The sequence below is a fragment of the Diabrotica undecimpunctata genome, chromosome 9 (genome assembly GCF_040954645.1).
Source record: "Diabrotica undecimpunctata isolate CICGRU chromosome 9, icDiaUnde3, whole genome shotgun sequence".
Taxonomy (NCBI): Eukaryota; Metazoa; Arthropoda; class Insecta; order Coleoptera; family Chrysomelidae; genus Diabrotica; species Diabrotica undecimpunctata.
The window spans coordinates 71,720,495-71,792,583 of record NC_092811.1 but is presented as its reverse complement, the minus strand read 5'-3'; the positions used below and the strand labels follow the sequence as shown (position 1 = coordinate 71,792,583).

The following is a 72,089-nucleotide window of genomic DNA, read 5'->3' as shown; positions in this document are numbered from 1 at the left end:
ACCTAGTAAGTCAAAGTTCTACACAAAAGACATTAAAGATACTGCATAAAATTTGGCTTACTTATGATAAAGGAAAATACAAAGCAAAGATAAGATAAGTTGTGGTAATATCATATAAAATTGCTATAACACTAAACACTATCCAGGGATCTACACAAAAGAAATAGAACTAGAACTGCATAAATATAGACGTATGTATTTAAAATGTTAAAGACAATTCAAATGCAATCAAAAACTTCAAAGCTTCATAATCTTACACCAGAGGTTTCTATAAAAGAAGATATATGCATAAGATTACTTTCACTCCAAAAGATAAAGAATTATGCCTAACGCAACACCCCTAATGGGTAAATGGAAAATATTAACGCCCTTGTTAATAGTTTTCCTGCAGTGACCTCAAGTCCCGCGAAGATAAATCATCCTAGGCAATTTTTATGTGCTTGTCCGAACAAATCTCATATTTGAACCCACTCAACGGAAAAACAAGACACTTGCACTAGGTATGAAAATTAGACATAAGTTATTACCGCAATAGTTTTAATAACACCATAAAGGTAATACAAGTAGCTAACTTGCAAAGGTAAGAGATAATGTGTTATTAAACGAAGATAAAGATAAGTAAATAACAATCAAACTTGTGAAAGGTAGTAGATAAATTTTCTAGCAAAGGTTCTCATAACTAAATATTTTATTGAAAAGTCCATAAATAACGAAGATATTTGTTAACGCAGGTAATAAAAATATGTATAAGCTTAACAAAAGAGATAAGAAGATAATTTAAAATATATGCAATACAAGATATATGTAAGTTTAAATTACACTTAAAGGTAAGATATAATAGTATAACTGCAAGTTTTACTCAAAAGATATATTTTTAATATGCATTACTGATTTTCATCGTCACTAGAATCAGTGACATCTAATTTGATATCCCTGACATGAAAATTTCCAAGATCATTTCCATCTAGATCCTTTAAATTGTAGACTAATTTAGACAAAACTTTATTGACAATACAGGGGACAAATTTTGGCACTAGTTTTGCAGAGAAATCATCGACAGCTTTTGATAGGACAAAATTTTTCTTCCAGACTTTATCACCAACGTGATATTTGACATCACGTCTACGAAGGTTATACCTGCTAGAATTCGTCGCATAAGAGTGACGTATTCTCTTTTGCACTTCTTTGAAAATAGAAGACATATTTTCTAGTGGTCTTGGATCGAATAGCCTGTTATTAATATTAATGACATTGCTTGCTTTGTCTTCTATTGCACCAAAGAAGGAACCGTCCAAAGGGATATTTCTGGCAAAAGTTAGAAACGAAGGACTAAATTGTGTAACTTCGTGTTTGGCTAGGCGAATAGCCTGGGCAATCTTAAAGATTTCTTTGTCCCAATCTTTATGATTATCATGTATAAAAGAACGAATAGCTGTTACGATAGTTTTGTTAACTCTCTCAGTAGGATTTATTTGAGGAAAATATCTCGCATTATACCAAATTTTTTGTACTTTATATTTATTCATTAAATTTTTGAAATCATTGGAAACGAACTGTTTCCCATTATCAACTGCGAAAATTTGTGGTACCCCAAAGATAAGAAAAACTTGATTTTCAATAAATTTAACAATAGCTGTAGAGGTAGCATTTGCCATTGGATGGACAAAAATAAACTTCGTGAACCAGTCGACAACAACTAAAAGAAAACGATTTCCATTTTTAGATCTAGGATAAGGACCTAATAAGTCAGCAGATAAAAACTGAAATGGAAAATTAATATCTCTGTACTTTCCCATTAAACCAGCAGGAGGTACATTTCCTGGTTTACTAGCAGCACAGATTTTGCACTTACTGATATAGTTTGCGACATAAAGTCTCATTCTAGGCCAGTAATACAATTCCGTGATTCTAGAGAGCGTTTTATATACTCCTAGGTGAGCAGCTGTAGGATCATCATGAAAGAGTTTCAAAATATCTTTTCTGTGAGGAGACGGAACGAAAATTTTCCATTCTGGGGAAGGATCTGAAAACTTATTCCTTGAAAAGATATGCTTGTAAAGAACATTACCATGAACTTTAAAAGCAGGAAATTGATCTGGATTATTTTGTACTTTTTGTACCATATTATCATACCAAGTATCTGTTTTAAGATTAGATAAATCTAAAAGAGAAATTTCAGGATTTTGTTCAGGTATTCTAGAAAGGGAATCAGCCACAACATTTAAAGAACCACTACGGTGAATGACAGTGAACTTGTGACAGGATAGTTTCATTATCCATCTGGCAATTCTAGGAGAAGGGTTTTTCATGGAATATAACCACTGTAAGGATGAGTGATCAGTAATCACAGTGAAGTTTTCACTTCCTTCAATATAACACCTAAATTTTTCAATAGATAATAAAATAGCCAGCAGTTCTTTCTCAGTAGTAGTGTACTTACGTTGAGCTTTAGAGAGAGTTTTACTAAAGAAAGCTATAGGATGCTCTAAACCATCTTCTTTTTGAAATAATACACCCCCAACACCAGTGTCACTTGCATCACAAGCAAGATAAAAATGCTTGTCAAAGTCTGGACTAGCAAGAACAGGAGCAGATGTTAGTGCCTGTTTAATCTGACTGAAAGCTAAGTTAGCTTCTGGAGTCCAAACAATAGACTGTCCTTTCTTTTTACCCTTGAGTAAATCAGAAATGGGAGTACAAATGGATGCAAAATTATTCAAAAATCGACGGTAATAACCTATCAATCCGATAAGTCTACGAATTTGAGTAGTAGTTTTTGGAACTGGATATTCCAAAATAGCTTCTACTTTAGCTGGGTCAGTTCTTAACCCTTGTTGATCTACAACAAAACCAAGAAATTTAAGAGAAGGTCTACAAAACTGACACTTTTCAAAATTGACTGTAAGATTTGCATATTTAAGTCTTTTAAACAACATTTTAAGAATTTTGATATGACAATCAAAGTCAGGAGTAACAACAATAATATCATCAAGATAATAGAAGACATAAGGCTCCAGTAAAGGACCTATAACTGAATCCATAACTCTGCACATAGCTTGTGCACTATTATTTAAGCCAAAAGGTAATACATTAAAACAGAACAAACCTCTATTTTGAACTGTAAATGCAGTCTTTAATTTGGATTGATCATCCAAAGGTATCTGATAAAAAGCTTGTTTTAAATCGATTGACGAAATAAATTTAGCATCTCTTACTTTAGATATGATTGAATCTATTAAAGGCATGGGGTAACTATCAGGAACTGTTATCGAATTAAGTTTTCGACCATCAAAACAAACTCTATAGGAACTATCTTTCTTCGGAACCAACCACAAAGGAGACAACCAAGGTGTACTGGTTGTTAATGGTTCGATGACTTTTAACTTAAGCATCTCATCAACTCCTTCGTTGAGAATTTTCTGCATAGCAGGCGAAAGAGGATATTGTCTTTGCCTAATTGGTTCCGCATCACCAGTGTCTATATGGTGAGTATACAAGTGGGTTCTACCAATAGAATCTGTTGGGCCTATTTCCTTAAACAGTTTGACTACCGAATGTAGTTGTGAAAGCTGATGGGTGGATAAATTCTCTGAACTTACTATAGTATTAACAACACAAGTTGACAGTTTAGCTGTACTATACGAAAAATTTGTGAAATCCAAAGAAATTCTAAACAATTTCATAAAATCCATACCTAAAATCATTTTATGTGAGATAGAAGGAACCACTAAAACTTTTAACTTTTGTGTGCTATCAGATAAGGTAACAGGTAAAAACACATAACCTAAGGTACTTTGGACATTACCATCAGCAGTAGTTAGCTGTACTGAAATATCATAGTGAAGATGCAAATTCAGCTTCTTAAGAAGAAATAAGGCTGGAGAGCCAATAATAGAGACATTACTACCAGAGTCTACAAGTGCAGATATTGTTTCACTGCCAATATTTATTGAAATATATGGTCGATTATCCTGTGTACGAATATCGAGAAGAGGATTAGTTCTACATAAAGTATCAGACGTTGAAATCAACGGAAAAGAAATATTCGCAGGATTTAAAGAAACATTGTGCGTTGTATCTATGGGAGTTTTGTCTATAGGTAAAGGATTAAAATCACAATTAGAATCAGAAGTTTCAGCTCGCGTTTTAATAATAGGTGGTAGTTGAAATGTTACTCTGCTTGTCTTTTGTTTGAAGTTTTCTTCAAATTTTTTCCTGGTATGTTCTTCCCTTTTAGGTTTGATGCAGACATTTGACTGCAATGAGGTTGATTCCTGTCCACTATCGAACAACCTCGCGCTTCGTTTTTTGAACATTTGGGGCAATGTGCCTTAATAACGTTCTTAAAACCGCAACCATAACAAAATTTATTTTTCTGGTACCTGCACTGAGGATGCACATGACCTCGTGTGTTGCAATTCCAACAAATTTCATCAAGTGAATTTGTTTCATATGAAAATTTCTTATTATTATTATTAAAGTGGGGTATAGATAACGCAGACTCAATTCTTTTACAGTAAGAGGTAAGATCAGATACAGTGTCTATATCGTGCAAAGCCAAAGCTTTGATGTAGTCTGGCAAAAGACCACGTCTAATTTCAGATACTTTATCTTTCTCTGAAACGGCAGAAGGTAAACGGAAGAAAAGAGCTTCAAAATTAGAGATAAATGTAGATACAGGTTCTCGAAAAGATTGCCTTGTAGAACGAATTTGTTCCCACAAATTCCTCTCATAATCTGCCGGAAGATAAGTTTCCTTTAAAGCGGCAACTAAGTCAGACCATGACTGAAATGTCTTTTTAAGAAGATGATTATGCCACCAAGTGAAAGCATTGCCATCAAACAGATCTCCTGCAGAAAGAAACAGGTCATCATTAGAACAATTCCTGGAGATTTTAAGCGTCTCAATTTGTTCAAGAAAAGGAATCAAAGGCTGAAATTGCTACATTAGACGTTATACGAAACACTCCCTGGCTAGCTCACTCAGGACGTGAATATGGCCTACTCTGGAGCAACACACGCAAACAAGTAAAAAGAAGAAACAATACACAGTTAAATTAACACATGTTTATTAAAATATTAAAAAAAATGAGAGAAAAATACATGTTTAAATATATTGGGTTTAAATAAAAATTATTTGACTTCTTGCTACAGTGTTACATTATATTAAGGAAAAATGCTTGTCACCAAATCCTAGGTTTTATCCTGGTCTTTTCTGCTATGGTTGTTAGCAAGCCATGTTGTTAGTTATGGATTTTCTTCCCCTGGAGTCAACTCTCCTATTGGAATGATAGTGCCGTTCTCAGGCCGGTTGGTCTTCTGGATGTTAATATAATTGACCCGCACCTGAGAAAGGTATCCCGGAGGTTGACTCCTAATTCAGGAGACGACACAATTGGTTATTTATACTTTTACAAAAGTCATGAAGAAAATCGACATTTTTAGAAATAAAAGCCATTATATCGACTTTTGTATCGAACGGGAAGGGGGAAATGTCAACAAAAAGGAGTCTTTGTCACTAGCATTAAACTAAACAGAGAATAAAGATGGCACCTCTCGTTCCAAAGTAACAGAAATAGAGATGAAAATAAAATTCATTCTTTAGAAACTTGAGTAAAAGATAAAAATGATGATTATTAAGAAAATAGGAAAGGTAGATACTGAAATATATATATATGTGTAAAGAAGATAGATTTGGACGCCAACTGGTTTTTATACCAAATACCAGTAAAAATGAAAAGAGAATAATGAATCAATTAAGTAACGATATAATTCTGATACAATCTATATCTGAGAAAATATATAGAAAAATAAGAGATACAATGGAGGATATAGAAGAATATGAATTATGACAGAAGATATGGAAATTGGAGAATAGAATTAACGAAATATATTAACATAAGAAAGAAAGCAGGCAATGTAGCAGTTATAACGCTACAAGAATTATAGCTAGTTTTAAGAGAATGTTTCGCAGAATTGTTTACTAGCCCTATGAACAATGTATTTCAAGTAAACAATTAAAGACAATTAAGTTTTCGAGATATGCGGGTAGGAAACTCATTAGTCCGTACGGTACATAGTAGATAGTTTAAATCTACCTTTGTATTAAGATTCTCAAAAATAGATAAGAATTTGATTATTTGTATAAAATAAAATAAGGATACGGAATTTTATTTCTTTCTTGGAACTCCATAAAGACAAAAAGATACGTAAATTTGAAAATTTGTTTAGATTAAGAAGAGAGGTAGTTTTCGGTAAATAATGCAACATGATTGAAAGTTGGTTTTGATTGGATGGAAAATTTATTGTGGGGGGTACGATTTGGAAGTCGAAGAATGAATGGGGAAAGTGTGGCAGTGTGTTTGTTCGATCGAAAGAACAAGTCCAGTTTGGAGTGCAGTGTACTAAAAAAGGAAAAGGCCGGTTTGTGTTTGAAAAGTTACAAGCATCATCAAAAAAATCGTGGAACGAGTAATAGACCAAGTCGAGGGATGATATAAATCCTTGAGTCTAAAGTATCCATTATTGTGTTAAGTGCTTCAAAAAGTTGAAAGATTGCATCAGGAGAAAGCCGGAACGAGTACGGTACGAAGCAGTAAAAGGAAAGGAGAACACAATTTAGCAGAGGAGCAGAGACATTCTGGGAAAACGTGGACGAGTTTTCCTTTTCTGGTAACACCAGCAAGTAAGGAAACGTGTTAGGGGTGAAGATATGGTAGAATCGTCAGCAAAGGTTAGTCGTTTTCTGTTATGATATGAATGTATTGTTGTTCGTGTTAAATACCACATTTTATATATCAAGAAAATTGAACATACAGTTATTATATATATATATATATATATATATATATATATATATTAATGATGAGTTGTCCAAATCCTTGTTCCTTGTAGCCTACACAATCTATTCTTAGCAGTTCCCTAGGTAATCAGCAATCTTACAACAAATTATTGCTAGCCTCTCGTCTTCAATGATCTCCTTCAGATGCACGTATCGTTCAAAAGATGCTAGCCTCTTCTCCTCTCGATAAACTGAATCTCTCGTTCCGGCCTGAACAGTGACTCTTGGAATATATAAGTAGAAAAGTGTGACTTACAATATTTTACTGTTTGAGTTCGGTCCTGACAGGTATACTAATTAGTGCGAATTTATCAGCTCCAAACAAAAACTGTTATTTATATAGTAGTTATTGATTTTTGAATTTTTTTATTTTATCAATATAAGTGCATAAGAGTGTGTTCTCTTCCATCCTGTAAGTACTCTTTAAAATTATATAAAACAGAGTCATTTCACAGGAATTTATTGTATTTATCATAAGTCGACTTCGTCGATATAAAAACTCCAAAGAGGTTTATTCGTTATCTATAACGACATGATAAAATTGCCTGTTGTAAAACAGGTCCGTATTTCAGGTCTAAATTAAATTTTAAATTTAAAGAAAATATGTTAAATCCAACTGACGGGACTTCTGACTACAGAAGCTCCCAAAAGGAAAACCATACTAAAACTTATTCATCTGCTGTGATTGAACAACAATTCCCTACCAAAGATCAGGCTATCATATTCCCAGCTATTGAAAACCTAAAACTTCAAGATTACTTGATTCCACTAGGAATGTTGATCGAGCCCAAAAATATTCTATTTTCCTCATGGCTTTCTAACAACAGAGTGTGTATGTACCTTGCAAACAAAAACATTGTTGAACATTTTATAAATAATTATGGAGAGTTTATCGAAATTAATAATCAACAAGTCCAAGCACGCAAACTCGTCACTCCAGCAGAAAGACTAATTCTGTCAAACGTTTGTCCCACCATTCCGCATGCTTTACTAACTCAAGAAATTGAAAAATTGGGCCTTAAAACCATGTCTCCCATGTCATTTCTCAAGATAAGTGCCGGTTTGCCGGAATTCAGCCACGTTTATAGTTTTAGACGACAAATTTTTATCACACCACCACCTTCCTCAATACCTGAATCCATATTAATAAATTATGGTAACACCAACTATAGGATTTTTATGTCACAAGATTCCTTGGTATGTTTTTCATGTAAAAGGCAAGGCCATACTGCAGCAAATTGCAAAACAACCCAAGAATCAGTTTCTGAAAATTATAACCAAACTCCTCACTCCCAAACATCTTCGCAATCCACACCTACCCAAATACTTCCAACTAACCCCTCAAAAACTCCAACCGTACAACCAATCATCAATATAGATACAACCCGTACCTATATATATATATATATATATATATATATATATATATATATATATATATATATATATATATATATATATATATATATAGGTACGGTATATATACAAACCAATATAGTACAAGAAAACGTCAGTATTAAGATAGAAATCTAAATATCAAGGTAAATAAGCGGATACCGGTTTCTGAAATAACATACAGAAGAATATTTTGCAGAGAGTACAACTTGTCTTTTTTTAAGCCAAAAAAAGACCAGTGTTCAATCTGCTCGGTATATGAAAATGCAAACGGAGGTGATAAAGAACAACATAAACAAAAATATATCGATCACATAGAGAGAAAGAAGGCATGTCAAAATGCAAAAGCAAAGGATAAAGAAAGAGCAAACAATGAAAATAATTTTCTTTCACTGACTTTAGACCTCCAAGCAGTATTACAAATCCCATGTGGAGATGTTAGCCAGTTATACTACAGTCGCAAAATATCTGTGTATAATTTATGTTTTTACGAAGCAAAACTACCAAATAATGCGTACTGTTACGTTTGGACAGAGATGAATGGACAGAAAGGAAGTTCGCAAGTGGGAAGCTGCATCTTCGACTATCTAAAAAATAACATTAGCAGTAATGTATCCCACATCACGCTGTTCTCGAATACTTGCGGTGGGCACAACCGCAATCAAAATGTGGCTGCTTTATTGATGTATGCCGTGGAAGTGTTGGGTAACGTGTAACGATAAGATTACTTTATCGTTACTGAGAAATTTAAAATAACTTAATTCTGCCTGTAAGGTATGCAACCAACTATACATGTAATCGTATTATCAATTGTTTATCAATTAGTCAAACTGCTTAACCGACGTTTCCGCTTAGCTGGGAACTGACGGAAGCCAACGATTTCAAAAGTGTAAGAACTCACTTGATATCCAACCATTGAACGAGGCAGAGGATTGATTAATACTCCAGCGACCAACGCCACGAGTTTTTCAAGTTACCAGGAAAAATTTTAAGTTATTCAGAGGTCAATTTAAGTTACAAAAGGCGTTTTTTTTTTAGTATTAGAAGTTTTTGGGAAAAGAAGATTTTGGTTTAATTGGTGAAATATTGTTGCGTTGGGTGAGTTTCATTTTAATTAAAGTAAATCATTATTTTTTTTTAACCATTATTGGTTTCATATTAATATCATTCATTCAATAATTTTATCCTAATTATATCAGTCAAATCACGTTCAGAATTCTTTCTGTTAGAAATTCTCCTAAGTACACGTTCTCATCAATATCCAAGCAATTGGGTAATGTAAGGAGATCCTTCATTACTATTTGCCTATAATATATTCGTGATAAGTTAAATTTTAATTCTTTATTGAAATATTCATAGTAAAATCCCAACATTTTTTTTATAAATACATAGTTTTCGATTAATTTTCCAAGGTCACAAAAAGTGTACGAAACCTTCACTAATTATCATGATTCGGACTAGTTTTTCTTGTCCTAACCGCCTTTTTGTTTATCAACTCAGAATAAAGCTTCTTCTTCTTAAAGTGCCTATCCGTTCCGGATGTTGGCGATCATCACGGCTATCTTTACTTTATTTATTGCAGCGCGGAACAGTTCAGTGGTAGTCGTGTTATACCACTTTCGTAAATTTTGAAGCCAGGAAATGCGTCTTCTTCCCGGACCTCTCTTACCATTTACTTTCCCTTGGAGAATCAGCTGGAAAAGGCCGTAACGTTCTTAATTTCTCATTACATGTCCTAGATATTCGAACTTTTTAGTTTTGACGGTCATGAGAATTTCAGATTCTTTCCCCATTCTACGCAGGACCTCCACATTAGTAACTCTGTAAACCCAGGATATACGTAAGATGCGCCTATAACACCACATTTCGAAAGCTTCGAGCCGATTCATAGATGCAACAGTCAGTGTCCATGCTTCCATTCCGTAGAGCAGAACTGTGAATATGTAGCAGTTCAATAGACGGCATTTTGTTTTTAATGATATTTCTCGACTGTTAAAAATGGTCTGTTGAAAAAGAAGAAAGCTAATGAGAGCTTTCTTTGATTTTATTTTTAGTCGCTGGAGGAAAAAGGAATATAAAGTCAATCAAGATTATTTTGAATTTGGGGGTAATGGATTCCATTTAGTTTAGTTGGAGTTTTTTTTTGGTTTTTCCCGATTAGTGGAGTAGCTGTTCAGGTTAGTACTAGAAGAGTGTGCTTATAGCTTTCACCCGGACTAGTCCCAGCGGCGTAAGGTGTCCGGAAGAAGAACCTTCTCGGTTTGACAGTAGTCAGGTTTTTTTTTGTTTTTGTTTAAACTTTTAGTGAGTGAACGAACCAAAACTTAATAATAATTTTACTCAATTTTTCTTAATTCATATTTTCGTATCATTATTTATATAAGATTCAATTTTTTTTCTTAATATCATTTGTTTATTTTTGTCATTAAGTATTTTAAATATATATATATATATATATATATATATATATATATATATATATATATATATATATATATTGTGATTATATAAAGTGATTGTTAGACTGAGAGTCCAGTAAACATCTTCCCTGGCGCCCAAATCATTCTTCTCTCCTTAACAGTACTTACTCTTAGTTCGTTTTGGTTATTCTTATATTTTCTTAGTTAATATACATCTTTCCTATTCTTACTGTTTTCTCAGGGCATGCAAATAGGCCTAACCCTACCTTGAGTATCAACTGGCTAGTCTCAAGCATACCCAGCTAGCCGAACTGCATTCAGTTTCAACTTTTATTTTAATTTAGTTTCAAACTTATCTTCACACTACTCCACAGATCTTATAACATCAGGAACCTTGTCCCAAGTGATCTGCCTACTATTTGTTACAGTAGCGCCCAAAGTGGAGCAACATAAATTTTGTTACAGTGGCGTAGTCCAACGTGGAGCCCAGATTTTCAGTAAGATAGTATTCCTTAATTCATTTGTCTCTGTTTAAACCGTTTCTAGTTTGTTTGTCTATTTTTGCATATTTTGTAGTTATTTAGATCCAGTGTTATTTGCTGCAGTATCTCAGAAATATTGAATAGTGTCTTATATTGCTGTGTTGGTGGTTTTGTTAACTTTAAATTAATAATTAATTGTAAACCATCATTTAGTATAATATTTTTTAAAATTATATTGGTTTGACATTTCTGGTTTGATCGGGTTAGTGATATCTGTACATTTGTTGAGAAATATTGAATAATTTATTGTATTACTAGTTACATTGTTATTAGTCAATAGTGGTTTTGTTTAGGTGCGATCACACTATATAATATATATTTTTTTTTGGTCAATTATTGCATACTATATATAAAAATAAGTTCAATTTACTTATTGTCATTTGATCTCTAAAACCAACTTTAAATATATTTAAAGGTATATGTATACCTTTATTAATTTACATTTGGTTAAACACATTGTTGATTTTGGTTTGTTGGTGATATTTTTTTTTCTTCCTCTCTTTCATCATGTGTACCTTTAAGGCTGAGCATTTATTAGTTAAGGAAGTGGATTATGAGCTGAGGATAAGGAGAATTCTCTTTGAAGAATCTACCAAGGTTGAGAAAAAACACCAATTATTGCGCGGTGCCTTGAAACAAGAGCAAGGAAATAGGAGCTTTCGACAAATTTCTTCTGTAGATATTCCTTTTCTGGAACAACAACAGGAGATAAACCAGACGTTGGAGGGCCTGGCTCAAAGGATATCAGATTTTAGAGGGACTGTCCATGATAGCATGTATTCCAGGTTAATTTCACGTCTTGCTCATATCTCTGGTCGTGCACATTTATTATCTTGCTCAGATGAGGAGCAACAAATTTTCAAGCGCTCTATTTCCATTAGAATTCTTAGTTTAGAAGGTGAACTTGATTCTCGAGTAAATCCGGCAGCCACTTCCACTCCTATTTCTTCTGTTCATGCAGCTAATTCGTTTTCACACCCTAAACCAATTCAGGTACATAAGTGGGGAATTTTGTTTTCTGGTCAAGGTCATCATGATGAAGTCATTACCTTTTTGGAAAGAGTGGAATGTCTTCGTATTTCAAGAGGTGTGAGTGAGGATGATCTTTTTGCAGCTTCTGCTGAATTATTTACAGGTCCTGCGTTTACTTGGTTTATGAACAACCGTCATAGCTTTTCCACTTGGTCTGAGTTGGCTCAGAAATTAAAATCTGATTTTATGCCTTATTCTTTCCAAGATGATCTCCTAGATGAAATCTAAAACCGTAAACAAAAGCCAAACGAACCTGTCACTATGTTTATTAACACCATTTTGGGCATGTGTAGTCGACTTGAGACTCCTCTATCCGACTTTGCCAAAATAAAGATCATTCTCAAGTGTCTGTTGCCTTTTTACCATCAGCAATTAGCTTTAATGGACATTCAGAGTATCGAGGATATCACTGAGAAGTGTAAACGTTTAGAGGAAACTCTATCTTGGTCTTCTTCTTCTGCAAGGACATCTCGACCTACTTCTGGTCCTTCATTTAACTCAAGTTTCTTTAGAAATCGTTCTTGGCAACCCAAAACTCATACACAGAATGTGTCTGTGGTGAATTCGTCTTTGACTTGTTGGAATTGTCGTGAGCCTGGCCATGCATTTTATGAGTGCGTGACACCTCCTACACGTGTTTTCTGTCATGGTTGTGGTAGAGACAACACACTCAAACGTAACTGTTTTAAGTGTTCGGGAAACGAGCGGACAGAGGCTCGTCCCCTGAGCGCTCCTCAGTCTACAAACCCATCAGGGAATACAACCACAACAGTAAACGAAACCACAGGTCCAATACTCCCCAGCACTTCGAAATCACCCACTCAAGAAAGGGAAAACACTCACCAACCAAAGCACAACAAAGAAAAACCAAAGCAAGCAAAAAAGTAACTGTCAACCACACTGCGGTTAACTCGAACTGTTTGCTTGACCATAGATTATCTCCACCAGTCGTAAGTCATAATTTTAGTAATGAACATAATCAGCACAGGGAATCAGTTCCATTTTCTACACCAGTTTGTAAATTTGTTAGCAATGATAATATGTCTAAGTTAGTACCATTTTATAATTTGGATGGCCAATATAATATTTTAGATTTTGATATTAATTCTTTATTAGTCAGAAAACATAATGATAACCGACCTCATCTTGAAATTGAGATATTAGGACATTCTTGTTTGGCTCTATTAGATAGTGGCTCTAACATTTCTTTAATAGGTTCCTATTCATTACAATTGTTAGAAAACACTAATATTAATATTATACCTATTTCTTCTCTGCAAGTCTCTACTGCAGATGGTACCATTCAGTCGATTACAGGTAAATTTGAAACTGAAATTTTAGTTGCAAATATTCGCAAAACTATTACCTTTTATATTATACCTTCCATGCAAAATTCTATAATTCTTGGCATGGATTTATAAATGCATTTAATAGCACATTAAATTGTTCGGACTTTTCGTTCTCTATTTCTTCCTTTAATTTATCAACCGTAAGTGTTATTCGTGAATTTTCTAGTTTGTCTGTAATGGAACAAAAACAGTTAGAGGATATTATCTCTAAATTTTCATCTATTTCGTCTAAAGATAAATTAGGCCGTACACATTTAATGTCTCATACTATTGAAGTGCAAACTTCAACTCCTTTCAGACAGTATCCATATCCCATACCTCAAGCATGGCAAGCAGATTTAAGTAAAGAAATCGATTCAATGCTCTCCTTAAACATTATCGAACCTTCTACCTCTTCATATTGTAGTCCTCTGTGGCTTACAAAGAAGAAGGATGGATCATTCAGAATTTGTTTTGATGGTCGTAAATTAAACAGTATCACATCGAATAGGGACGCTTATCCTATCCCTCGAATAGATGTTATATTAAGCAAACTTCAGAATGCGAAATACATCTCTTCCATTGACTTATCCAAGGCCTTCTTACAAATTCCCTTGAGTGAAGAGAGTAAGAAATATACTGCTTTCGCTGTTAGTGGTAAAGGATTATTTCAATTTGTCACGATGCCTTTTGGTCTAGTTTCAGCTCCTCAGACGATGTGTCGTTTAATGGACTTAGTTATTGGTCCACAACTTGAACCATTTGTATTTTATTATTTAGATGATTTTTAGTTGTTATAGTTATGTTGTTGATAGTCAAGGTTTGAGGACAGATCCTGACAAGGTAACCGCTATCAAGGACTTTCCCATACCTAAAACAACTACTCAGTTACGTAGGATCTTGGGTATGTGTGGGTACTATCGAAGGTTTGTACGTTCTTATTCCACTTTATTATCACCTCTTACTGACCTCCTTAAGAATAGGAAAAAGGGTCAGACTATTACCTGGAATCCTGAGGCTGATGATGCTTTTCATCGTATTAAAGAAGCTCTTACCAGTGCTCCTGTCATGACGTCTCCTGATTTCAGTGAACACTTTTACCTCATGACAGATTGTTCTAATATTGCTTCAGGTGGTGTCCTATTTCAGATGAAAGATGGTTCTGAGCACCCCATAGCGTACACTAGTAAAAAGCTCAATAAGGCCCAGAAAAATTACTCCACTACTGAGCGGGAACTCCTTGCTATAATTGATGGCTTGGAGGCCTTCAGGTATTATTTAGAAGGTCGTAAGTGCACTTTGATCACTGACCATAGTTCGTTGTTGTGGATGCATTCTATGCGTAACCCATCCCAACGGTTGTCCCGCTGGATTTGTAAGTTATCAGCGTTTGACTATAACATTTTCCACCGTAAGGCAAATGGTGTTGTAGTAGCTGCTGATGCTTTGTCTCGAATATTTGATGTCAATCTTCTTAACTTATCCACTTTAGTTCCGGATGCGTGGTACCAGAAAATGTTGGAGAAGGTTACTCAGAATCCTGGTCAGTACCCTGATTTTAAAGTAGAACATAATATCCTTTATAAACATGTTGTTAGTCTAATTGAAGCCTTGACTAATATGTCGGATTGGAAAATTGTCGTCCCAACCGCAAATAGGGATGAAATTCTTCGTACTTTTCATGATAATGTTACATCTGGTCACTTTGGTTCATTTAAAACATTTAGTAGGATAGCGGAGCTATATTATTGGCCTGGTATGCGCAACTGTATTAAGAAATATATTTCTAGATGCAAAGTTTGCGCTACATGTAAGCCAAGTAATAAGCCACAAGCTGGATTAATGGGTTCTTTTAGGAACATTGACTTCCCATGACAGATGTTATCTATGGATTTGATTGGACCATACCCTCGTAGTTATAAGGGCAATACCTATTGTTTGGTGGTCGTGGATTACTTCACTAAATTTCCATTAGTTTTTCCTCTTCGTAATGCCACGGTTCCTGCCATTGTGAAATATTTGGAGGAGCTCACTAGAGGTCTCTAGTAGCATACTCTGGTAATTATTTTTCCTATAATTGCCATAGTAGTCGGTGCGTTTTGATTTAGTTTGAGTCTTCTTACAAACTCTCTCTGATGACGGGTAGACCCAGAAACACGTGTCAGGGAGTGGTAAGAGACTCAAATTAAATCCAAACGCAACCGTCTTCGTATATTTATCGTCCTTACTCGACGCAATGAGTACAAGAATGATGGTAATTTATATGGGTAAATTGTTGATGCATAGTGGAATATAAATATTCTCAGCATCGCTCTGAATGGCTTGATTAAGCTTGGGTATGCAGTTTACTTTAATTGCTATCGACACATTTAACTTCATCTTTCCTCACTAGAGGTCTCTAGTAGCATACTCTGGTAATTATTTTTCCTATAATTGCCATAGTAGTCGGTGCGTTTTGATTTAGTTTGAGTCTTCTCTCTCTGATGACGGGTAGACTCAGAAACACGTGTCAGGGAGTGGTAAGAGACTCAAATTAAATCGAAACGCAACCGTCTTCGTGTATATATATATATATATATATATATATATATATATATATATATATATATATTGTTATGATGTATTGTTTGTTTGAATGATGAGCAATGAGTATTTTTAATAATATAGGGTTTTTATCGCGGTTCTCAAAGAATTAGTTTGTAAGTACTTTTTTAAATTATCTTTATTATAACTATTATGAAACACACATATATATATATATATATATATATATATATATATATATATATATATATATATATATATATATATATATATCTAACCTACCTAAATACTTGTTATATCTAATATTATCTAGTATATAACTTATAAATTAATTTTTAAACAATATCATTTCAATATATATATATATATATATATATATATATATATATATATATATATATATATATATATATATATATATATATATATATATATATGTATTAGTTATAAGAGGGTAGGGGTGGATTATAATACAATTTTTTGTAAGGTCATTTGTCCACAAAGGTCCATTTTGTATTTCTACAGTCCTACTGGTAACATCACCAATTCATCTAGGATCTGTTCCTTTCTGAACAGACGAATTTAAATATATCTACAGGTTTTGCTTTAATTCATGAATAAAACTTCATAAAATAAGTTCATACTTTTCTAGTAAATTAGGGAATGTAAATATATTGTATATATATATATATATATATATATATATATATATATATATATATATATATATAAAAGGGTCAATAGGATTGTATATTATAAGGGTATTTAAAATTAAATATATATATATATATATATATATATATATATATATATATATATATATATATATATATATTGTTATGATTGTTTATTTTGAGTTCAAACTTAGTTTATTGAGCCAATAAAAAAGATTATAACTTATCTGTTATCAAAAGTAAAATAATCCTTATATTACCTGTGTTCGATGGATTCAAAAGATTTTCTAGTTGTCTTTTATCGGGAAAGAGAAGAAAGGATAATAATACAAATATATTATATTACAAAGATTTACGTTTCTTTATTTTATATGAACGAATAAAACAATTATTAAATTCTGTCGTTATCTTATCAATCAGCATACAAGAAAATAAATCAAATTATTATGATAATAAGATTATAAAGCTACATACATTTATATTACGTGAAAAACCAATTTTACTTAAAATTTTCTTTACTTGAAAAAAAAGAAACCACAAAACTTTAAACTTTTGATTAGCCTAACAAAACCTCAGTTCTTAAATTTGAATGCTAATGACCATGATGTCGAAACGATCCTTCACAGATATAAAATTCAATTGTACAAACACTTACAGTTTATTTTCTTCTTGAGTTGTATGTTGGAACATACCCAGAAAAGTCCAGTCTCCTCAAAGATGTGATCTCCCCTTTTTGGCACCTCGGCTCCTTCTTTACGTCTCTGCAAAACCTCCTGCAGACTACACAAAAAACACCTGATTCACTTCTCCAAACTCCGCTACTTATTTATGACACCAGGACCTCCTTTTGTCAACTTGATGCCGTAAGAATACTTTCACATATACTTTATAAAATGCCCACGGTAGATACAAGGAACCTTTTTTAATCTACTTGTTATCTCCTTCAAACTATTTACTTCTTCTCGTTACGCCGGTATCCAAACTCACGAACCACACCTTATCTTGGGACACACGACTGTTTCCTTTCGATGACCAAAATATCACTGCCCCTCCTGTCTCCTCATCGACTCCCAAATTCCCATTTAAAAACGACCGTCCCATCAAAAAGCTTAAATTGTGTTTACCATGATTTTGGAAAAGCCTAATTTCGGTTTCAGAGAAAACTAAATAGCTTACTTTAAAATTGGTTTTTTTCAATACATCATTTAAAAATATTTCAAAATATTAAAATATGGTCATTTAATACTCGACTATACAAACAATAAAGAGATTAACTTACAGGTAAAATGTCTTCTAATTCTAAACAAAGGTTTTTTGATAATTTTGTTTGCAACGGAAACAGGTCGTTTGCCAAACAAATTTCTATTCTTATCTACACTAAATCTTATCTTAAATTAATATATACATTTTTGTTTATAATGATTTCTTAAAATTTTATTTCGATGGATTTTTTTTATTTATTTTTCTTTGGTTGGAAAAGAAAAAGTATGACAATATATATAACTTTATTTAGGGGATTTTCATGTAGGGTATTTAAGTTAAATTGTACATTTTTAGGGTTTACAGGTTTTCTATTTTATTATTATTAAATTGGGTTATAAGTAATAATCTGTTTTATTAAACCACCTTCTTTTTTTTTAATAAGGTTATATCTAGTTACAGAAAACATAGTTAACAGCAGCAATAAAGTCACTAGGTGAAGTGTTTGTTAGACTGAGAGTCCAGTAAACATCTTCCCTGGCGCCAAAATCATTCTTCTCTCCTATATTTCTGTTGTCAGTACTTACTCTTAGTTCGTTTTGGTTATTCTTATATTTTCTTAATTAATATACATCTTTCTTATTCTTACTGTTTTCTCAGGGCATACAAATAGGCCTAACCCTACCTTGAGTATCAACTGGCCAGTCTCAAGCATAACCAGCTAGCCGAACTGCATTCAGTTTCAACTTTTATTTTAATTTAGCTTCAAACTTATCTTCACACTACTCTACAGATCTTATAACATCAGGGACCTTGTCCCAAGTGATCTGCCTACTATTTGTTACAGTAGCGCCCAAAGTGGAGCAACATAAATTTTGTTACAAACGTTCAAATTATAGAGCAAAAGTTCTTGGAAACAGGACACACCCACATGGAGGTAGATTCTATGCATTCTGCAATAGAATGTGCAAAGAAAAATGTTCCTGTCTACTCCTTACACGACTGGATTAACATTTTCTGGCATGCTCGATCAAGAAAAAACCGCAAAACCGCAAAAGGCATAAATGTGTCAAAACCGGAATATATTGCAAAAGAAATGAAGTATAAGGATTTCTATGACTGTACGGATCTTGCGGAAAAACTTGTTAGTAACAGAAATATTAACAGTAGAGTGTTAGAGGGGGTTTAGCAATCAAGAATACAGCGAAATAGCGTGGTACAGGCAAAAAATCCTTGATCGTGTAGTCTGAAGGGGGTTTGTGGATCAGCGTTGGGAAGTTGATGGGGGGCTATGAAATCATAATGTTTGGCTTTAATGGGGGGACTGTGGATCATGATTGTTATATAGGGGAGTATTAGTAGTTCTTGGAGTATCTAAAAGGTCCTGTGGGTGTTATTCTGGGGGTTGGCAGTAGGTTTGGACCAAATTTCTGTATATTATGTGGGTTTTGAATCACGAATGATATACCCGACCGTTCTGGGTGTATGTATGTATGTGTGTGTGTGTGTGTGTGTGTGTGTGTGTGTGTGTGTGTGTGTGTGTGTGTGTATGTATGTGTGTGTGTATGTATAAAAAAAAATAAAAACAGAAATATAATTCTAATTATTTTTATTGTTTTAAAATGTATGTATGTATATCAGTATACTAGTTTTCTTAGAATCATACACTTTAGGTACGAAAAGAATTGTTTTATTTGATTAAATATTTACGATACAATATGTATTGTAAAAACATATTTGCTTTAAAAATGTCTAGACCAATAATTTTTGAATAAATTATTAGTAAGAATAATAACCTGGTATTAAACAAACAAACAAAGTCGTTATGAATTGACTTGTTTATTAGGAAAACAAGTCAATAAACATAATACAAAACAAAGGACAAGAGGGGAAAAAGAAACACACAGTGGCGTTCAACCAATTTAATTAATTTATCAAGCTGCAATAAAAGAAATACATTAGTATCAATTTGGAATCATAAATAAATAAACTTACTAATTTTTAAAGCCCATATTATAACTACCGGCTCTTCTTCTATAATAAAGAGCCGGTAGTTTAAAATTCTCCCAACATATTGGGCACCTATTGGAGCCGCCTCTTCTTGTCCAAACAGGACTCCTATGGGGCGGCTCCTTAAATGGCTTGGTAAATTTCGGCTTAGGAATGATTTTATTGCTGCTAAAATGAGTAAAAAAAAAAATAAAAAATTATTGTACACCTCTGAAGTTGTTGTTTATTGTGTAGTGACATAGTTACCTTCCATTTCTGAAACAAAAAAAAAATGTGTTAAGAGAAGTAGTATAAATATATACAAAGTCCCAACGTGTTTTATCATCATTCAACAAATTGTAACGAGTGGTTTTGAATACTTCAATTTACAGTAAGTGCAATTAGTTTATACATATATTTTATGTATTAGTATATTTATTAATGGATAAACATTTTTACTTTATCTAGTATGTTATTTTTTTTTTGTTGTTTCGTATTTTTTCAATAATGTTTCGCATTTGTATTTACTGAAAAATTTATATCAGTGTTGTTTGATTTTTTACTTTATGTTACATCTCTGATTCTTTAAGATTTCCAAAGTTACATAAATTTTTATTTTCTATTGTTTTGTGTCATTTTTGAAATCTGTTTTATTACAGATATAAGTCTTTAGTATAATTCTTATACAAGTAGTGCAAACATTTTAGATCTTTTTCTACAATTCTTTTATTAATAATATTAATACTATTTAGTGTTAGTTAAATTGTAGTCTAGTAAATTATTTTTAATTATAGAATATGGATCTTTTAGCAATCAATGCCAGCTGCTCAGTAAGCAGAAAAGCAACTATTAGACTACAAGATCTTCCACAAGGAGAAACGTTTAAAATCGTAAATTGCAAAATAGTGCAAACTCGATTTGGTCAAACGGTGTTGATAGAACTCCAAGAAAACGTAATATTTCTCCCGAAATATACAACAGAACACATACAACCTCATTTATTAGAATTAAGTAGCGGTAACTACGGAATTTCCTTTAAGGGACTGAAACCGGCAACTTCTACCAACTTTAAACCCTCACCTAATTTTGAATTTAAAAAATTGTAAGGTAAGCAAATTTTATTTTTTTTTTGTTGTTGTTTTTTCTATAATCATTATAATAATTATTGCTAATATGTCGATGGAACAAATCGCTAGAACAAGTGATAACATGTTAAAAAGTGTAGATGAGGCTTTTAAAATTTTAAAAGATACGTGGCATAACGGAAAGGCTGAAAAATGGATTAAAATTATAACAAACAATATAACAGTTTGTAACAAACTCATTAAAAAATTAGTTATATCTGTCAGTATACGAAAAAAAGTATTAAACAATATTGCACAAATGAAGAGAATACGAACTATATTAAAAACAATGTTACAAAGCAAAAATAAAGAAAATGATACTAAATCGACTTTAGGAGTAAAGTGGGAAAATTTAGCATCAATTTTTCAAGGTCGCATACATACAGGAATAATTATTAATTTAATTCATAAAGATGTAAAAAAATTCTTCGAAGATGCTTTTCTTATTTTTAAGCAAAAAATGATACAATTTGTAATAAATTTAAATTCTACTAAAGTCAACTCAACATTTTGTGCCGAATTTATTTTAAAAAAACAGGACGAAGAAGTGACATCACTTAAATATTTTCATACACGCACTGAAGTAATCGATAGGAGTACTGACTTGAAGGATTGGTTTACCAATTATATTGAGGAACCTCTTTTAAACAAACTAGAAAATTTTCAAGAAAAAGATAGTGGTTACAGTCTTAGTAATATAATATCTCTTGAAATTAATGTAAACAAATATGAAATAGGTAAAGGACCGTCTTCGTTTATTCCTCTTCCTACAGAAATTTTAAATAGAAAAGCCTGTATTAATGTAAAAAACAACGATAATGCCTGTTTTTATTGGAGCATCGTAAGTGCATTATATCAACCAGTGAATAACTTTAACTTAAATCGTACCTCCTCTTATCCATTTTATACTACAGTATTAAATACGAATTCTTTGGAGTTGCCTATGCCTATATGGCAAATATCAAAATTTGAAAAAATGAATGATATTTCGGTAAACGTATTTGGATTGGAAATGAATAGAAACGGATCTTTTGTAACTGTAGTTCTAAGAGTAACACAAAACAAGAAACCTAGACATGTTAATCTTCTGTTAGTTCAAGACATTTACCTTCCAAAAGATGAAAATATAACTTCAACTGACGGTAGTGAAGAAGAAGAAGAAGAAGAAGAAGAAGAAGAAGATAATGATAATGTTGATAAAGAAGATGACAATAACGAAAAATACAAGATTAACTACCATTATTGTTGGATTAAAAATTTATCACGTTTAGTTAATAAAGAAATATCAAAGAAAAAGGTGAAAAAATATATATGTGACAGATGTTTAAATTATTTTTATTCTCAAGAAAAGTTAAATGAACATGTAACAATGTGTGAAAAAAGCAATGATTGTAGAGTCATGTTTAGTAAAAACAAAATTATAAAGTTTAAAAATTTTGTTAACAAAGAAATAGTTCCGTTTATCTTATATGCAGATTTTGAATCAATATTAAAACCTCTAAGAGAATTAGAAACGTTAGAAAATAGACAACGTTACCAACAACATGTACCATTTTCTGCAGGTTACTATTTGAAATGTTTCCATGATAATTCTTTTACATATTACAATTCTTTTCGTGGACTTGACTGTATGACTTGGTTTGCTAATGAGCTAGATAAAATTGCAACGGTTATTTCATCTAAGCTAAAATTTGTTGAACCATTAAATGTAAAAGTAGATTTGAAAAATTCAACAACAAAAAGTTGTCATATTTGTGAAAAGGATTTTTCTTCAACGGATATAATTGTTAGAGATCATTCACATCTTACAGGTGATTTTAGAGGTTATGCTCACCAAAACTGTAACCTTAATTACAAAAACTCGTTTGTAATCCCAATTTTAATTCATAATTTAATGGGATACGACTCGCACCTATTAATTAGAGATTTAGCAAAATTATATCCTATAAAAGTGATTCCGTTAAACAAAGAAAAATATATTAGTTTTACCGTTTTCCATCAGAAAACCAAGATAAAATTTCGATTCTTAGATTCCTTTCGATTTATGGGATTTTCCTTAGAGAAAATGGTATCATTTTTAAATAAAGAACAACTGGAAAATTTAAAAGCGGAATTTAAGAACGTTTCTTCAGATAACTTTGAATTGTTAACACGAAAAGGAATTTTTTGTTACGATTATATAGACAATATAGAACGACTTAATGAAACCCAGTTACCTAGCAAATTACATTTTTATAACAAATTAAATGATGAGGAAATTAGCGAGGAAGATTATGCTCACGCTCAAAAAGTTTGGAAAAATTTTAATATAACGGACTTGGGATCTTATAGTGATCTCTATTTAAAAACTGATATAATACTATTGGCAGATTGTTTTGAAAATTTTCGAAAAATGTGTAATCGAACGTATAATTTAGATCCTGCACATTATTTTACACTACCTGGTTACACTTGGGATTGTATGTTAAAATATACAAAATGTCAATTGGAAACTCTACAAGATGTAGATATGTTGTTGTTTTTTGAAAGCTCTATTCGTGGAGGAGTTAGTCAATGTAGTAATAGGTTTTCTGAAGCTAACAATAAATATATGAATGAATATGATCCTTCTCAAGAATCAAAATATATATTATATTTTGATGTAAACAACTTATACGGTTGGGCACAAAGTCAGTATTTACCTTACGGAAATTTTCATTGGATTGAAGAACCTGAAAAACTTGACGTAACATCTGTACCAAGTGATTCTTCAACTGGATATATACTAGAAGTTGATTTAAGCTATCCCGTTAAACTACACGATTTGCATAAAGATTTACCATTTTGCCCTGAAAAATTAGCACCACAAAATACTAAATTAAAAAAATTGTTGACGACTTTACACAATAAAGAAAAATATATAATTCACTATGAAAACTTAAAGCAGGCTTTAAAACATGGTCTAGTGCTTACAAAAATACATAGAGTTTTATCATTTAGCCAATCAAATTGGCTGGCACCCTACATACAGCTGAACGCTAATCTTCGAGCTGAAGCAAAAAACGACTTTGAATGTGAAAATTTTAAACTAATGGTCAATGCTAATTACGGAAAAACGATAGAGGGAGTACGAGGAAGAAGGGACCTGCGTTTGGTCCGAAAGTATGAAGGGAGGCATGGAGCGAAGAATTTAATTGCTAGTCCATTATTTCATAGTAGAGTTTTATTTGATGATAATTTAATGGCAATTGAACTAAGAAAATCTAGTATTGTTTTTGACAAACCAATCTATATAGGAATGGCAATTTTGGAATTATCTAAAACATGTCTTTATGATTTTCATTATGATTTTATGTTAAAACAAAATTCAATTCAACAATGCAAATTGTTATATACTGATACTGACAGTTTATTATATGAAATAACTTGCTACGATGCTTATGAACAAATTATTAAAGCTAATCTTTCAAAATTTGACACAAGCGGTTACAAACCAGATAATGTTTATAATATCCCCCTAGTTAATAAAAAAATTCTTGGAATAATGAAAGATGAAACATTAGGAAAAATAGTTTCAGCTTTTGTGGGATTGCGATCAAAACAATATACATACAAGTTATTTAAAGAAATTCCTAATGAAAATAGCAAAGAAATTTCATTTAAAAAAGCAAAAGGTATCAAAAAAACGTTGTAGCCAAAAAAATAACATTTGAAGACTATTTGTATTGCTTAGAAAATAGTGTAAGCAAGTGCGCAACACATCGTTATATTCGATCTATACTTCACACTGTTTTTAGTATTGAAGAAAAAAAAGTTGCATTGAATCCTTTTGATAATAAAAGATACTTGCTTGAAAATTCTTTTGACACTCTTCCCTGGGGTCACTATAGTATAATGCAGTAACAATTTTCTTTCAGATAATGATGATGATGAGTTTACAAAAACAATGTGTTAGAACAATATGCAAAAATATCAACAGCCTTTGCGATTTTATGTACACGTCCGGTCTACCTCAGGTATTAAATAAAAAAATTTGTAAAAAATATCCATCATATAAATTTCAAAAATTACTTGATGAGGATGCCTTACCCGAAGTAAATATGTATATGAAAGAATTTGAAAGTTATCAATGTAAGACTTGTTTATGTTATATTATAAAATTTGAATATGTATATATTAAAAAATACAATTTAAATTTATGTCAAGAATGCGCGAGAGACTTTGAAAGAAATTTAAGATTTTCAGATATTAAATGTGAATACAAGTTTGTTAAGTGGGATGACCTATACAGCGAGTCTTCCTTAAAAAATCTTTTTTTCTACTCAACTTATTTTTGTCAAAATGATTTTCATGATGTTTTATTTTTTCCTACTACACTCATTTATTGCAATTGTACATTATGATTTATATTTAGAAAATCTTTTGAACGTAAAACAACAACAACAAAAAAAAAATTACCATGCTTGTCCTTTTTACATTAATAATGTTACTAACCATTTATACAGAATAAAAGAAATCTTTGATTAAATATGATTACTAACCATTTCACTAGAATTAAAAACTTATTAAACAATATTCTTTTGAATTATTATGTAAATCAAAAAGAATGTATTAAGTAGATAAATGTAACAAGTAGTTTTATTGGTTTTAAAAAATTAAAATCAAAAAAAAGGTATTTGTGATCCATATTTGTAAACAATAATAAAGTATTATAACGATTTATTGTTTTTTTTTTTTTAAGTTATTCAATACTCAATATTTCCCCTTCTCTCTCACTTTACCAAATAAAAGGACAGGAAAGCAAATATTGCATTAGTTTATCGCTGAATTAGAAGTAGAAACGTAAACAATAGCATATCAAAATGTGTAACTCCAGATTTCCAAATACCGATATATTTATTGGAGAACGACGCTTTTATCTAAACCCGACTAAATCAAAGTATGTCGCAGTGTGCTTATCCCACCAGTTGAATTTTGCTCCATGTATCATGATATCTGGAATAAAGGGTCACAGTAATACTGTGGTGTTAACTGAAGAAACCTGGAATCACTTGCTATCTTACAAGTCAACCATTGATGACTTTTTATCGTCCATTTACATCCCAGATTCTATCGATGCTGGTCCATTTTTTTTGGAATTTCAACAGTTGCGATATGCTTCAGCAGTGAAAATTACAACTGGTCAGTCCCAAGTACTCCTTGGAGCCAATTCCGTTTCCACACTTTGGAGAATTCTACCACTAATTAATCATTTGTTAGAAACAACAAAAAGGCAAGAATTAGCTAATAATATAAAACTGGTACAAATGGGAGCAGTTTCGGCCAGTGATCCTATTCAAGAATCATTAGAAATTATAAAATCTATTAAATACGTAAATCCTTTATTGTATAGTTGGCTGATGGAACTCATTTACATTCATCCAGAACTTGTTCAGGAACCAGGATTGCAGTTATGACGACATAAAAAATTTGTAAGAATCAATGAAGAAGCAAACGTAGTTTATAACATGTTTACGTGGCAATTTGCATATAAATCAGCGCGTAAACCTTATTGGGAAATTTTAGCTGTAGACAGAAATCGATTCAAAAAACGAATTGAAGATGTAGAAAAAATTCTTAATCCCATATTATTATTACGTAAACATGTACAATAGTAAAACTGTTTTATTTATATAAAGTTTTATTAAAATAAAAAATTATTTGTAAATTTGAAGTTTTATTTAAAAAAAAAGAAAAATTACATTTCATTAGGTATTATATTATTATGTTCTTTTTATCGATCCAGGAATTGTTTGAGTTGGACATTCCTAACCATTTTACAAAGACTTTTGAACCTTTACGACGTAAAATACGTTCAATTAAGTAGACATCAGGATGTCTGGTTTTCTGAAGCTCTTCGGTATAGAAACTTCCATTAATTTCTTCGCCAGCAGCATCTTTGAGTAAATAAGTGGTAGGATTCGTATGTTGAACGTCTCGAATAGTAAATATTTCGTTTGTCCACAAGGGCTGGTATCCTTTGGCAAATGCGTGGCGGTATCTACTTATTCGAACAAAGTCACCCTTACGAAATTTTGGCTTTCGGGGATCAACAGTCTTCATGTGATTATAAGCAGTAATATATTTTGCATTTTTTTCGGTTACTTGATTGGGTATTGCACCTGTGGTAGAATGGCGAGTAGAATTGTATTTTTTAACCAGTTGGGGAAGTACGTCTATCCACTTGTACGATCCTTGTAGACTAAATTGTTTCCATAACATCGATTTAAGCGTCCTAATAGCACGTTCTGCAATACTTGCTTTTAAATTTGAAAAAGAGCTGTAATGATTGATATGATAGTGTTCAGTTAACCGTTTAAAATGTAAATTGTAAAATTCCGTTCCATTGTCAGTTTGTAAATTTTTTGGAATTGTGTCCAATTGTTGCAAAATTTTCTTCATGCCGCTACTGATTTCTAAACCTGTTTTCTTTTTAATCGGTATCGCTCACATGTACTTGCTAAAAGCATTAACAACAACTAGAATATAGTTGTATCCTTTATTGATTTTAGCATAGGAAGTCATAATCGCCAAATCAGCCTGTAAAAGATCATGGAGACCTTTAACAATAACCCGTCGTCGCTTATAATTTATCCTAGCAGGCTTATGCAATTCGGCAACTATTTCAGCTTTAGACATTTTTTATTAGTGGACACTGTAACAACAGTTCAATGCAAATGGTGGATGGATTGCTTATCTTGAACGCTAATATATCCCCTTTTTCAATTGACATTCCAGTCAACTGACTAAATTTATAAGCTTTATTATTTAGCAATACATCTCCGTCAGCTGAATAAATAGTAAGACTTTCAATTTTGCCATTTAAAGGAAATGTAAAAGATGAAAGTCCGTTATCTAGTATATAATGCTCCTTATTCAAACTTGGTTTCTTTTCTCCTCTTATACGAATCAAATGTTTAACGTGATAATCAAAAGTCTCGCAAATATAAAATGCTGAATTAAAGCGAGGAGTATCTGATGAAGATACAATATCATTTTCAGAAAAAGTGCTATTGCTTGAATTAAGGTAGTGTTGATTAAACTTGTTGAGCGGCATAATAAAACTGTAAATCAAACAATTAGTTTGAGATATTTATACGCTTATTCAATTTTCTGTAATGGACAAAGAAGTACAAGTTCCAAAAATATTTTATCTGAGTGAAAGCCAGAATTGGGTGGCAAAAATTGATTAGGAAGCAAAAATTGGAGACTATCGCCTTCATTTACATCATACTTTTTGCGTATATCAAGTTCTTGAACTATATTTTTATTTTTATTTTTATAAATAAGTTTGTACGATTCTGGAAACAAGCTAATATTTGTGATAGTGCCACTTACCCTAAACGTGTAAGTAATAGTGTTATTATCTAACACAAAATGAGCTTTATCAACAAGGGAATTTTTAATACCTCGAATGGTAATGATACAGGTACTATAAAAATCACTTGGTGTGCAAATGTAAAAAAGAGAAGAAGAAGAAACAGACGGAGAAGCCGAAACAGTTTCGTTGTCAGAAGTACAACTTGTAGACGTAAGGTAATGTTGGTTGAACTTGTTAAGAGGCATTGTGTTAATAAAAAATATTGATCGAAAACCGCATATTTATGTAATAATTCCACCTTCACGTAGTTCTTCTAGAATAGAAACCATCTCGTTATTATGACCAGTATTTCCGGCATTTTGAGAAGCTATTAGTAATCTTAACCTATCAACAAGTTCATTATAATCATCAAAATATTTATAGTCAATGGGATTTGTATCATAAGACATTAGTGTCATTTTTCCTCCTTTTTTGGTCGCCATTTTTCGAGTAAGTACACCAGTTATAAGGGAAGATGGAATGGAACCAGATCTAGGACGTGTATAAACATGTAATTGTGGTTTAACGATAAAAAGCCATTTGTCTTTTATATCACTGGAAAATTTGCGAACTGGTAGGTCCTCCTTATTTTCTCTTCTATATGCATTGGTTCGCTTTATAATATCTATATAATTAGTAAGATCTTGTTTTGTATACGAAACGGGATTCTTCAAAAATAGCAACTCATAAAGTCCGACAGTACCTCGATAATTAACTTTTTTTATCTTTAAATTAGCTCCATGAAACTCAACGTCTGAATCTCCAATATAAAATTTATCCTCAATGGGATTATGAAAAATTCCTAATATATGATCGTACTTGTTGGAAGTATCCCGCACAAGTCCCTCGATAAACTCTCGAGGAAGTGGAGATGTAAATTGTTCGAAATATTCACGAAGAACATTTGGGTTGTTGATTGTTTGATAAAATTGAGATAGAGTATCGTCTATAAATTGATCCTCTCGAGTTCTATCTGGTAACTCTCCACTTTCATTTCTTGTTTCGTATGTTGTTTCGTTTCCGATAAACTGAGTGGGTTCTAGTTGAGTGCTATTATATTCTGGAGGTGATACAAATGACAATTGTCCGAAAGTCGAAGGACTTTTTTTAATAGGACTTATTTTATCAGATAAGTTAAGATATTGTTTTTTAGATATATCTTCTGGTTTAATAAATAGATTTTTTATTGATTTGTCACCCAATGCTGTTACTAATTCCTGGATAGGTTTAGTAAGGGGTGCGTAGGATTTTTCCAATTCCACTTGCGATTTGTCGTCACCACTTTTTAAAAGTCTAAATTTACGCTTAATGGCTCGACGTGATTTTACGAGTTGTTTTCCCAGTTGATCGTTCATGATGTAATAAACTTTAAAATACTGTTAGGGCTTTATATAGCAATCAAACCCTTTTCTATATCTACCGCAAGAAACATCACAATCTTTATCGATTACAAGAAATCCAAATTTTTTATCCCAACATGAAGATGTCATATCTTTAAACTGTTGCCAAGTCATATGAATATTGGCGTGTTCTAAATATATGTGTTTTAAATTGGTAGTATCTTGTGGAAAAATTATTAAAAGATTGGCGTTATCGCGAATTAGCTGTTTTGGAATTACCGAGTATGTCTGACAAAGATAAAAACAATCTGTATGTTTATGCCGACCAAAACTAAAATAACTACGTATAATGTTTTGATCACAAGAAGCGACGTCGTCAAATATAATAACTGAGTTGTTTTTAATATTTTCCGGATGTGGTATATCTTCAGCGTTGCTGTACTCTTGATATCCAATTTCTAGCAATGGTTCAAGTACTGATCGTAGATACTGATATTTTGCTTGTTGTAATGATTTGGAATACAGGTAGACATTTTCAAATTTTAATCCGTTAGGATGCTCCAGTAATGCTAATAGCACGTTAGTTTTTCCCGACCCACTCGGACCTACAATAAGTGCTCTTTTCGAATCTCCTCCAAAGATGGGACCATGTTTTCCTACAGTAGGTATAGTTCCTAAATCATAGTTAGGTACGGGCAGGGATACTTTTTGTCGTTCGATCTTCATGACTTACAATGAAGGTATAAAAGGTGTGCGAGTATATATAAAGAATCACATACTCATGAAAACTGTCAGAGCTTCACGAAAACGCACAGGAAAAGGTCTGATAAATAGCTTGATTAACAAGCTACCTTTTGAACTTCATATTCCAGGCGGCTATTCTTATTGCGGACGTTAGTATTACTTTTTATCTATTTAGATTAAAACGATTTCTAACTTTGTTGTTATTTTAGCTGGAACCAAATTAAAAGAACGACTCGCACGAAGAGATCCTGGGATTAATCCTTTGGACGAAGCGTGCAAGGAACACGATATAGCCTACTCCTTAAACAAAGACATTGGTGATCGTCACAGAGCTGATCAAATTTTGGAACATAAAGCGTGGGAAAGGGTAAAGTCCAGGGACGCTAAGTTAGGGGAAAAGGTCGCTGCTTATTTCGTAACTAACGTAATGAAAGGCAAACGCAAACTTGGAATGGGTCTCAAAAAAAGACCTAAAAAACGAGTTATTCGTGCACCAAAAAAAGGTGGATTTCTTCCACTACTCTTACCAATATTGGGAGCACTCGCTGGTTTGGGTGGGGGAGTTGCGGGCATCGTAAAAAATGCAAATGATATCAAGGCAAGCCGTGAACAACTTGAAGAACAACGTAGGCACAATATGGCAATGGAACAAAATCAAAAGACAGGCTCCGGGTATTACTTAAAGCCATATAAGGGCTACGGAATGAAGAAAGTAGTAACAAAGAAACGATCAAAGGGAGGTAAGGGTTTTTACCTAAAACCTTTTTTAAAAAACTCCCGGTAAGGTTACCTGACAAAATTATGACCAATGTTGATCTTCTCAAATATGTAAAAAAGCTTGAAATTCCTAATTTTTGTGGAATATATATGCGTGATTCATTGCCGAAAAAAATAAATGAATATGAATCAGCTATTATTAACCTTGACAAACAATCTGGAAAAGGTACACATTGGACCGCTTATACGAAAAATAAAGATTTAATTACGTACTCTGACAGCTATGGTAACTTAGCTCCTCCTATAGAGCTTGTTAAATATTTTCAAAGTAACGGTAGGGTAAACATCAAATATAATTATGAATCAGTACAACCCTTTAACTCTTACCACTGCGGACAGTATTGTCTGAAATTCTTATATAATCAGTACTATTAAAAAGTTTCATTTTATCATCAACCTTTATTGTGAAATGTCGTGTACATTTACGTTAAGCGGTGCATCTTCAATTTTAAGTGCACAATTTAATCCACCCATATATTTAGAGGAAAATTCGGAATATGAAATAGGATTATCAAATTTTGAAACATTTAATACTATCCCTAATGTAGACAAAACTAATAACATGCTCGTTTGGGGTGCCGAGAATAAATTTAAATATAAAATTCCCACAGGAGCTTACGAAATGAACGACCTTATAAAAATAATTAAAAATAAGTTTATTGAAGGTAATGAAACAATAATTCATATTACTGGAGATCCCATAACTTCACTAATTTCCTTGAAAAGTAACGATTGGATTGATTTTAGTGTAGATAATTCAATAGGATCTTTACTGGGATTTCCAAAAATAAAACTTGAACCTAACAAAGAACATACATCTTCAGTTCCAGTTAATATCTTGAAAGTAAACACAATTCTCTTGGATTGCAATATAGCCACTGGTTCCTTTTTAAATTCCGATCCTGTTCATATTATTCACGAGTTCTTTCCGACCGTTCCGAGTGGCTATAAAATAGTTGAACAACCTGTTACTATATTGTATTTTCCCGTTAGTGTTAAAACTATTAACAACATAACTGTCCGAGTTTTGGATCAAACAGGTGAATTGATCAATTTTCGAGGTGAAACAATTACCGTACGTCTACATTTGCGGAAAATTCAATAGCAAATATGGTATTGCATTTTTACAAAACTGCTGCTTTTCCGAAACATTTACAAAACTATAAAAGACGACAACGCAACAAAAAACATTACAGTTCTTCGACAGCGCGGCCCAAACTGCTAACCGTACGCAATCGTAACTTTTTGAAAGCGCTTGGTTTTCACGTTCTTATTTAATAATGGATTTATTAAGTGTTACCGATGAGCCCTTTAGTGATACATCAATCGAAAACTGCCAATTTCATAGTTATCAACCGTACAATTCAGCATCTCCTAACTACAATGATGAGGTCAGAATAATAATAACAGATTTTGACGCCCTTACTGCGCCCAGTAATAGCTATATTTACATTGAAGGTCAATTACTGACCGACAAAAATCAAGTTCCAACAAAATTCAAATTTATTAATAACGCTATTGCCTACTTGTTTCGAGAAATTCGATATGAATTAAACGGGGTAAATGTAGATTCCGTACGAAATCTGGGCTTAGTTTCTACTATTAAAAATTATTTGTCATTAAACGATAATACATCTAAACTTTTAATTAACGCAGGGTGGTGTCCAAATGAAAAAGACCGCATTCTAACTGATGACAAAGGAAATTTTAATTTATTTATTCCGCTCAGACTTTGGTTGGGAATATTTGAAGATTTTACAAAAATTATTATGGGAATGAGACAAGAATTGGTACTGATTCGAGATAAAGATGACATAGACGCAGTATTATCAACAGATGAGACAGAACATCCAAAGATAAAGCTGTTAAAGCTATCATGGCATGTTCCTCACGTTACTCCTTCGATTTCTCAACAGATTATATTAAATAAAATCCTCAATAGTAATAATGAGCTACCCATTAAATTTAGAAGCTGGGAGCTAATCGAATACCCTGCTTTGCCAAATTCCACGAGACATACGTGGCCTGTCAAAACATCTACTAAATTAGAAAGCCCGAGGCATGTTATTATTGCATTACAAGACGGAAGAAAAGGAAATTTGTTAAAGGACCTGAGTCAATTTGATCATTGTAACCTGAGAAATATTCGTGTTTTTCTAAATTCTAACAGATATCCGTACAATGATCTGGAGCTAGATTTTGACAGTAACCGCTTTGCTACTTTATATGAAATGTTTGCAAATTTTCAAGAATCTTATTATCATCTAACAAGTAATCAACCATTATTAACTCCACAAGAATTTAAGGAAAAAGCACCCATAGTACATATCGATTGCTCTCGTCAGCCTGAAGTTCTTCAAAGTGGATCTGTTACTCTGAGAATTGAATTTGAAACTACTAAGCCAATAGGTACTAATATCTCAGCGTACTGTCTCATTTTACATGAGAAAGAATTTTATTACAACCCGCTAACAAAGATTGTAAGACAAGTATAATCATTTTTCTCAATTATCGAAAGTCACTAACAGACTTTTAGAGACAAGTATAAACTTTTTTTTTTATTTTTCGAAAGTCACTAACAGACATACAGACTTTACAAACAAACATACATACATTTTTCCTTTTTCTTTTCTGATTGAAATTTTTTTAATGAATTCATACACAAATAATAATAAGTTATTCCCAAATTTACGACATCGTCTCTGTTATTTTAATTTTGTTAAATTAGTCTCTTTTAAAGAACGATTGCGTAAGCAGCATCTCCAAAAATTGAAAATTCTTAAACAAGACCTACAAATATATCTCAATTACAAAACAACTATACGTCAGTTACGACAACTTCAAATATGCGAGTAGTCGTTGACGTTCAGGGCTTTACAATAGGTAAGAAAAAGTTTTTTCCTAAGGAATTGGCCATATACGATGGAAAACAAGCAGCCCATTATATTTTTCGACCTCCTTTTGCAAAAAAACTATTAGATTTGGAGGATTTCCGAAAAGCCAATTGGTTATCGAGCAACTACCATTTTTTACAATGGAAAAACGGTTTCACACCAATGTTTCAGTTTTCCAATATTTTACATTTTCACACAAAAAACGCTTCAGTCGTAATGGTTAAAGGAAAAGAAAAAGCTGAATACATTAGGACCTACTTGAAAGATAAAGTATATGAATTGGAAGAAACTCCTAGTCTCCAAATGTCTTTGCCGAAATGTATGGGACATACCAACAATTTATGTATGTGTGCTTTAACTAATGTATATTATTTGTTCGATACGTTTGTTATGCAATAAATTGTTGAAAAAAAAAAAAATAACATGTTTTATTTATTTCCCCACCCTTTCTGTATCATATAAAGGCAAATATTTTTTATAAATTTTATTAGTATTCACGATGTGTGATAAAGAAAGAGGTTACGATATAGCTGGCTTTTATCACAATGATTTTAACACAACTAGTTTAACTAATTTCTATTATAGATTATCGACGTTTAAAAACTGGAAAGGACTGATATCGGCCATTGAGTTGGCTGCATATGGCTTTTATTTTTTACAACTACAAGATATTGTAAAATGTTTTCATTGTAATGTAGAAATTTATAGATGGATGACAAATGATGACATTTATAAGGAACATATAAAATTCAGTCCTAATTGTACGTTTGCATCGAATATACACAATCTTTTCCATAAAAACAACAGAACGGAAACTAGTGACAACAAAATAAATCAAAAAAAACGTGGTGAAAAAAACAATAAAAATAACAAAACGGAAACTAGTGACAGCAAAACAATCGAGAAACGTGAAAAAAATAAAATGGACTATAAGTGCATTTTTCTAAATGTATTAATCATTTTGATCCATTCAAGCATAATTTTTACACTCAACTCTCTATATAAATAGAAGAAAATAGATAATTTTTTTTAGTGATATGGAAAATGTTGGATGTACAATATATACTTTTAACTGCAGTCATAAACAATACGCTATTTCTTTCTCACCCGTTTAATACTCAAGAAGTCTGGATCTGTTTTGACCACGGAAATCATTATGAAACCTGCTCTAACTGGACAAAAATGACTATATACGTTCCAAATATTTCACTAACTCTGAACGCAACAATACCACAAGATAGTATAAACTTTAAACTTAAATTTTTAAAGCAACATGGAAGAATAGTTGAGACTTTGTGGACCAAAATCATAAATTGCGAATCTGGGACAAATCAGCAGTGTACTAGTTTGATCTTGTATTATATCGCAGTTTGCCTAACAATAATGATTGCAGGAATTATATTTAATTTATTGAGGAGAATGCGGGAAAAGTCACAACAATTGGAAATAAAACAAGGTCGATGTGCGAAATAAGTTAGAAAAAGTATTCATTTTGGCAATATTTGTTTATTTATTTTATATAAAATGTATATTTTATTAAAATTAAATAGAACTTTATGTTTTTTATTTATTTCGGACTAAAAATACTATTTTTTTCTTTTATTTCTTTGTTTTAGAAATAAGACAGTAATTTGCAACGAAACATGAGAACATAAAACAGTAATAAAATACCTACAAATTTCTAAATGCAAATTTTGTTTATCAGTGTAAATTATAGTAATTACATAATATATAAAAAATGATTTTACTTACCAGATTAGTTCTTCTTTTCTTTTGTGGTTTAAAGACAAAATAAAATGATTTTTTTTTTATTTGTGTACCTATTTATATACAGTTAAGGATGTTAATATGAATGTGATTTGCATACGAATGACTTAGAATTATTATACAATATAATTAAATATTTAAAAATTTATCGACATAATGTTCTTATAATATTATGCAGATTAAAATGTCATCTTTTTCAACATTTGTTTATGGACTTGTTTCCTCAATAAACAAGTCAATTTATAATGACTTTCTTTGTTAATACTCTTAAAGGTTAATATGCTTAATAATAATTTATTCAAAAATTATTGATCTAATCAAATAATGCAAATATTTATTTTTGCAATATTTAATGAATAATAAATTAATGGACTTGTTTCTCTTCGGTTTCAAGTAAAAATTCTTAATAACATTTTTGTTAAAGCAGGTACGTATTTGGATATTTAGTAAATATTTAATCACAACTAAATTATATTATTGGTTTTGTTTAATACCAGGTAAATTCTTAACAATAATTTATACAAAATTATTGGTCTGGACATTTTAAAGCAAATATGTACTTGTATAGTAAATATTTAATCACAACTAAATATTATTATTAGTAGTATATACAACAGCCTACTTTTCATCAATAAAACAATTCTTTTCGAACCTAAACTGTGTGATTCTAAGAAAACTAGTATACTGATATACATACATACATTTTAAAACAATAAAAAAATAGAATTATATTTCTTTTCTATTTTTTACATACACACACACACACACACACACACACACACACACACACACACACACACACACACATACATACATACACCCAGAACGGTCGGGTATATCATTCGTGATTCAAAACCCACATAATATACAGAAATTTGGTCCAAACCTACTGCCAACCCCCAGAATAACACCCACAGGACCTTTTAGATACTCCAAGAACTACTAATACTCCCCTATATAACAATCATGATCCACAGTCCCCCCCCCCATTAAAGCCAAACATTATGATTTCATAGCCCCCCATCAACTTCCCAACGCTGATCCACAAACCCCCTTCAGACTACACGATCAAGGATTTTTTGCCTGTACCACGCTATTTCGCTGTATTCTTGATTGCTAAACCCCCTCTAACACTCTACTATTAACCAAAACGGAAAACAAGTGAAATGGCTTAAAATCAAATGTTTAACATTTGTGAAAGGCCACTTTGGTCGTATTTATTACAATTATGACCTTTCTGATAATTTTGATTACATTAATGTTTTTGAAGGAGCAATAAAAGAGAGTAATCCAAAAACATTATGCTCTGCAAGTAAACCTAAAAGAACCAAAATGTCCACCAACAACACAAATATTAAGGCGTCACTAACACTGCCCATTGTTTTAAAAAGACTTTATCAATAACCACTTCCTATAAGCATGGCGAAAAAGAAAGATCTTTTCAAACTATGCAAGAACTTTACCATACCGGAAGAGTATCACTGTTGGTTTCAGGGATTATCAACATTATCTGGCAAACCAGAAATAACCCAGGAACCAGATGTACAAGACAGTTCAGATGATGAAGATTAATATTTTTTTATCAACAATAGGGAACTTGCACATTTTTTTTTATTATATAATAACGTTCAGTTTCATTTAAAAATAAGATTTCCAAAATTTCACGCCTCAAAAACTCATAATGACTTAGCAATTCAAATTTAAAATCTTCCCTGTATAAAAATCATTTCAAACGATCGAAAAAGCGCGCGAACCCTTGTGACGTCACTTAGTGGTATTGTCTGTATGTCAGGTCTCCTGACAATATATATAACTTTATTTAGGGGATTTTCATGTAGGGTATTTAAGTTAAATTGTACATTTTTAGGGTTTACAGGTTTTCTATTTTATTGTATATTATATGTATATATATCATATATCAATAATAAATATTATATGTATCTATATTATATGTATAAAAGCATTATAAAAGTATAAACTATTTTGTTTATATTGGTGTTTGATACAGTTTTTGAAGAGAGAGTGTTGAATTGTGTGTGTTTTTACTATGGAAAGTAAAAGTAAATACTACAAGTGTTGTTTAGTACCATTGTGTAAAAGTACAACCATTAAAACCCCCAACAAAATATTTATTAGATTACCAGTCGATAAAAAACGGCGTTTAAACTGGTTACGTGCCTGTCGAAGGGATATTTCAGTTACTGCTTAAGCTCTTCATGTATGTGAAGATCATTTTAATGTAAGTATTTAATATCTGTTGTCTGCTTAATAGTTTTCTTTAAACAAATAATCATGTGTTTTTTTGATAGAACTCTTGGTACCTCTATTTGGTAGATGTACATTACATATTGAATAATGTTTACCTAGACAGTATTTTTCTAGAACTGTTTTTACTGTAAAATTAAAATAAGGTAATCATAATAATAAAGTTTTATGTTCATAACCTAAAATAAATACCTAATGTATAAAAATAGGTATTCGAAAATCACATAAACTGTTCAAACTCTTTCATGTTATCTACCTACAATATATATATATATATATATATATATATATATATATATATATATATATATATATATATATATATATATATAGGTATATATAATATAAAAGATAAAAAATAATTAATTATATAAAATTCTGTTTCAGTTGGAAAATGATATGGAAAACTATATTAAATTCAAACTTATGGGTGGCCAAAAGAGGATGAAATTAAATGTTGTCCCTCACATATTTAATTGTCAACCAGATAGGAAAAGGGCACATTCTCATTATCCTAGAATAACAGCACTTAAGAGGGTTAAACATCAATTAATTGAGGATGCAGTTGCTTCAACTTCTTCACAGTCTTCAGAATGTTTTGGGAGTATTCTGCAAAATGATATAGACACTTTAAAAATTGATAGTGTCATTGAAACCAATCAAAAAAGTGATATTTCAACTCAGACTCACAAAATTCAGGAGTAAAAGTGTACAATGCAAGTTAGATTGTGGTGATTCTGTTAGTAATTTATCATTAAACATAGTTTTTAGTAGAGATATTGGGACATCACCACTGAAACTCAATGTACCAACCTTTTGTCCACAAAACGAATTTGGATCTGATACCTCTAAAACTGAGTCTGAAAGTGAAGAATCTGTTTATAGTAGTTATAGTGCTGGTTGTGTAAGTGATCATCAATCATATGATGAGGAAGTGCAGGATATTGAAAATCAATTTAAAAACTTGACATTAAAGTGTACCCTAATGAAGATGGAAAAGAGACCCAGGATATATCTAGGATTACCTGAATATGCATATTATACTTTTCAGTTATTACAAAACTATTGTAAGTTACCAAATTGGAATATTTTTTTAACTTTAAAAAAAATTAGAACAGGGCATTTACACTACTAGGGGATGATTTTGGTATAAGTGAGAGTTATGCATCAAGAATTTTTTCAAAATCATTACCAATCATTAGTAAATATGTAAGAAAGCTTATACTGACACCCAACATTAACAGCATAAAATCAAATTTACCAATAGCTTTTCGAGCTCGATACAGTGATGTATTATGTATTATTGATTGTTTAGAGATTGAAATAGAAAAACCTTTAGATTCTATTAAACAATCTTTAACTTGGTCAGAGTATAAGAAGTGTAATACACTAAAATATTTAATATCTTGTACTCCTGATGGCATTATTAATTTCATTTCTAATGCTTTTGGTGGTCGAACATCTGATGCAGTTATTATAGAGAACAGTGGGTTTTTGTGTATGCTTCCTCCCAAGGTGTCTATCATGACAGATAGGGGTTTTAAACATATAGAACATTTATTGGTTGTTAAAGGGTGCAAATTAATTAGACCACCAAGTGTATCTTCAAACACAAAATTAAGTCCAATTGAAGTGATAGAAACCAAGAGCATTGCCAGTTTAAGGATTCATGTTGAAAGAGTCATACGCAGATTAAGAGAATTTGCATTCTTGGCTCCCCATGCATGTGTTGACAATAAGTTGATACCTTATATGGACCATCTAATAAAAATAGCTTGTGGGCTAGTAAATTTGCAGTCTGGTCTAATTTTAGGAAAGTAATGCTTTAAAAACTTCATTGTGTATGTTTTACTTTCATCTAGGAAACTAGGTACTGTTTGTTCCCAGTATGTCATATTTTATTAGTTTATATATTCAGCTTTGTACTTAGTCACTGTAAATTTTAGAAAACTAACTACTTAAATTGTATTTTCCAATAAAGATGGGTATAGAAATTAAAATAGCTTAGAGTTTAAATATTTGACTTACATTTTTTATTGTTTGTAATGATTTACACTGATTTTGATTTATGTTATAATGTAGATAAACCTATACATATAATAAACCTATATTTTTTCCTTTATATACAATGCAGTTTACATTACTATTTAAAATGTGTACAATAGATACATAATAAATAAAAAACAATTTATTTTCTACTTGATTTCAATATAAGTCCTCATAAGTACCTATCTGAGGACAAATATTGTGACTCCATATTAACTGCTTAGTTAATTTGTAAGTCAGTCTAATTTCAGGATAACATCTCTTTAAAAATAGCAAGAAATATTTAAAAAAAAATTTAAAAACAGTTTATTAAACTTAAACTTCATATTGTATTTTTGACTTTATTTCTTTGTATGCAACATGTCACATTTTATTAGTACATCCTATATTAAGCTTTGTAGTCACATGTATTAGGTACTGTATATTTTCGAAAAAACTAATATTGTATTTTGTAATAAATATTAATATAGAAATCAAAACCGTTTACAATTTAAACATTTTGAAGTGAATATTTTTTATCGCTCTGTATGATGTTTTGCATAGGTCTAAAATTCTATTTAGCGTGACTCGAAAAATCAAGACTTGTTAATCTTGCAGTATACTGTAATATACATAATATACATACATGTATACTTATAATTTTACATAATATATATTTTCTATTAACTCTTGAACGACTTGAAAGATTTGGCTAATTTTGATTTTAAAGTATTTGTACAAGATATACTTATATAATAAAATTATATAAACTTTTTTAGATTTTAAAGAACGTAAGATTTTTTAAATTATAAAGAACTTAAATGTGTATTGTTATTATAACACATTAAAAAATCAATAATAAGCGGATATAAAATTTCATTAACCTACATTATAGTAATAACACGCTATAAGAAGTATTCACTTCAGTCAAGTGTCACACTCTTTTTTTGCTGTTTTGTTATAATTTACAGTGATGTTGACTTATGTTTTAGAAATAATGTAGATAATTAAACAAAACCTTTAATAAAGATTTTTCAAACTGAACCTGTAATATGTTTTCCCTAATACTCATACAATAAAGATTACAATACATTACCAAGCCTTATAATTATTTTTATTATATAAAGAGTACAGTATAATCAACAAAAAATAGTATATAACAATAAATACATTGAACAAATATTGGATTCAGCCTATAAAACAAATGCAGCTGTAGACATGTGTTTCTGTCTCCTAGTCAGTACGACAAAGTTACCTTACAGATGTTGGTAAATGTAGCGAATAAGATTATTCAGAAAAAAGTGTACAAAGAAATACTGATGAAAAAAGTAAAGAAGTGACACAACGACCAACTGTTAATTTGTGATTTTTCTCTGAATTGCTGATATGGTTGTTAATTAAATTCAAATATTACAGCTATAACTGCCTGAAGGACAAACTGTTACCCAAGGATAGAAATAATAATTTTATTTTCTATCTCCCCATCATCTTTGGCTCGACGATCCTCTGTGGATTGCTTGCTCTAAGAGTCATTGCCGTTCTGTTCGGTTTCTGGTGACGTGTTGCCATCTACTGATCTCTAATATCCCTAAATCGGTCTCAACTCCATCTAACCACCTAATTTGTGGTCAGCCTCTGCTTCTTATTTTTTATCTACAGATTTTAATAAACGGGGAAAAATATTATGCATCCAAAAACTTTCAGCAGCTGTCATCAAACTCTCCAAATGATTTTCATCATAGTCCACCCATGTATAATTGAAATTAGAATTATTTTCAAATTCTGGATCAGCAACACAAAATAAACACTTTTTTTTAGCAAACATAAACATTTGAAGTTGAACTTGTGCATTATATTTAGCAGTTATTTTATTGTCCTTTGTTAAATAATTAGCTACAGTTTTATTAGTCTGAGGACATTTTATTTCCACAATATATTCCTCACATATGGCATCAGGTGAAGCGCCAAAAATTGGAAATTTGGGGTTTAACTGTAAGCCAATACGGTTTAATTTTATTTGAAATACTTTTTGCACACATTTTATCATACTTTCTTCCAACTGTTTACCCCTATTCATTGCAGAAGTTGCTTTAAATTTTGAGACCCCAAGTATTTGTTCAACAAATGCCCCATCGCATTTTTTACAGTGAGCTGCATCATAAAGTTTTGATGCCGTTATTCTGCCATATCGTAACTCGAACCATAAACTGCTATCGGACTGTGTGCTAGTTTTGATGGCAGCTTCTGAGCATATGTGCTCACTCATACTATTTGAACAAAATTCAACAAACTCACTATATGTGGTCTGTTCTGTAGAAATAAATTTTAACAGCAGCTGGAATATCCCTATTTTTTTTATATTATCATCTTTAAAATGTTGCAATAACTGGCTCTCAGACTGGTTTTTAATGCCCATGTCTATTACTTCTTGAAGGAACTGGTTACTATCTTCATCTGAGCTTAACTCCTCTGGGGCCCCAAAGTCTTTAAGTGTTAAATATTTTATACTTGTACCAACTTTTGATAGTTTACTTTTGGCCCAATAGCAAGTCACTTCTGTTTTTGACGGTTCTTCACTTCTTCTGTGCAACCACATCAGAAAAGCTATTTGATGCTTGCACCCACCTATAACATAAGTTTTGAAATTTAGAAATTGTCCATATATTTTTAGAGAAGCAAAACTACTATCGAATGTAAGTAAAATATATATATATATATATATATATATATATATATATATATATATATATATATATATATTTTAACTAAAATGTCATTTCAAGATTATTGTGATATTTATTTTAAAAACCAAGAACAAAATTATTATAAAGGCTGTATATTTAGATACTACCTATCAGAATTAAAATGGGCTAAAATAAATTTCCATGAAAGAGTGTTTATTCCTTCATATTTACTGCAAAATGCAGTATAAAATTTAGCTCAGCTGATGTTTGTCTCAGATCAGAATTTTTTGTTTCAAGAATGCTCTTAATTCAAAATATTCAAAATACATATCTGTTTATAAAAATACCTACTTACCTAATGAAGCAGCACAATCATAACACTTTAGATCAAGTACTTCCTCGGTTTCTTCATTAATTTCACAACTTACAGCATACTGTTTTTTCTTAACATTATGTTCAGGTGTTATTTTTGCCCTTACAGTACAGATCATGTTATTTCTTTTTACTTGAACCCATCCTACAGCTGCATCTCCATATGATTCTCTGCCAGATCTAAATGCAAACGATGAATAAGTTAATTTGATTAAATTTCAGTACAATAGCATAAACATATAATATTGACACTACTTAATATAAAGTACTAAGTTTTATCATTAAATACTTATTATGAGAATAATAATCACAATAAAATTAATGTAATAGGAGTATATGTACTTACTTATCTGCTTTAACTCCCCGAACTTCTCCCAGGGAAAAATTTTCACCGTTTTGAAAATATGTGGCTACCATAAACATATTTACAATGGGCAAGTTATCAGACTGGCCTTTGGAAAAACCCTCTTCGGTCATTTTAAAAAATATATCTGAACAAAAACACTCAAATATTATTAAATATATAGTTCACAGCAACTATCTAAAGATTTATAAAAACTGAAATACACCATAAAATTACTATAACAAGTAAACGAATGTCAAACGTAATGAATTAATAGCGCCAATCTTTAAACATTCTGACTATATGACGTCACGACCAATGAGGACGCGTTTTGGACTGGCTGCTATAATTTGAATTTTCTCTCGATTTTAATCGTTTTTAGAGGCCAACCTAAAGACAAAAACAACTTTTTTTTGTTTGACATATTTTTTAAATTATGTTTTGTTATGATTTAAGGCATTTTTTTCGAATTTAAAATTTTATGCAAGTTCCCTATTAACAGAGTTAAAGTTAATTATTTCGATGGACAACTTATTCAATTCTCGATTTTGGTACTGGCAAAACCCAACAACCTACAATTTGCTAAAACTGTAATTGTTTAATCAAGTTTTTTAATCTAAACCGTAATTATAAGTATTATTATGTGATTCTTAGTTACATTTTGTAAAAATAAAAAATAATGAAAAAACTCCTAGTGTTATATTATATGTCGATATCGTTTTCTAAAACTTTTAAATGCGATTATCTCAAAATAACTAATTTGACACTTGTCGGCAGTACTTTTGGCAGTAAGCCGACGATATCTTTCTATTATAAAAATCACTACTTGCTAAATGTGGTTCTAAATGGCTATTTTTGTGTGTTAAAAAATCACTAACCCGGTAATACAGAAAATATTTAGCAGTCAAAAATACCTAAGCGACTTAGTAACTTTTTACATACGAACAAATTGTAGAGATATGCGTTAAAACTCATTAATGGCACTTAGTGACTTTTTCCAGAATAATAAATCACTGCTGTGTTTGATTTTACACTTCTATTTTTCAGTTATTGATATGCAGTTAGTGAGTGAACACGTATTATTTCGCTAAAAAAATATTCCTTGGGGACGTTTCTTGTTAGATATTGTTATACCAACTGATTGTTGACATTTAATAGTTAAAAATATGAGTTCCCGATTTTCAAAACTGGTAGAACTTGCCTTGAATGATGTAAGTACAATATTATTTATAACCTCCCTTTTGACATAACACTTGGAATTAGCCATAACGGAAAAAGGTATTTATTACGTGTATCAATTTTAGGAATCGAAAAGGGACTATTGTACGAGACGCACAATAAAGCCTCGATGGTTAGCGGACTGTATACTTAATTAATTGAAATAAGACTCACGAAACTTACTGTAGTTACACCTTTATTTAATTTAGACTATTCACCATTCACTTATGATAATTAGATGGCTATAAGCCAGAGCTAATACAATATTTACTAGTTCAATAATAATAATAATTAGATGGCAACAAGCCAGAGCTAATGTATGTTTTTACTTTTTATAAAACTACAACTAAAAAAAATGGCGTTATGCGTAATGAATGCACTGGCGCAGAAATGTCACTTGTCACTTTTTGGTGGTGGCAGGGAGAAACACTGTCACTTCCGACCGAACACACCCGAACCTACAAAGCGTCCCAATAATTTTGCATAGGTGTTGGATATTGTTTCCAACATGCTGGGGGCCAGAGCATTTCATGTGAAATCTTACAAATATAGCTACTATCTAAAATACTAGTTATACTACTTCTTACACTAAATTAATTTTATTTACATTATTTACAATTATTCATAGAATGGCAATACTGCCACCTTTGTGACTGATCTTACATAGGTCCCATTTTTGGTTTTAACTTCAACAACCCTAACCATTTTATCCTTTCCAGGGATAACCTTGGTGATACGTGCAAGTGCCCATTTAAATGATGGAATATTGTCTTCTTTTAGTAAGACTAACATATCTTCCTTTAAATTAGGTAGTTTATTTTTCCATTTTGGCCTATTTTGCAACTGTGTTAAATAGTCTTGATGCCACTTTTTCCAAAAGTGCTGTTGCATTTGAGTACAGAGATTCCAAAATTTTATACGATTTTTTGGAACTTCGGTAATATCAGGTTCTGGAAAGCTGGTTATGGGGGCTTCTATAAGAAAATGTCCTGGTGTTAAATATTCCAGATTTGTTGGATCTTGTGACATAGCCATAAGTGGTCTTGAATTCAAGATACCTTCCACTTGTACAATTAATGTATTAAATTGCTCATATGTGAGCTCATTTGTGCCCATGACTCTTTTTATGTGGTATTTGGCACTTTTTACTCCAGCCTCCCACAAACCACCAAAAACTGGGGAGTAACTGGGAATAAAACTAAATTTAATTTTTTCATTTAAACCGACATTTTCTATTTTTACTGATTGATTATAAAAGTTATTAATTTGATTGTTAGCACCCTTGAACGTGGATCCATTATCACAATATACGTTCAAAGGCTTCCCACGGCGAGAAATGAAGCGCTTAAATGCTGCTAAAAAAGTTTCAGTAGTAAGGTCTGATAATAGTTCCATGTGGATAGCTTTTACAGAAAAGCACACAAAAAGAGCTATATAGGCTTTTGTGCTTATTGATTTTCTTATTCTCGATTGCTTGACGAGAAAAGGGCCACAAAAGTCTATTCCCACATTTTGAAATACTCTAGCAGCACAAACTCTTGTTTCTGGTAGAGATCCCATTAATTGTTCAGAACATTTTGCTTTAAAGTTGAAGCATATTACACACTTTTTAGTAATTTTTTTTACTTCTCGGTTTCCATTTATTAACCAATAATTTAAATTTAATGAACTTAGCACTTGCCTGGGACCAGCATGAAGTAATTTCAAATGTTCATGCCTTATTATGAGATCTGTAACATGACTAGCCTTTGGCAAAATTATTGGATGCTTTTGAGTATATAAGATGTTAGAATTATGTAATCTACCACCTACTCTTAAAAGCCCATCACCATCAACAAAAGGAGACAGCGTACTTAATGGTGATTTTAAAACTATATTTGATATAAGATCTTTAATTTCCTGAGAAAAATGATAATATTGTTGACACTTTATAATTACCTTTAAAGAATTATCTAACTCTAGCAAATTTAAATTACCAGAAAATTTTTCTGTGCCTTTCAATTTACTTAGAGAATTATTTTTAAATCGTAGAATGTATGCTGTAATTCTTTGCAGTTTAGTTATATTGGAGTATTTTTTAAAGAATGTATTTTCCTTTGTTTGTATAACATGTACACTACCTAACTTTTTGTTCAGGCATTGGATAAGGAAATTGAACAGGTAGCTCATTATGAGCAAAATTTTTGTCCAACAGCATTTTTGGACCAGTAAACCATAAGGGATGCAACTCAATATCATTAGGCTCCAAGCCTCTAGAAAGGCAGTCTGCTGGGTTTTCTTTGCTATTAATATAAAGCCATTTAAAGTTTGTGGACATGTTTTGAATTTTTAAAACACGATTAGCTACATAAGGAGTTAATTTGACAGGTTCGGTTTTTAACCAAGCCAATACTATATTTGAGTCACAATAAAGAAAAATCTTTTTAATATTTGCTTTTAACAAATTATGAATTTTAAAAGTTAAATTAGTTAACAACAAGGCACCATTTAGCTCTAGTTTAGGTATAGTTAACTTTTTATTTATTGGAACGATTCTAGACTTTGAGCAAATTAAATTAACATTAACTGTGTCATGACAAATAATTCGAGCATAAAGTGCTGCTCCATATGCTTGCATTGATGAATCACAGTACCCTACAAGTTCAATACTTTCAGCATCAGTAAAGGCTAAATTTCTTGGAATTTTTAAAACTGGCATATTTATTAGACCAGTAATAAAATTTTTCCAAATTTCCTGAAAATCATTAGGCAGTACCTCATCCCATTTAATTTTACGAAGCCAAATTGTCTGCATTATAACTTTTGCTTTGACTAACACTGGACCTGCTAATCCTAAAGGATCATAAAATTTTGATATAAAGCTTAATACCTGTCTTTTTGTTAGACAGTCATTGATATTAATTTTTGGCGATGACAGTTTAAAATTATCAGTAATGGTATCATATGATAAACCTAATGTTTTTACAACAAAGTTGATTTTATTTATGTCAATTTCATCAAAATGTTGATTTTCAGTAGATAGATAGGGTTCCTTCTGGAGCGGAAGTGACGTCACACGTCGATCGTCAAGCGTACGTATCCTCATGGGTCAAGGCCACGCCCCCCTCGTGACGTAGGAACGTGCCTAGGGTCTCAAGGCCACGCCCCTCGACCAATGGTGACGTAGGAACGTACCTCGTGTCTCTAGACCACGCCCCTCGGCCAATGGTGGCGTAGGAACGTCCCCCCATGTCTTGCTGACCAATGGTGGACGTCCTCGTGACGTCGGAACGTGTCGTCGACCAATGGCAGCATAGCAGCGTCAGTGGTGGGAATAGCAACACCCCCAGCGACCAATGACAGCTCAGAATTTGAATAAACATCATAGAAATGGCGGTATAGCGATGAGGGACCAATGGTGACATAGTAACGCCCTCCTCGTGACGTCGGAACGTGTCGTCGACCAATGACAGCATAGCAGCGTCAGTAGTGGGAATATCAGGCTAATGGTGGCATAGTAACGCCCTCCTCGTGACGTCGGAACGTGTCGTCGACCAATGACAGCATAGCAGCGTCAGTGGTGGGAACAGCAGGCCAATGGTGACATAGTAACGCCCTCCTCGTGACGTCGGAACGTGTCGTCGACCAATGACAGCATAGCAGCGTCAGTGGTGGGAATAGCAGGCCAATGGTGGCATAGGAACGTCCCCCAATGTCTTGCTGACCAATGGAGGACGTCCTCGTGACGTCGGAACGTGTCGTCGACCAATGACAGCATAGCAGCGTCAGTGGTGGGAATAGCAGGCCAATGGTGACATAGTAACGCCCTCCTCGTGACGTCGGAACGTGTCGTCGACCAATGACAGCATAGCAGCGTCAGTGGTGGGAATAGCAGGCCAATGGTGGCATAGGAACGTCCCCCAATGTCTTGCTGACCAATGGAGGACGTCCTCGTGACGTCGGAACGTGTCGTCGACCAATGACAGCATAGCAGCGTCAGTGGTGGGAATAGCAGGCCAATGGTGGCATAGGAACGTCCCCCAATGTCTTGCTGACCAATGGTGGACGTCCTCGTGACGTCGGAACGTGTCGTTGACCAATGGCAGCATAGCAGCGTCAGTGGTGGGAATAGCAACACCCCCAGCGACCAATGACAGCTTAGAATTTGAATAAACAACATAGAAATGGCGGTATAGCGATGAGGGACCAATGGTGACATAGTAACACCCTCCTCGTGACGTTAGAACGTTTTCCTCGACCAATGATGCCACAGAAACGTGTCCTCGACCAATGGCGGACATCCTCGTGACGTTGGAGGCCAATGGTGTGCATCAACGGCCAATGAGAAAGACGTGCATCGACTAATGGTGGAGTCGTACCACAATATTAACGAAAAGACGCCCCCAGTCCCCCCCATTCCCCGAAAAGACGCCCCCAGTCCCCCCATTCCTCCCGAAAAGACGCCCCCCCAATAATAACGAAGCTACACGTCCAACGTAACCAATGAGAACGATGTTCAATCGCTGGTCGGTGACTGCGTTCTATGAATTGACAAAGAGAAGAAGACGAACGACAGACAAAGAGAGCAATTTTTCCTCGTATTTTTTGTAATTAAAACCTACAACCATTAGCGTAAAACTTCTAAATTTTTTCAATTTATATTTTACGAGTTACCTCGTATATATTTTATCGATTACCATAATAACAAAAATTCGTTTATTTTTCAATTTATACTTTACATGATCAGTTGAAATCTTTATAAAATAGATCTTGCTACTGAGAATAATGACATCATCGGATACGCCGGCTATTAAAAATGTCTCACGCGATCACGATATATAGCCGGAAACACGTGCACTTTGGAATTCTAGTTAATGTGAGATAAAATATATTCGCATGGAGGCAGGAAGCAGGTGCACATTCCGTTGTATTTAATAATTAAGCCCGGCATGTGATGCATAAATGAATAGTCTTACGAAATATTGCGCAACATAGTTTTAGCGTGGGAGAGGTAAGAAGATATAATTAAACGTGTTCATGTTCACAGCGTTATTTCGTAAAACGTAGTCATTACAACATGAACAGTGTGGAAGTAAGAGCCAAAAGTGAAATGATGCTGCTTAATACTTTGTATAATTTTGAGCATTTAAAAGTATTAGTTGGATTAAGTTCAGCTCGATCATTTGAGCCGGGTGTTAAATTAAGCAGCGAGAATAATGAGATATCGTTCGGTATATGTGATTGGATCCAATTCATCGATGAACTTAACCGTAAATATAATCAGTTTTTCCTGATGCCTCTGCAATGCTATTGTGAAGACGAACCTCCAGAATGTTGTGAATTGTTAGCAATTGAAACTCAAGCGACAGATCAACTTAAATGGCTCAATGTTAAGAAACTTGGTGTTACTTTGCAGATATTTGAAAAAGATGTTAAAAATCTTATTGAAGGAAATGAAAAGTTAATTTTACCACGCATTCGTTTTCTCGAAGGACTGAGATTTTTAGATTACTATTGTAATGCGTTAAAAATTGCTACTTCATTCAAAAACGATTTACAACCAATAGACATTTTATATTCATTTTGTGAGGCTTCTTGTGATACTAGTATTGTAAGTTTAGCATTAAGGGAATATTTGTATTATTATAAGGAAGATACAATTAGTGAATTAAATAGCAGTATTTTTGAATAAAGAATTAAAACATTTATTTCTATTTATTATACCAGGGTAGTGGGGGTGATTAAGAATATTATTTATATTGGCTTTTGGAGCGAAAGACATTTATTTCATCGATGACTTCCATACGGTATAGATTAGAAGAGTTGTACGAAAAAATACAAAAGTTAAAAGCCGATATACAGTGGTACGAAGATAGAACTGCAATTGAAAAACGATTTGCAGAGTTTAATTTGTCAGAAAGAAAGTTACCAAAAACAACACAATACCCGTTAAAAAGAATTCAACCGACAAGATGCCTCCACTAACAACCTCATTCATCATCCTTACAGCTATTGTTAACAATGTCCTTTATACAAACGTTCCAAACAACGTTAAGAACCAGGCGATATGTTTTAATGATGAAAAAACTGATTGTAATCGACCGAACTGGACTCTAATGGATCATGAAGTGGTGAATTATGGACAGCTTCCAGTATTTTTCAAAGCGATACCAAAATCAGGAGGAGCATTCTATAAGATCAAGCTAATATCCCCAAATAACACCGAAAGTGATTCAAAATGGTACAAAACTAATAATGATGACATCGATCAATATGGTTTATCGATTATACTCTTAAGTATTATATTCGTAATAAATGCCTTTATAGCGATTAATATCATTAAAAAATTTCTTGTAAATCGTAAATGCGAATCATCTTGCATTAAAATAAATATGTAAAACTGTTAAAATAAAACTAAAATAAAACTTTTAATCTTTTATTTAAAAAAATCCAATTTATATAGGTAATATTTTGTTACACAGCCATTGACGGAGGTGATCCACATTTATCGAGGAGCAGGAAAATAGTCCAGTAGCGTGGCAGTTGTATTCATGTGGAGCAAAGCCTCCAGTGGAGTATGGAGAATCATCAAACTTGCAAACATCAATAATTATGGGACAGACGTCAAGCATATAACATTTGTATCTTAAAAATTCTGCTTGTTGTTCTCCGCGAACGTAGATGTAGTCAGCTGCATACAACAACTTAGATTCCAGTATTTTATTTATTTTTGAATATTTAACATCTCCATTAGAATACCGAAGACCATGCACGTTTTTCTCCAAGTACACAGCAGTCTTCTTATCTTGATTACTTAATGTAGCAAACGGTTGTGGAGGTTTAAATATATAATGGCAATGTTTAAAGCCAATTTCAATGCTGAGTTCTTTGGGAACAAACCACCCATCTACAGTGAATCCTTGAATGTCAACTAATGCGATCCTCATGATGGCTGATAGTATACTGAATTGGATATGATTGAATAAGTCAAGTTAAATGATATTTTTGATAACTTCAGTTAGAGGAAAGTATTCGAGTAGACTGTCGTGGACAATTAAACAGTACGCTCGAGTGCCTGCAGGAAAACCTTCATCTGCTTCGATTTCCAACTTAATATCAACGGTTCCCGATCTAAATGACGTATCATCCTGTTTGGAGCAGTCGAAAGTAAACAAAGCATATTTTTTAAAAGCATTATAATCCAAGATTGGATGTTTTGTTGACGAATGAGTATAACTGGGAAAGAATTGGGTATAGTTGTAGTGAGCTATAGCATAATCATTTTTCGCAAAATCCAATTGCATTCTCTCGTTAGGCCAATATTCACCATTAATAACCACTCGTACGCTGGACACCTTAATGTTATCGAATAACGTTGGATTGGCGTGAATGTCATCTCGTTTAGAAGTTTGAAAAGCTACAATGACATAGCGTGGACGTTCAACAGCTGAAGTTGTCTTTACACTCCATATCTCACGTCGGGATCCAGCCGTAAGTGAAGGTAGTTCATTAAGTTCCCATTTACGGAAAGGTATGGTTATCGGCGTATTATTCTTAATCGGAGTCATTAGGTCAATTTTCACATCGTCATTCGGAAAGACATGTTTGACCTTCAGTTCCATGCTGGTAACAGTGAAAGACACTGTTGTTGTTGTTGTGGCATTAGGTTCTTCCACTAAAATACTGTCTCTATCATTACGTGCTCGAACAAATCGAAACACTTGACGACCATAGGTTAATTTATTGTAATCGTTGAAAATGTTGAAAATATGTTTTATCGGAATCAGTAAACTAAAGCTGTCTCCCGATAAATGTGGATTATTGGGATAGTTCCATCCTGCAGTACTGAGATACTTGGAATCGTCAGGAGTGTAACACAACAAACTGCGAATAGTGCTAACTACACCAGGATCTCGAACTATTTCCATGTCGTGTGAACTTTGGATGTATGTACATGTATCAAACAAGAAGGCTCCAGCATTCGGTGCAAGAGAAACAGTTCCAGTACCCACTTTCTTTATACTTCCTTTAATTTCCAAAAGTGTTTCGTGTATGGCAAAAAATGCATCTGATTGATTGATGATAAACTCGACAACGTCGCTATTATTAAATGACTTGATGTAAGGTGTATATGTACGAAATTCTTCTTTTCTAATAGTATCGTCGAACTGAGGTTTCTGGTACAGATCTAAAATAGGTGGTTGAGGTTCCTGAACCTGTCGTCGAATGTATTGACGTTTTGACATCTTTTAGCTGTAATCCAATGGAAACAAGAAAGGCTTTATTGACAGCAGACACGTCACGTCGCTTGTAAGATTTGCGTGAGACTAATGGATATTGATGCGTAGAGCTTTGTTTTATAATTAAACCCATCTATATCGTTTCCTTAAAATCCAAATGAAGTGTACTTTTCTCTCCTCTAAAGTTGACTGGTCTTAAATCTTGATCGAGTACGCTAACGGTAATGTTGGCAATTTCACGTATGCTATTGCTTACTGGTATGTATATAGGATTATGAGGACGTTCGTCAATAGAGAAACCAGGATCAACACTTATCGGAAAATGTAGAACGGTGTGCGCAGGTCTGTCCTCGTAAAAGGCTCCTTCGGTAATGTTGCATTCAAAAAGTAGGCTCGATACTTTTATAATGTTTACAGGTTGGTCCGAAGAATGCATTTTTCCTGGCACCAATATTCTGTTTGATGAGAAACCCAATATTTTGCCGAGACTGTCATCTTTCTCGAAAGTAACAGCATGATCTTGACTAAAGATTTCACACTTGAGCGTATTGTTGTTGGGTCTTAAGATGAACTCATTATCTCGAATCGAATTATATTTATCGATTAATGCGTTATAAATATACGTTTCGATATCGGTAATTTCATAAGATCCAGACGGAATATCGATGCTACACAACTTTTTTCGATCATTTTTCTCGTAGTAGTAAAACTTTTCGCCATCGATGTTTGGAATCGAATTAAATGTATGAAATCCCAACACTGCTACATAATACTGTCGGTTAGGGTCAAGCACAAGAGGTACTTGAGGAGTAAACGAAAACTCGTTGGAAGTACTTGTCAAGGTCAACAATCGAGACATGACTGATACATTTGAATAGGTGTATGAAATTAAATAGCAAAATATGTTAAAAATTCCTTTATTTATTCTTATACTGTTACAAATTTTTCTCATAATATGACACATTACAAAATACACATCTACTTTCCATATACATGCCGCAAACATCACTCCATTCATGTCTATCATAGTCTTTCTTGCAGGGTAAATAATCTTCTAGTGCGCGACGAATATCTTGAGGTAGTTCATACCAAACAACGCTCGTTATATTTTTCATAAAAATGCAAATGGCACTTCTCAATATATCGTTAGATGGTTCCATTGTAGAGAAACTTTAAACAAAGATGTCCACAGTTAATTTGGTTATAACTTTGATATTGATCGTTATTGTAGAAAATTCTCCCACCGTTCAAGTAGGATACTAGTTCTCGCGGTGGTTTCAAGCAACCATATGAATCAAAGTACTCTATATCGTTGTTTATCTTTCTGTAAGCTACCCAATGTGTACCGAGGTTTGTGGAAATGTCGAGATTAATAATAGCACATTCATGTTTACGAGGGCTACGTGGTAAATTATCTCGCATGAACACGCCGCGGAAATTTGAAATTTTAAGTAGTTTAACAAATCTATTTAAATCCACATTGGTTAAAGGCCTATTAGGTAGCTTCAGCGGATGTTTTTTGTCTTTTTTAAATATAATCCAAAGCCACCTTTAGCGTTTTTTCGCAGGTATAATCCTTTGCCTAGATGTTCCATTGCATTGTTGTGACGTTTATCTTCTTCTAGTTTCTTTTGAGCATTCTTTGAGTCGATAACAGTTTTCGCTATCGCACTTGCGCCCCCAGCGAGGCTTCCGAGAGCTGATAGGCCTGCAAAGATTGGGATTAAAGGTAAAATCCCACCAGATTTTGGTTCAAATGGAATAATTCTTGGAACACGTACATTTTTCTTCCCACCTACATTCTTAACGGCTGTTCTAGCTGCTGCAAGTGCAAGTAGAGCGGATTTACGCAGATTTGGTGACGGAGGAGCACGTTTCAATGTTTTGATAATTGGCTGTAACACATGTCGCTTAAATGAACCAACACCTTTACCACGTTTCATACCCATACCCAGTTTTCGTTTAGCTTTCATTGCTGTAGTAGTTAACCAGGCAGCGGTTTTTTCACCCAAAGATGCGTCTTTTGCTTTAACTCGTTCCCACGCTTTATTTTCCAACACCCAATCTGCTTTATGTCGATCTTTCAATGAATTACTTTGGGAAAATGCGAGATCGTGATCTCTCGCAGCTCGATCTAACGGATTTATCCCCGGATCTCCACGAGCTAGACGTTTCTGTAATTTAGTTCCAGGTCCTAGATATTGGTAACCAGGAGCATGCAATTCAAACGGTAGACTATTGATCAGAGAATTCAACACTCCTTCACCTTGAACGATCAACATTGAAATGAATCGCTTTTTGAAAAATGTCTTTATATAACCATGTGTACAAAATACATCTCAATCACAAGATGAAGGTCATTCAACAAGACAAGACACTAGCAGTGGAAAACTTGGATTTTGTCGACAACGTGACAAGAACCAGCAAACATGGTGCATTGCTACCACATTCATTTCGTGCTATCATATGTGGTCCAAGCGGATGTGGAAAAACTAATGTTATGTTGGCATTACTTTTTGACCTGAATGGCGCTAAATTCAAAAATGTTTACGTTTATTCAAAGTCGTTGTTTCAGCCCAAGTATCAATTTTTGAAGGAAGTGTTGGAGTCTGTGAAAGAAGTAGGTTATTTTCCATTTAAAGATAATGATGATGTTATAAGCCCAAGTAAAGCTAAACCAAACTCAATATTCATATTTGATGACGTATCAACGGATCCACAACAAACAATACGTGAATATTACTGTATGGGTAGACATAAAGACATTGATTGTGCATACCTATGTCAATCATACAGTCGAGCAGGCAAACAACTTTTACGTGATAATGCGAATCTTATTGTATTGTTTAAGCAAGATGAGCTCAATTTGAAACACGTCTTTGATGACCACGTATCACCTGATATGACATTTGAGCAATTTAAACAATTTTGTTCCGAATGTTGGAAGGACAAATACGGTACATTCGTCATTGTTAAGGATTTCGATATTTCTAACGGACGATATCGTAAAGGTTTCGACAAGTTTATAAAACTGTAGGTATGGTTGAAAAACACGAATTGTATAACAATATGTCAGACAAAGAGGTAGCTGCGCGCACGCGTAAAGTTGCCGAACTAGCTCGTGTCATTCGCAAAAAGTATTTGGCATTAAAGTTAGGTAAAACAGAACAAGATGAGTCGCTAAATAAACTCTTTAAGCCCATAGCTAAACCTCTAACAGATATTGCGCAATCGTCAAAAACGTTGCATCATGCTATTAATAACAAGCTTAGACACGTTAAAAAAGAAGAGGTGAAAACGGAGGAAGAGATAAAAAAAGAAGCCAGAGATGACGATGTATTTTCCGATGCAGTATCAATCGATCAAGTTAACGAACATGATATATTTGATCCTAATAATGTTTCGAAAGAGGCTATTGATGAATATATCGAGCAATATCCTCCAATGAGCCATAAGTATATAAAAGAATTTTGGATGAAAGATAATAAAATTGATAAAAACTACGGACCTATTTACAATGATGAAATTGGCTGGATGTTGGGTAAACGACGAATAAACTTTAACAAAAACAAAGGTAGTATACAAGTCATCAGTGATGGTAGTGGGGAAGGAGGATGGGTGCCGGGAACGCCAGGTCTATACCAACTAATTTTCTATGATAACCCTGAAGATTATAATGATACAGATTTAAAGCACTATAAAAGTTTATTAAATAGTACAGAAGTTCATCTGGATTCCAAAGGTCGTCTTAAAGGTGCAACTGGGAAAAAATATCATCATATTATCAAACCGCTATTTAAACCTACCGATGAAACAACAAAGAAATCGCCACCGAAAACTCGATCTACTGCATTAAAGAGACAACCTTTCGAAGGTCTTGTTCGTTTAGCAAAAACGACTCGTTCATCATCGATGACAACGTCTCCTCGAACATCGTTATCTTCACCATCTAGCTCCAAAGGGTCAGGGCTCGTCGATAATTCTCATTTGATCTACAACGATAATCCTATTGAATATGTATATTGGGATGATCCAAACGAACTATGCGACAGACTCAAATTGCTGTTTGCTTCCCAAGAAGCAGGAAACACATCTCACAATAACGAAATTGTTGCCATTATCAACGAATTACGTGAAGCAGATATTATATATTAATGTTTGGATTATTGGAACATCATTTCCAACATGAGTGTTGACAAGTTTGGTCGTCATCATTACCGTTCTAATGAACAAGTTGTTAAAAAGCTACGTGAAGGCTTAAAGCAATCCATTTTGGATTTACAAAACCAGATACATGAAGTACATAAAGACATTACACGAGATCCTCCTGTAGCAGGTAATCATCTTTCCAATAAGAAATATGTAGATGACAGCATTGTTCGTGCGAAAACTTTTCTAAGAAAAGAGATTAATTTGATACAAAAAAATAGAATTCAAAAAGATACTCAACTCGAACAAAAAATCTCAAACTCCATTAGTAAAATAGAAGTTAATTTAAGTAAAAAAGTTAACGAGTTGTCTGATGAGAATAAAATGACTGCTTCGAAAATATCTGATTTATCAAAACAAATGCATGAATTTAAAAATGATCTTGATATATTTAAACAAGAAATGACGAAGAATATTACAGATGCCGCCAACCAAAATGCACAAATTATGATGAAAACGCTGGAAATAGAAAAAAAGATTAAAACGGCGGATCTTAATTCACATGATTTAGATGAGCGTCTTAATGTAATGGAAGATTACCTCTTACATAATAAAGCCAACGGAACAACGAATTAGCGTTAGTTCAAAGAATCGAATCGTTGGAAGCTAGACATGGCATTTACCGAGGAGAAGATACAACTAGTTAACGAGCTACACAAGCCTGCACGAAAAAATTATCCTCGTCGACGAACAATCATTAAAGGACTAGACGATTTGTGGCAAATGGACCTTGCTGAGATGAGACCTTATGCCAGTCAAAATAAATCTTACAAGCTCATTCTTGTTGTAATTGATTGTTTTTCAAAGTTTGTGTGGACTCGACCATTAAAGACGAAAACAGGGGAGGAAATTACTCGAACATTTTCGGATATTCTCGCTCATACTCGACGATGCCCGAAAAATTTACAAACAGACCAAGGCACAGAATTTTTCAATTCCAAGTTTCAAAATCTCATGAAAAAGCATAGTATTAATCACTATAATACCTTTAGTGTTAAAAAAGCAGCCATATGTGAACGAGTTATTCGAACATTGAAGGAAAAACTTTACAAGTATTTCAGTCTTAATGGAACTTACAAATGGATTGATATCTTGCCTCAAATTACAAAAGAGTACAACAACACGAAACACAGCAAAATTCGACTTAGACCTATTGATGTTAATAAATCTAACGAAAATGACATTTTACGAAAATATTATACTCACTTGAAAATTGCCGGTCCAAGAAAATTGAAAGTTGGTGACGTGGTTCGCATTAGTAAAAATAAACACATTTTCGATAAGGGATATAAACCGAATTGGACAACAGAACTGTTTAAAATTACTGAAATTAAAATAACGAATCCCACAACATACTTGATTGAAGATATGACTGGAGCGCCTATCAAAGGAGCATTCTACGAAGAAGAATTACAGAAAACAAAAAATAAAGACATATATTTAGTAGAGAAAGTACTGCGCAGACGTGGAAATAAGATGTATGTTCAATGGTTGGGATTCGATAGTAGCCATAATAGTTGGATTAACATTAAAGATATCATTTAGGATCTACTTTTACATACACCGCGTAGATATACACTAAATGAGTGGGGGGTGACAAAAAGTATAAATTTCATATATGCTGCAAGCTCATGCCCATTTGTTCCTGCCAGTTCATCAATATGAGTTCTCAAGATAGTGGTTATAGTTCATCAGACGATATGGTGGTAGCTGCTGATTCACCATCAGATGATATCGATTATGATGCTGAATTAGATAGAGTTTTGGCGAAATTCGAAGAAGCAGCCAAAAATGAACCATATTATTTACTAGAAGCATCCTTTCCGCTTGACAAGTGTATAATCAAAGTTGGCCTTTCTCCAGCTCGTGATTTTTCATCAACCATTATTTTGTGTCAGCACAACAAGAATGCAAGAATTAGTTTAAACACGTTCGAGTGGGATGATATAATCGGAATTTTTAAGCAGAAGATTTGCGATTTCTTTAACAGCACCTCTCAAGATGATTACAATCCTATCGAGTTTCAGTGTGGAGACTATTGTAAAATTAAACAAATAGTGTATGATTCAACCAAGTTCCTTGTTATTGAAAAGCATAGTCTGGAATACTATCTAGATGAAAGGGATGTCAACCAAATCCTAGAAGTAAACAGCAGTCTGGTGTGTCATCGTGTATCGTTATTGGATAATTTACACTTTCATGCTTATTATAGAAATGTTATCGATTTGATACAATCAAACTTTTGCAGCAGAAGCAGTTTATATGGACCACTTGAAGCTCTAACTGCGTTTTGCGAAATTTCCACAGACACTTTGTTAAGTAATGCTTTAAGAGAATATTTATATTATTATAAAATTAAAGTTGTAAATGATTTTATGTAATAATCAAAATAAATGCTATTTATGCAAACATGTCTTTTTTTATTTTCACGTTGAATGTCTCACAACGCTGGAAAAGATAAGCTGAGACTTAAAATTACAGAAAAACAATGTATATTTTTTAGAGTTTTTATTTTCTACTTATAATAATTACAAATGTTGATTTTCACTAAATTACAATTATCATTCTACATATTCATTTAACAAATAGCCAGTCCATTTTCGTGTGGAGATTGATAAAGCTATAAAAAAAAATTGGTTATGTTTTCATTTATTAATTTTTGTTTTTACTCAATCATTGTGGTTTCATAATGACCCCAAGGTAAAGTGTCATGAGAATTTTGTTGCAAGTAACGTTTATCGTCATACGGACTTAATGCAATTTTTTCTTGTGTTATTGTAAAAAGATCATGGGCGTAGGAACGAAACGTTGATTGGGAAACACTTTTAGTTGTAAATTCGTTTAAACACTTAACATAATCATCGAAAGTAATGTCATTTTTTACCGTTGAATATTTTACACCCTTAGATTTTTTTGTGACGCCTAAATTATTTGCAAGTCTTTCAATATTTGCATCATTCATATTATTCTTGTATTTATCCCACAATGCATTTCGATCCTCATCCGTCGTACTAATCTTAAACGAATACATTTTAGATCTAAGTCCGACAAAATGAGTCATAATGCGACCGTTTGCCTCATCTTTCATCATTCCGAGAACTTTTTTGTTGACTTGAGGTATTCCATAAATATTATTCTCAGAATAGTCTGATGTATCGAATTTGGATAAATTTGCTTTAATAACATCTCTGTAAACGTCATCACATTTTAATTCATAGATAAAACTATCAGTGTCCCCATACATTAGCTTACAATTTTCAACTCCCATATATGGCAGCATAAAGTTATAATGAAAATCGTACATACACACTTTGGATATATCTAAAATTGACATGCCGATGTACAATGGTTTGTTGAAAATGAGCTCTGTTTTGTTAAGTTCGATTGCCATTAAATTTTCATTAAACACAGTTCTATTATGAAATCTTGGACTAGCAATCAAATTTTTCGCTCCATAAGTTTTACAATGCGATGTTTCCTAATGATTTCCATCGTTTTACCAAATATGGCGTTGTTGGCTAACTTGTACAAGTCTTTTTCAAATGCTGTAGTTGCTGCAGTTCGCAATTTTGTATTAAGATCGATATATGGCTTAAGCCAAGCGCTCTGTTTGAATTTCAACACTTTATGGATTTTTGTTAGTTTGAGTCCTGCATTCAGAGCTTGTTTTAGATTGCGATAATGCAAAGTGTACTCTTTTTTATGGTACAAGGTGGTCATAAGTTTTGGAAGCTTACTTCTTGGTGGCACACGATGTTCGCAACAAAACGGTAAATCTCGATGTAAGTCATGCAAGTGTTCTGGGTATTCCAAATCCACTTGTAGTATGTATCCTGTATCTCCATCGTCAGGAATAGACAAGACATCAATATTGGTATCGACCCACTCGAAACCCCCATATGGTAAGAATTGAGACATTGCCCAACCATACAAATTGTTGACATCTAAATATAGCACATATTTACTAGGCTTTGATGGATCATAATTATGCATGTATTTGTTATTTGCCCCAGAATACTCAGAATAAAACGGGAGACTATTATTATATACCGATTACTTACTTGACTTATACCACCTCGGATAGCTTTCTCAATAAACATGATTTTATCGATATCATTCAGCAGTTCAAGTTTACATCCAGTATATTTAAGCATTGCATCCCAAGAAAATCCAGGCATGGTATAGTACCATGCAGGATCAAGACTGTATGTACTTCGACATTTTTGTCGAAAATTTTCAAAAATGCAAGTCAGTAACATAATATCAGTTTTCATGTACAACATACTATATTCCAAAATATTTTTAATACCGAATGACTGCCAAACATTCTGAGCATGATGATACATATTTTTGGAGATGTGTTCACCCGATAATGAGCTGTAAAATTTATCAATTGATGGTAGTTGCGTTTCATTCAATTTATTGAAAGACTCAATATATTCGTATGGGAATATGCCTTTTCGTTTCAATAATTCCATTTGTTCGGGAGTGGTATTTGGAAATTCGCTAGCTAAATATCTTAAATCCTCAGGTTGCAATGTGGCAGCCAACTTGTCCAATGATGAATTTAAAAATCTCAGTGAATCAACGAACCTCAACTTAATACTGACCTCAGAATCGTATATTGTAAATGAAATATACTTTTCCTTATTTATTGGTAGTAAGCTGATACTACCATTTTTCGCAAGATCTCTAATCATCATATGCGAATCGTAACCGCTAAGATTATGAAAAAAAATTGGGACAACGAAAAGTTTTTTGAAATTTAAGTTACACACTTGGTGTGCGAGTCCTCGAAAATCTCCGGTAAAATGGTCATGATCACGAACAATTACATCCTTATCTGAAAACGTTTTTTCGCAAATGTGACAATTAGATGCATTAAAACTGGGTGTGTCATTCATAGGTACAATATCTTTAATTTTTCCTTGCACAAATGCCGCCAACAACGTCATTTCCTTGGCAAACCACTCCATGCAATCTTCACCTGCGTAACTTCGGTAAAACGACAGAGATTCATCGTAAGAGCATTTTACGTAATAACCTGCACTAAAGGCTTTATGCTGCTGATACTTAATTGTTTTGCATTTTAATGGACTGTTTTTAACTTTGTTCAACATTGACTCAAAATCGGCATAGACTACAAAAGGAGTTGTTTGTTTATAAATATGATTTTTAAATTCAACATTCTGATATGATGGAAAAGAAACTTTACATTCATTAATTTTCTCGCAGTATTTTGCATGATCATTTAATCTGTCAAAACTACTAAAATAATTCAAACACCTATCACATAAAAATTTTTTATTACGGTTCTTACTTAACTGCCTGGACATAAGTCGAGACATATCTTTAATCATGCAATAATGATACTTAATTTCTACAGATTCATCGTGAGCCATAGGTGCTTCGTAGTCATTCAATTTTGGAAAATATTTATCTTGTACAATCAATAAATTTACATGTTTAGTTAATTTGGTTTTGCATAGCCTTACCGGCGTTGTTACGTAAAATGTTCTCTCTTTAGCAACATTCATTTCTAACCCGTACACGTTTACAGAAATATTATTTAACTTTTCAAATTTTGAAATACCCTTTATAGTCATAGGTGTCTCTAGCCCATCGATATTTAAGACAGTCGCATAATGTGGATATGAAGATGTACGATCTGAACTGCATTTAGCTGGATAAATCGCTGAAACTATGCTCCAAAAAAAGCATGCTTCATCATCGTTTTTGATATTAATACATGCGTGCTTCTTTTGGATTTGTTCTGGTAGTCTAATGAACGACGAAGCTCCATTTCCCACTTCATATTTATTTATATTGACTTCTAAAGAAACTATTTTTTTCAAAGCCCACCCTGATCCCGTTTCTTCAAATTCCGATAGCTTAGACATTAATTTATCGACTATGTTTGTGTGAAACCATAAAACCAAGTCCGTTCCTGCGTCTATGGCTTCGTTTTTGGTATTAAAATATTTAAATTGGTTAATATCACCTCCTTGATTTGATTTTCTAATAAATTCTCCACATAATGTCATATTACATTTTATCATATTTAATTTTTTTAAAATGTTTTTAATTCGAATTCTAAATAACTTAAAACAATCCCCGAAAAATTGCATTAAATCTTTGTGCCCTAGATTAATAATTATACCTGTTCTGATTCTACTCTTGAATGCGGAATTTACATCTTCCCATTTAACCCGACGATGTTTAGTAATTCCACCACCCACGCGAAGACCGAAATTTTGAATTTCCGATTTAATTGTCTTTAAATGCCCCGCGTTTGTCTGTAGTTGCCGTAATTTAGCTAATTCCAAGTCCCCACACCGAATCGCTTTAGTAAACAAAGTCAAATGTCTTTTAATGTGATTTAACCAAATATTCGCTTCTCGCGGTGTATAATTTCGAAACAAAACATCACGCCCTTGAATTAAATGTTGTACAATGTCACTACTAAGATCACCAATGTTACTCATGATTAAGTAAAAAGCAATAAATCAATAAATGAAAAACTCACCAATATTTTTTTTTATCCTCTAATTTTCTATTATTTCAAACGAGGCGGCTGGCTGCACCTTTCCAGTGGCAACGTTTCCTCGGAACACCAAGCTGTACTTTCCCTCGCTGAAATGTTCCAAATGCGGCCTGTAGAGTTCAACCACCCTTTGCGGCAAGAACGTCACCTCCTTTTCTATTCAATAAGGATGGATTTCCCAAATTTCGTATCGACTTCTCTTGCCGCAATTATCTTCTGGGGTACTCCTACGGGTAGGCTGTTTAGCTTTCTAATTGGCTTGATTGTCTTCTCTGTAAGCAGAGAGGATGCATTAATCTTTTTTAGGTCCATCTGCAACAATATATATTTTCTTAATTTAACAGTAACATATCTTTGACTAGCAATTTCTTAATTTAACAGTGAAATATCTTTGAGTAGCAATATTATTTTACAAAAATTCTATCTATTATAATATGTATATTTTTTAATTTAACAATGAAATAGTTTTAACTAACAAAACTTTCATAGAAACAAAAAATTACAAATACCGCACTATTTACAAACATTTTTTTTTTAGAACGGAGAATATAACCAAGTAATTTGAATAAAATGTTTAAATCAGAAAAATTATTAAGAATTGGAAATTAGTAAAGATAATGATGAATTCTAAATGATATAAAAAAGGTTAAGTATTATAAAACTTACTTTTGTATATATAATTGCCGGCACTTCACAAACACAGAACTTCTCCGAACGGTACTTTGTATAATTGCTGACGCTGCACAAAACACACAACTTGTCTGAAGGATGATCAGAATTGAACTGACGATATGTAGTGCATCTGCTCTTTATCTAACTGCCTCTCCCACGCTAAAACTATGTTGCGCAATATTTCGTAAGACTATTCATTTATGCATCACATGCCGGGCTTAATTATTAAATACAACGGAATGTGCACCTGCTTCCTGCCTCCATGCGAATATATTTTATCTCACATTAACTAGAATTCCAAAGTGCACGTGTTTCCGGCTATATATCGTGATCGCGTGAGACATTTTTAATAGCCGGCGTATCCGATGATGTCATTATTCTCAGTAGCAAGATCTATTTTATAAAGATTTCAACTGATCATGTAAAGTATAAATTGAAAAATAAACGAATTTTTGTTATTATGGTAATCGATAAAATATATACGAGGTAACTCGTAAAATATAAATTGAAAAAATTTAGAAGTTTTACGCTAATGGTTGTAGGTTTTAATTACAAAAAATACGAGGAAAAATTGCTCTCTTTGTCTGTCATTCGTCTTCTTCTCTTTATCAATTCATAGAACGCAGTCACCGACCAGCGATTGAACATCGTTCTCATTGGTTACGTTGGACGTGTAGCTTCGTTATTATTGGGGGGGCGTCTTTTCGGGAGGAATGGGGGGACTGGGGGCGTCTTTTCGGGGAATGGGGGGGACTGGGGGCGTCTTTTCGTTAATATTGTGGTACGACTCCACCATTAGTCGATGCACGTCTTTCTCATTGGCCGTTGATGCACACCATTGGCCTCCAACGTCACGAGGATGTCCACCATTGGTCGAGGACACGTTTCTGTGGCATCATTGGTCGAGGAAAACGTTCTAACGTCACGAGGAGGGTGTTACTATGTCACCATTGGTCCCTCATCGCTATACCGCCATTTCTATGTTGTTTATTCAGATTCTAAGCTGTCATTGGTCGCTGGGGGTGTTGCTATTCCCACCACTGACGCTGCTATGCTGTCATTGGTCAACGACACGTTCCGACGTCACGAGGACGTCCACCATTGGTCAGCAAGACATTGGGGGACGTTCCTATGCCACCATTGGCCTGCTATTCCCACCACTGACGCTGCTATGCTGTCATTGGTCGACGACACGTTCCGACGTCACGAGGACGTCCTCCATTGGTCAGCAAGACATTGGGGGACGTTCCTATGCCACCATTGGCCTGCTATTCCCACCACTGACGCTGCTATGCTGTCATTCGTCGACGACACGTTCCGACGTCACGAGGAGGGCGTTACTATGCCACCATTGGCCTGCTATTCCCACCACTGACGCTGCTATGCTGTCATTGGTCGACGACACGTTCCGACGTCACGAGGAGGGCGTTACTATGCCACCATTGGCCTGATATTCCCACTACTGACGCTGCTATGCTGTCATTGGTCGACGACACGTTCCGACGTCACGAGGAGGGCGTTACTATGTCACCATTGGTCCCTCATCGCTATACCGCCATTTCTATGATGTTTATTCAAATTCTGAGCTGTCATTGGTCGCTGGGGGTGTTGCTATTCCCACCACTGACGCTGCTATGCTGCCATTGGTCGACGACACGTTCCGACGTCACGAGGACGTCCACCATTGGTCAGCAAGACATGGGGGGACGTTCCTACGCCACCATTGGCCGAGGGGCGTGGTCTAGAGACACGAGGTACGTTCCTACGTCACCATTGGTCGAGGGGCGTGGCCTCGAGACCCTAGGCACGTTCCTACGTCACGAGGGGGGCGTGGCCTTGACCCATGAGGATACGTACGCTTGACGATCGACGTGTGACGTCACTTCCGCTCCAGAAGGAACCCTATCTATCTACTATTTTCTTTGGGGATATCACTTATTATTCTTGGATCGTTTGAACACCACTTGTGCAAGGAAAATGACCTTAGTTGCAAAAGAGAAATTAGTTCATTTTTGAGTTTCTTTGCTTCTTCTATAGTATCACTTCCTGCTAGGATGTCATCTACATAGGTATTATTTATTAATGCTTTAGCTGCCAAAGGAAAATTTTGTCCTTCTGTATTGGCTAGTTCGACTAAACATCTAGTAGCTAGAAACGATGAGCTTCGTAACCCATATGTTATTGTTTGCAACTGGATACACTTTAGCTCACTATGTGGTTCTCTCCATAATATATTTAAATATCTTCTGTCTTCAGGGTGAATAAGTATCATTCTAAACATTTGTTTAATATCAGCAGATATAATATATTTATAAATTCTAAATAGGATTAATATATCAAATAGTTCATTTTGTACAACAGCACCATTATATAGAAAATCATTTAAGCACTTTTTGCTCTTAGATTTCATACTACCGTCAAAAACTATTCTTAATTTTGTAGTCTTCTTATCCTCTCTTATTACTGGATGGTGAGCCATAAAATAAACCTCGCCATTATTTAAAATTTTTGGATCATAATGAACAATTTTAGCATGACCAAGTTGAATATATTCATCTATGAATTTTTTATAATCAAAGTATAGAGTTGGGTTTAGAACAAACCTTTTCTCTAAGTTTTCAAATCTCTTAAGAGCTACAGCAAAAGAGTTACCTAAATTAATATTTTCTTGTTTTAGAGGCAGATTAACTTGATATTTATTTTCGATTATTTTTATTGAATTTTGAAAACTAGCCTCACAAGCTTCCTGATCACTTGTAAATTCTAAGAATACTTCAGGAACCTTTTCCATTTCCCAAAATTGAGAGATGGCAGTGTCTAAATCACTATAAGTTGTATGCATGCATACAATATTTAAATTTGAGAACTGGTTGGTTGATGCAGATCCACTAACAATAAAACCTAAAAGAGTATTTTGAAGTATTAGTTCTTGGCAGTTTATTTTTTCTGCGAGCAATATTTTAAACACAACATCAGCTCCTAGTAGTAGACTGATTTCACCGCTTTGATTAAAAGTGTCATCAGACAATTGAACAAATTCTGGTATTTTAGATGTATTAAAACTAAACCTGTGTAGATTCCCTGTTATTATATCCACTACAGAACATTTTATATTTGTACTGAAGTCATATATACATGATTCTATATTCAAATCAACTGCCTTTTGGATTCTTGTGCTATTTTGTGAAATCCCTACAATATCTAAATAATTATTGTATGTCTTTAGGTTTAACCTTTTTACTAAACTATTTGTTACCAAAGAAACCTGTGAGCCTGTATCGACCAAACCTCTGACAATCAAGTTGTGACCTGATGCTGTTCTAACCTTTACCTTTACAGTAGGTAAGATTGTATTTGCTCGATTTTTATAAATCGAATTAAAATTTACTACAGCATCGTATTGCGATGAAGTGCTTGCATCTTGATTAGATTGAGCAATATTAGAACTTACTGCCACTTTTTCTAAGTGCAGTAATGAATTGTGTCCTTTGTGACAGGTTTGGCATTTTAAATTTAACCTACATTTATCAGTATGGCTGTTTAAACATAGTTTACATAGTTTGTTTCTATCAACAAAGGAAATTCTTTCATTGACTGAAAGGACTTTAAATTTTTTGCAACTATAAAGTTTATGTCCATTGATGGAACAGTATTGACATTTAACATTACTTTGTGATTTGGTTACTAAGTGTGTAAGTTGTTTATTTTCCTTCAACTTTGTTTCAGATGTACTATTAGTGGCTTCAAGAGCCATTGCCCTATTTTCGAGATATTTTAGAAATCCATTTAATGATGGTAAACTTGAACTATCTCTATCAATTTGATATGACCTATTCGTAAACTGATCTATTTTTCTAGACAGTATACAGACTAAAAGCATATCCCAGCTATCTACTGGTTGATTAAGATTTTTTAAGGCACCAATTTGTTGTTTGACCTTACTTATAAATTCTCGTAATGAACTAGCAGTTCCTTTTTGCATGGCAGGTATATCAAGAACTTGGTAAATATGTGAATTAATAATCATAGTTTCATTATTGTATCTGTTATTTAAAATTTGTAAAGCTTCATTGTATGAATCATTCACTAATGGCAGATTATTTATTAAGCTGAGGGCTTCATGTGTTAAATAATTTTTTAGATAAAATAATTTTTCTACGCTTTTTAAATTTATATTTTTGTCTATAACTGCTGTAAATATATCTATAAATGATTTAACTAACTTTCCCACATTTGATGGGAATTCCCATCAAATGTGGGAATTTCAATTGAAGGTAATTTAGTGGTACTGGTTGCATGATGCTGTGGCATATTATGAACTAAAGGCACTGTGATTTTATTGTTTTTCATGGATGTAACTCCTTGGATGGTTGCCAATAGATCTACATATTCAGCTTCTAAGTCATCAATATCATCATCAAAATTTTCATCTAAATGAGCAATTTCTGTATTTAAATCAGTTATAGTTTTAAATGATTCACATAACATGTCTTTTCTAATAGAAAATAGATCATCCTTTTTTGAACTTTCTGGATCATCTTTATGTTCACTAATAAATCTTTTTACCCGACTTATAGTGCTTACCGCTTGCCTTTTCCTTGTTATCAGTTTTTCCAAATCCTTTTTAGACATATTTAAAGGCTTTGTTAAGTTAAGTGACAAAGTATTTTTAATATAAAAATGTATCTATGAGATTCTGAAACACTGATAAAAAAAAGAAAAACGGTCGTTAAAGTAAACAATTACCTTTAAAATATTAATTAAACATAACACACAAGACAATACATACAAAAATAGGACCAAATACCTATACTTATATTTTTTAAAAACAGAAATCAAAGTAAATATTTGTTACTTAATAGGGTTATGTCCAATAAATTGTTAATTTTTGACGTAATGAAACGGTGAATGTCAACGCGAACACAGAGCACAGAAATCCAAGTTGGTGTCTCGGCGTTCCTTGGCTCGATGATTGTCATAAAGGGAAGAGAACAGTCTTACTTACGGTTTCGTTCCGTGTTCTATTTATTGACATTAGAGCTGGCAGCCTGGCAGCAAACTTCAGTTTGGACGCTAAATTTGGCGGGCTCCTTTTTTAATGTTTCAGGAAATATGAGAATTTACCTTCAGTTTCGGGCTCCCAAAATTCTGGATTCCACATCTGTGTCGATGGACCATAATTTATGTACGAGACGCACAATAAAGCCTCGATGGTTAGCGGACTGTATACTTAATTAATTGAAATAAGACTCACGAAACTTACTGTAGTTACACCTTTATTTAATTTAGACTATTCACCATTCACTTATGATAATTAGATGGCTATAAGCCAGAGCTAATACAATATTTACTAGTTCAATAATAATAATAATTAGATGGCAACAAGCCAGAGCTAATGTATGTTTTTACTTTTTATAAAACTACAACTAAAAAAAAAATGGCGTTATGCGTAATGAATGCACTGGCGCAGAAATGTCACTTGTCAATTTTTGGGTGGTGGCAGGGAGAAACACTGTCACTTCCGACCGAACACACCCGAACCTACAAAGCGTCCCAATAATTTTGCATAGGTGTTGGATATTGTTTCCAACAACTATGAGTCTCCTTGTACTAGCAAAATGGTGCAATCTGATACAGTTTTAGATGACAATACATCCATGATTTTAAATGAAACAGATGTATGCAACTTGGTAAGTTTGTTGATATTAATTTGTATGTATGTATTTACCAACTCTATGAATTTTAAGGATTTGACAAGTAATCATAATATCTGTACCCCAGAAGTAGAGTGTAACTACAAAAATTGCGATTTTCAGGTTATTGTCGAACTGCATAAAAAATATTAACCTTTTTAGTGGTAAAATATCATAACTGCAATATGTAAGCAACGTCAAAAACACTGTTTTTAAATTGTCTCATAGTAGAGAACTACTTAGAAGGCTAACTATCTTAATATACCTTACGATTGTTTACTTCTCACTTCACAGCTTTGAACACCTCTAGAAGTAAACTGTCCTAATGTATTATACGATTGTTTACCTCTCACCCCTCACTTCCATTTGATTCGGCTGTACTCGCACTCCTAGAGCAGTTACGACTTGACTCGTTTGTAATTATGTTCATAGCAACAATAATGTGAGGTTACGTCTTTTGTTTAAAAGTAATAATAGAATCAAAGCGGTGATTTTAGTATTTTTTATGAAAGTTGTGTGTCTAATAATATCCTACTTTTGTACAACAGGAAAAAGTACATTATTATAGGCAGAGAAAAAGTTTTAGTAGAACTTTGCAGAAATAAAGTGAGTTAGTTTAGTGTAAATTTTATTCGTGTATATTATGAAGTGTATTTTTTTGTAGAGTATGTGCGAAGATTATGAAAATAATGAATTATTTTTGATAAACAATAATGTTCCTACAGAAGTCCAGCTTAATCACAAAACAAATGAAAGTACTGCTGTTGATAATAATTCAAGTTCAATAATAATAATTACTGAAAATGATAATATGAGCTCTCATCCATCTGATGTAAACTATGAGAATGTAAGTATTCGTAATTATGTTAAATTTTCTATACTGCAACGCCTTAGCTCTAACCTATTTACTTGAAAACGGTACAACATATTAGCTTAAAATAACAAGATTTGCTCGTTTAAGATATGTGCTTTATGTCCGTCCTGTAATGTATTTTTAAAATTTTGATTCTATTTTGTACAAATTGAATCCGAACTTTTGCAATTTTTTGGTATTTTTTAAATGTTATTGTTAATACGTCAAAAACAAAATTTAAAATATATTACAGCACGGACATAGCTTGGTATTTTTTCGTTCATTTAAGACCAATCTTGTGAAGATTCGTTAAGATTTACGATTTATATATATATTTAGGGATTCTACAGTATTCACTGCCTTCCCTCGCTCAACCGTTTCCATCTCTCTCTGTTGTTCCATTCTCCATCGTTTAGTCCTCTCTTACTCATGGCGTCGTCTACTTCGTTCCTCCAGGATTTTCGGGGTCGTCCTCTTTTCCTCCTTCCCATGGGGCTCCATTCGGTTATTCTTTTTATCCATCTGCTGTCGCTAGCTCTTCTTACATGTCCATACCACTTTAGTCTTTTTTGTTCTATATATGTTAGTATGTCTGTTTCTATTGATGTTCTTTGCTTTATTTCGTCATTACTTCTCCTATCCATTCTTGTTACTCTGCAGCATCTTCGCAGGCATTCCATCTCTGTTGCTATTACGATTTATTCTGATGCTATTTACGATTTATTCTAAGTATATTTATAAGAGTCGGAAAACGTACATTTTTTATATATATAATTAAATAAGAGTGTAAATTCGGTGTATAATATAACCGAATTGGACTACCGAATAAAAACCTGAATAGAAAACCAAATAAAAAAGTCCCTCTTGCAAATTCTATTTTCCGTAAAAATTTCTTGGTAGCGCACTCTTAAAGACTTTTAGGTTGACGAACTTTATTCCGAAGAAGTATATCATGAAGATTTTTCTGATCATGATTCAGTTAAAGACCCGGACTATGTACCTG

At 33.0% G+C, this 72,089-nt stretch overlaps 3 protein-coding genes across 3 annotated transcripts; 1 reads left to right on the top strand and 2 right to left on the bottom strand.

Moving 5' to 3' along the window:
• The first annotated feature begins 32,608 nt into the window (after positions 1 to 32,608).
• On the top strand, positions 32,609 to 33,823 carry LOC140451137 (uncharacterized). Its single transcript, XM_072544865.1, has one exon. The coding sequence runs from the start codon at positions 32,609 to 32,611 to the stop codon at positions 33,821 to 33,823; it is 1,215 nt and encodes a 404-aa protein (XP_072400966.1).
• A 7,800-nt stretch (positions 33,824 to 41,623) lies between these two features.
• LOC140449674 (uncharacterized) lies at positions 41,624 to 43,793 on the bottom strand. The gene is made up of 3 exons (XM_072542946.1): positions 43,682 to 43,793; positions 43,319 to 43,515; positions 41,624 to 42,904 (listed from the first exon to the last, which is right to left on the bottom strand). Exons 1-3 carry the CDS (start codon positions 43,756 to 43,758, stop codon positions 41,922 to 41,924), a joined length of 1,257 nt encoding a protein of 418 aa, XP_072399047.1. The 5' UTR covers positions 43,759 to 43,793; the 3' UTR covers positions 41,624 to 41,921.
• A 22,653-nt stretch (positions 43,794 to 66,446) lies between these two features.
• LOC140451136 (uncharacterized) lies at positions 66,447 to 68,567 on the bottom strand. Its single transcript, XM_072544864.1, has 2 exons — positions 67,280 to 68,567; positions 66,447 to 67,192 (listed from the first exon to the last, which is right to left on the bottom strand). The coding sequence occupies exons 1-2, from the start codon at positions 68,565 to 68,567 to the stop codon at positions 66,447 to 66,449; spliced, it is 2,034 nt and encodes a 677-aa protein (XP_072400965.1).
• Between the last annotated feature and the right edge of the window lie 3,522 nt (positions 68,568 to 72,089).

Bases quoted from the DNA above. Each gene is read 5' to 3' on its own strand.
- LOC140451137 (XM_072544865.1), top strand. From the start codon at position 32,609: ATGGATTTATTAAGTGTTACCGATGAGCCCTTTAGTGATACATCAATC.
- LOC140451136 (XM_072544864.1), bottom strand. From the start codon at position 68,567: ATGATTATTAATTCACATATTTACCAAGTTCTTGATATACCTGCCATG. The intron at 67,193-67,279 runs GTGAGGCTAGTT...ATATTAATTTAG, and splicing joins TACAAGTGATCAGGAAGCTT to GTAACTCTTTTGCTGTAGCT.
- LOC140449674 (XM_072542946.1), bottom strand. From the start codon at position 43,758: ATGTTTATGGTAGCCACATATTTTCAAAACGGTGAAAATTTTTCCCTG. The intron at 43,516-43,681 runs GTAAGTACATAT...GTTTGCATTTAG, and splicing joins CGGGGAGTTAAAGCAGATAA to ATCTGGCAGAGAATCATATG. The intron at 42,905-43,318 runs GTAAGTAGGTAT...CTTATGTTATAG, and splicing joins TGATTGTGCTGCTTCATTAG to GTGGGTGCAAGCATCAAATA.